This window comes from Somniosus microcephalus, unplaced genomic scaffold, assembly GCF_052327205.1.
Source record: "Somniosus microcephalus isolate GS21.2 unplaced genomic scaffold, FLI_Smic_1.0 unresolved_chr8, whole genome shotgun sequence".
In the NCBI taxonomy this organism is placed as follows: Eukaryota; Metazoa; Chordata; class Chondrichthyes; order Squaliformes; family Somniosidae; genus Somniosus; species Somniosus microcephalus.
In genome coordinates this window covers 9,564,340-9,636,428 of record NW_028225186.1, presented here as the reverse complement: position 1 = coordinate 9,636,428, position 72,089 = coordinate 9,564,340, and positions in this window count along the sequence as shown.

Below are 72,089 nucleotides of genomic sequence, written 5' to 3'. Positions count from 1 at the left end.
CCGAGCGTACTCGGTCATCCAGGACACGACCTCGTACACGGCTGCTCTCAAGCACCAGTACACGTGCCCAGTGAACGAGGTATATGCCAGGCACCTCCTGGGGAGTCGTAAACAACAACCTGGGGAATCGACCGAGGAATACCTTCAGGCACTTTCTGTGCTTGGCCCGGCCTGTGGTTGTAAGGTTGTAAAGGCCGCCGTGTACACAGAGGAACTTATCCGGGAAGCTTTTGTAGCGGGCCACAGGTCCAATTACACCCGACAGCGACTGTTGGAGCAGCGTGATCTCGACCTCAACAAGGCCTCTGAACTCGCACTATCATTGGATGCAGTCTACCGGGGCATGGATGCCTACTCCTCTGCACCGTGGACGCCACGGGGAACGGCAGCCTGGGACACAGTAGGACCGCCTCATAGCGCTGTACCACCTCAGCCACATCCCAACTACCGCAGCAGTGTCCCAAGGCCAGAAATGCTACTTCTGTGGCCAGGCCAAACACCCCAGAGCGCGCTGCCCGGCGAAAAATGCGATCTGCTCGGGCTGCGGGAAGAAGGGACACTACGCCAGCGTCTGCAGGGCCAAAGCCACCCCGACTCCCAGCAGCGCCGTGTGTGGGCCGTGCGGGCTGCCATCTTGGGCCTCCCCAGCCATGTGCGAACCACCAGAACAGCAGCCATTATGGACGCCTCCAGCCACATGGGGATCATGGATGCCACCATCTTGGACGCCAGCCGGGATGCAGCAGGCCCCCAACACTGCCTCATCTGATACACGCAGCGACACACCGACCCCTACGCTGGCCTCCGTTATGCTGGACCAAGCGAGACCGCACCAACTGGCCCGGTCCACAATGGACATTAAGGTAAATTGTCACGAAACAACCTGCCTTTTTGACTCTGGGAGCACGGAGAGCTTCATCCACCCCGACACGGTGCGGCATTGCTCCCTCCCAGACCTGCCTGCACACCAGCGGATTTCTATGGCCTCCGAGTCCCAGTCGGCGGACATTGGCGGCTACTGCGTGGTGACACTCTTAGTACACGGGACTGTGTACGATAATTTTAAACTTCTGGTCCTGCCCCACCTCTGCACTGCCGTTCTACTGGGGTTAGATTTTCAGTGCCACCTTAAAAGTGTTATGATGGCGTACGGTGGACCCGTCCCCCCACTCACAGTCCACAGCCAGCAGCTTCCAAATTGCCCACCACGCACCAGGTGCAACCTCTCCACACTCAGAGTCACCCCCCCGCACTGTTTGCTAACCTCACCCCCGATTGTAAGCCCATCGCCACAAAGAGCAGGCGATACAGTGCCGGGGACAGGGTTTTCATTAAAACCGAAGTGGAGCGGCTCCTGAAGGAGGAGATTATTGAGGGCAGCAGCAGCCCCTGGCGAGCCCAGGTTGTGGTCGTTAAGACCGGCGAGAAGCAGTGCCTGGTCATCGACTACAGCCAGACAATAAATCAGTACAGCCTGCTGGACGCTTCCCCACTCCCCCGCAAAACTGATATGGTCAACCAGATCGCACAGTAACGCGTCTTCTCGACCATTGACCTGAAATCAGCGTACCAGCAGCTCCCTATCCGCCCTGAGGACTGCCAGTATACTGCCTTTGAGGCAAACGGCCGCCTCTATCACTTCCTTAGGGTTCCCTTTGGCTTCACCAACGGACTCTCCGTCTTCCAAAGGGAGATGGACCGGATGGTCGATCAAAATGCGTTGCAGGCCACTTTCCCATATCTGGACAATGTGACCATCTGCGGCCATGACTTGCAGGACCATGACGCAAACCTCGAAAAATTCCTCTGCAACGCCCAACTCCTGAATCTGAAGTATAACAAGGAGAAGTGCATATTCCGCACAACCCGCCTTGCCATCCTTGGCTGTGTTGTGGAACACGGAGTCATCGGTCCCGACCCCGTCCGGATGCACCCCCTTATGGAACTCCCACTGCCTCAAGGCCCTGAAGAAATGCCTAGGGTTTTTCTCCTATTACGCCCAGTGGGTCCACTACTATGCGGACAAGGCCCGTCCGCTGATCAAATCCACTTCTTTTCCCTTGATGGCAGAGGCCCGCTTAGCTTTCCACCATGTCAAGGAAGACATTGCCAAAGCCACCATGCAGGCAGTGGACGAATCCATCCCCTTCCAAGTGGAAAGCGACGCATCCGACATTGCCCTGGCCGCTACCCTTAATCAGGCGGGGAGACCCGTGGCCTTCATTTCACGAACCCGCCAGGGCCCGGAGACCAGAAACTCCACTGTTGAGAAGGATGCCCAGGCTATTGTGGAGGCTGTGCGTCATTGGAGGCACTACCTGGCTGGAAAACGATTTACCCTGCTCACTGACCAGCATTCAGTTGCTTTTATGTTTAACAACAAGCAGAGGGGCAAAATCAAAAATGACAAGATCTTGAGGTGGACAATCGAACTTTCCACCTACAATTACGAGAACTTGTACGGGCCTGGGAAGCTCACTGAACCCCCGGATGCGCTATCGCGTGGCACCTGCGCCAGCACACAGATCGATAGACTGCGGGCCCTCCACAATGACCTCTGCCACCCGGGGGTCACCAGGTTCTTCCACTTCATCAAGGCCCGCATCCTTGCCTTACTCCATTGAGGATGTCAGGACCATGACCAGGAACTGCCAAGTCTGCGCTGAGTGCAAACCGCACTTTTATAGACCAGACAGGGCTCACCTGATAAAAGCCACTCGCCCCTTCGAGCACCTGAGCATTGATTTTAAAGGGCCTCTCCCCTCCTTCGACCGCAATGTGTACTTCCTCAGCATTATTGATGAGAACTCCCGTTTCCCGTTCGCCATCCCCTGCCCGGACATGACCAGTGCCATGGTCATTAAATGTCTGAATGACCTCTTCACCCTGTTCGGTTTCCCCAGCTATATCCATAGCGACCGGGGTTCATCGTTTATGAGCGACAAACTCCACCAGTACCTGCTCGCTAGGGGTATTGCCACAAGCAGGACCACCAGTTACAACCCCCGGGGGAACGGACAGGTGGAAAGAGAGAATGCGACAGTTTGGAAGGCCGCCCTGCTAGCCTTAAAGTCTAGGGGCCTTCCGACCTCCCGCTGGCAGGATGTGTTCCCTGATGCGCTCCACTCTATTCGGTCACTGCTCTGCACTGCCACTAACGCCACCCCTCATGAGAAAATGTTTGTCTTCCCAAGGAAGTTCACATTGGGGACAGCGCTACCGTCATTGCTGACGTTCCCAGGGCCGGTCCTACTGAGAAGACACGTGAGGACCCATAAAACGGAACCCCTGTTCGAGAGGGTCGACCTCCTCCACGCCAACCCCCAGTATGCTTACATTGCCTACCCGGACGGGCGGGAGGACACTGTCTCCATACGAGACCTCGCACCCTCGGGGGCCCCAATAACCCACTACCCACTACCACCCCCCCGCCACGATCCAATATCCAACCCCAGCAGACGGCACCCCTGGGCCCCGCGACCCGCTCGACACACACGAGTACTACACACCAGTGACCCAGCCTACGTGGGACTCGACGCCGGAAGCTTCACTACCCCTGCCGTCGCCACGTCGATCACAGCGGCAGACAAGACCTCCGGAGAAACTCCAATACACAAACTTTTAATACACTTCACCTCGCCGTCTCATTTTTAAACAAGGGGTGAATGTGGTAAACCACTGTTATACCTGCCTGTGTGGGTGTTTGTATTCCACTGGGTACATGTCTGTACATGCCTCGGCTGACTCCTCCCACGAGTCCAGGTATAAAGGTGACTGCTCCACAGTCCCTCTGTATTCTGGACTGGTCGACCACTCGAGGCACACCTTCATTCTCTTGTTAATAAAAGCCTGTTAGTTACTCGCTTAACCTCAGTCTTTTGAGTAATTAATAGTGCATCAGCAGTGAGGCGAACACAAAGTGTCTGCAAAGGGGTATTGAGAGACTAAGTGAAGGGGAAGTAAGGTGACAGATGGAGTATACTGTAGGGAAATGTGAGGTTATTTTTTTTTTAAGAAGAATGGAAAAAAAGAACTTTTTTAAATGGGGAGAAACTTTTGAATTCTGATGTTCAGCAAGATTTGCGCCATCCTCGGGCAAGTATTACTGAAGGCTATCATGCCAGTAGAGCAATCAATAAGGAGGGCAAATGGCATGTTGACCTTTATTGCAAGACGTTTGGTGTATAAAAGTAAGGGAGTCTAGCTTCAATTGCACAGGACCTTGGTGAGGACACAACTCGATTACTGTGAACAGTTTTGAGTGTATAGGGGATATTTTTAAAGTTTAAATATGATACGAAATTCGGATATGTAGTAAATAACGAGGAGGATCATAACAGACCAGGAGGACATAGAAAGTCTGGTGAAATGGGCAGACACATGGCAGATGAAATATAACTCAGAGGAGTGAGAAATGACACATTTTGTTAGGAAGAATGGGGAGAGGCAATATAAACTAAATTCTACAATGTTCAAGGATGTGCAGGAAGTGAGGGGTCTGGGTGAGTAGGTACACAAATCTTTGAAGGTGGCAGGATTAGTTGGTAAGGCTGTTAAAAGCATGTGGAATCCTCGGCATTATTAATAAAGCATGGATTACAAAAGTAACGAAGTTATGCTAAACATTTACATTAAAAAAACTGGTTTACCTCAGCCTGAGTAGTCCGTTTAATTCTGGGTACTTTACAAAGGATGTCAAGTATTAGGAGATGACGCAGAGGAGATTTTCGAGAATGGTACCAGGGATGAGAGACTTCAGCTTTGTTGCGAGACTGGGATATTCTCCTTAGAGCAGACAAGGTTAAGGGGTTTCGATAAATGTGATCAAAATCGGGATTGATTTTGATAGAAAAAATAGGGAGAAACTCTCTCTAGTGGCTGAATAGAAACATAGAAACATAGAAAAATATGAGCAGGGGGAGAGCATAAGCCCGTCGAGCCTGCTCCACAATTCAATATGTTCATATCTCATCCTTTATCTCAATACCATAATCCCGCTCTCTCCACATACCCCTTGATCCATTTTGTGTCTAGAAAGCTTTCCATCTCCTTCTTAAATAATTTCAGTGAATTTGCCTCCACAACATTCTGTGGTAGAGAATTCCGCACGTTCACCACCCTCTGAGTGAAGAAATCTCTCCTCATCTCAGTCCTAAATGTCCTTCCATGTATCGTGAGATTGTGACCCCTCGTTCTAGACTTCCCAGCCAGGGGAAATATCCTCCCTGCATCCAGTCTTTCTAGCCCTGTCAGAATTTTATACGCTTCAATGAGTTCCCCTCTAATTCTTCAGAACTCTATTGAAGATAGGCCTAGTCGAACCAATCTTCCTCTATGGCAACCATATTCTTTCTTGGGAAAGTCAACAAAGCTGCACACAGCACTCCAGGTGTGGTCTCACCAAGGCCCTGTGTAACTGTAGTAAGACATCGTTGCTCCTGTACACAAATCCTCTTGCAATGAAGGCAACGTTGCCATTTTCCTTTCTAACTGCTTGCTGCACCTGCATGTTTGCTTTCAGCGACTGATGTACAAGGATACCCAGGTCCTCTTTTACGTTAACATTTCCCAATCTATCACCATTTAAATAATACTCTGCTTTCTGTTTTTCCGACGGAAGTGATGACTTCACAATTCTCGCACGTTAGGCTGCACTTGCCATGTATTTGCCCAGTCACTCAACTTGTCTAATTCGCCTTGAAGCCTCTTTGCATGCACCTCATAACTCACTATCCAACCTAGTTTCTTGTCATCAGCAAACTTGGAAATATTACATTTGGCTCCCGCATCCAAATCATTGATATTTATATACTGTGAATTGCTGGAGTCAAGCATTGATCCCTGCGGTACCACACTAGTCACAGCCTGCCAACCCGAAAAAGACCCATTTATTCCAACTCCCTGTTTGCTATTTGTGAACCTATTTTCAGTCCATGCCAGTATATTACCCACAATCCCATGTGCTTTAGATTTGCACACAAACCTGTTGTGTGGTACTTTATCACAGGATTTCTGAAATTCCAAATACACCTCATCTACTAGTTCTCCCTTATCTATTCTATCAGTTGCATCCTTAAAAAGCTCCAGTAGGTTTGTCAAACACGATTTCCCTTTCATAAATCCACGTTGACTTTTTCTAATCCCGTTGGTATTTTCTAAGTGTCCTGTTATCACATCCTTTATAATAGACTCCAGCAATTTCCATACTATGGATGTTGCGCTAACCGGTCTGTAGTCCTTTGTTTTCTCTCTCCCTCCTTTTTGAAATAATGGGGTTACATTTGCCACCCTCCAATCTGCAGGAACTGTTCCATAATCTATAGAACTTTGGAAGATGACAACCAAAGCATCCACTATTGCCATTGCTACCTCGTTTATTGCTCTGGGATGCAGATTATCAGGCCCTGTGGATTTATCAGCTGTCAGTCACGTTATTTTCTCCAGCACTATTTTTTTACAATTACTAATTTCCTTTAATTCCTCCTTCGCACGAGACCCTTGGTTCCCTTACATTTCTGGGGAGTTATTTGTGTCATCTTCCACGAAGATGGAACCAAAGTAATTTGTTTAATAGCTTGGCCATTTCCTTGTTCCCCATTATACATTCTTCCGTTTCTGATTTTAAGGGTCCTAAATTTGTACTCACTAATCTTTTGCTTTTTACATATTTGTCGAAGCTCTTGCAGTCGGTATGATCGGCAACGAGAGAACACAGATTTAAGGTGATTGGCAAAAGTACCAGAGGCGAAATGACAAACATATTTTTACACAGTGTGTCTTTGTGATCTGGAAAGCGCTGCCTGAATGGGCGGTGGAAGCAGATTCAAAAGTGACTTTCAAAAGGGAATTGGATAACTACTTGAATGGGAAACAATACAGGGCTATGGGGAAAGAGCAGGGGTGTGGTATTAATTGAAGAACGCTAACAAAGAGCTGTCAGAGGCACAATGGGCCAAATGGCCACCTTCTTTGCAGTAGCATACCGTGATAGGATGATATCTAGAAGGGCTTGGGCACAAATCTCATTGATGATATTTTGCCTGCCGCAGGAACTGGTCTAGCCATTGCTGGAGTATAACGCACAATTCTCGGCCTTCTCTGTTTTGCCGCCCACTGATATCATTGACAATGTTTGAGCGTGACTTTGGAGAAGGTTCCCGGATGCGCAATCCACCATCTGAATAAAAAAAAATTCTCCCTTCGCCAAAAGCAGGAAAGTCACTACAAGGAACAGAATGATCCGAAATCAGTAACGTCACTGTCAGCTCACGCGAATACTGCTACTTGGACAAAGCAACATTAGCATTAGGTCAGACTGGCCTTTATAAAGAGCGTCTCACAACCTCAGCACTTCCCAAAGCTACTTTGCAGCCAATCAATTAGGCGCTCTTGTATTTCAAGGGCAAACCGCAGCCAATTGTCACGCAGCAAAGCCCCACAAATAGCACTGGGACAAATGTACAGACAATTTTCTCAGTGAGGCTGGTTGAGCGATAAATGAGCAGCACTGCGTCAGTACAGACCCTCCGACAGTGTGGTGCTCTCTCAGTCCTGCCCATCCGACAGAGCAGCAATGTCTCAGTACTGATGCTCTGACACTGCAGCGCTCCTTCAGTACGACCCCTCTCACAGTGAAGCCATCCCTCAGTACTGTACGGGAGTGTCAGCCTAGACTTTGTGCTCAGGTCACTGAAGTGGCTCTCTTGAACAGACATTCCGCTGACTCAGAGGGGGGACAGCTATGCATTGAGACATGGCGGACCCATGTCAGAAATGTGAGACAGGCAACAATACACAAACGTGACTCAGACTCCAGATAACCGATTGCTGTGCACAGTGAACAGCGACACTGCAGCTTCAATGATTCATCAGCTGAGATAATATGCAGCAAATGTATTATTCTTTGCTGGGACTTTATCCAACAATACTGCACACATTATTGGATATAATGTTATTGCTTGTTGGGCCTCCTAATACATCTGAACACGGATTGGTTGTTATGTTGTGCTCCCGCCTCTGTAACATCGGCCGATTCCACCACTGCCTCAGCTCATCGGCTGCTCAATTCCGCACTCAAGCCTTTGTTACCTCTAGACGTGGATGTTCCAGTGCACTCCTGGCTGGCCTCCCACGGTCAACCATACGTAAATTTGAGGTCACCCAAAACTCAGTGACAATGTGCTAAATCGCAGCAAGTCCGGTTCAAGCAACACCCTATGTGCTGGCTGACCGACATTGGGTGACGGTCTGGCAAGTCCTCAATTTTGTAATTCTCATATTTATTTTCAAATCGTTCCATGGCCTCGCCCCTTCCTAACATTGTAACCTCCTCCAGCACAAAAAGCTCCCCAGATATGCACAGTCCTCCAATTAATCGCCGATTTTAGTCGCTCCACTATTGGCAACCGTGCCTTCAGCGGCCTAAGCACTAAGTGTAAGCCGTGGCTCAGTTGGTAGGGCTATTGCCTTTGGGTCCGATGGTTATGGGTTCAAATCGCCCTGCAGAGACTTGATGGAGTGCTGTACTGTCGGTTGTCTCATTTTTTCAGAGGAGACGTTAAACCGAGGTCCTGTCTGCCATCTAAGTTGGACGTCGAAGGACCTATTGCACTATTTCCAAGAAGAGAAGGGGGGAGTTCACCCCGGTGTCCTGTGGCCAATATTTATCCCTCAAACAACATCACGAAAACAGATTATCTTGTCATTATCACACTGCTGTTTGTGGGAGCATGCTGTGCGCAAACTAGCTAACACATTTCCTACATTCCAACAGTGACTTCACTTCAAATAAGTACTGAACTGGTTGTAAGGCGCTTTGAAAAGCCCTGAGGTGGTGAAAGGCGCTATATAAAGTCAAGTCTTTCATTTCTTTCTTTTAAGCACTGGAATTCCCTCCCCAAACCTCTCCGCCTCTCTGCCTCTATTTCCTCCTTTAAAAATCTCCCTTAAATCGACTTCTTTGAAAAATATGTTTTGTCACTGTCGCAATATTTCCTTATGGGGCTCAGAGTTAATTTGTTTTGTGTAACGCTCATGTTAAACGTTTTACTACATTATAGGCACTGCATACATGAACCGGCGATATCAGAGCAGCCACCAGTTCCACAATATGCTGACTCCAATAGAAAGAACCCTCGGGAGAGATGTCTGATGGGCGGCGAGTCCGATGCTGCCCATTTTATACCATCGCCAAAGTCAAAGGACCCAATTCACAGATTTGCTTCAGTCCCCCCAATACAGTCTAATTTCACATCTTTATTAACACTTTCAAATGTTATCACTAAATAACTGGCTGGAGCGGCGCATCTGCATCTTCTTTGCAAAATGTTTGAGGGCAGCTCACACTCCTGCAATACTCAGCAGGTCAGCAGCACTGCCTACCCACTTAAAACAACCTTTCTGCATCTGTGGACCAAATCAGTTAGCCAAACATCAGTAATGGGGAAACTCTTACAGACAATAATCAGGGAAACATTAATTGTCACTCGGATAAACGTGTGTTAATAAATGACAGCCAACACACACTTGTTACAGGCAATTCTTATTTGTTTGAGTTCTTTGGTGAAGTGATGCAGACGGTTGATGAGTGTAGTGCGGTATGTGATTTTGTATATGGACTTTCAAAAGGCGTTTGATAAAGTGCCACATAGAAGATTTGTTAGAAAAATTGCAGCCCTGCGTTTAAGAGGCAATGGCAGTGTTGAATCAATACAAAAAGCAGTGAGTTGAGGTGAACGATTGTTTTTTTCAGTCTGGTGGGAGGTGTGCAGTAGTGTCCTCCAGGGGTCGCTATTGGGATCAATGCTCTTTTCAAAAATATACTAACGACCTGGGCTTGGGGACACAGGGCATCATTGCAAACTTTAAACAAATTAGGAAATATAATAAAATGTGAGGAGGATAGTAACAGAATTCAGAAGGAGACAGGCAGACTGGTGAAAAGGGCCGACACAGGTGGATGCAATTTTAATGCTGAGAATTGTGAAGTGATGCATTTTAGAAGGAAGGACGAGGAGAGGCAATAACAATTAAATGGTAACATTTCAAAAGGACTGCTAAGAGAGTGTGTAAACAGGGGTTTAGGTAAACAAATCTTTGAAGGTGCGGGAAAAGTTGCTGACACTGTTACTAAAGCATGCAGGATACCTGGCTTTATCAATAGAGAAACAGAGAACCGAAGCAAGGAATTTATGCTAAACATTTATAAATCACTGGTTAAGGCGGAGCTGCAGTATTATGATCAATTCTCTTCATCGCGCATTAAGAGGGATGTAAAGACCTTGGAGAATGTGTAGAGGTGATTTATTAATATAGCTCCAGGAATGAGCGACATCAATTACGTGAAGAGATTAGAGAAGCTGGGATTGTTCTCCATCGTGCCGAGAAGTTTAAAGGGACATTTAATAGAGCTATTGATAATTATGAGAGTTTATTTTTAATAGAGTTAAAAAGGAAACATTTTTCCACTGGTAGGAGGGTCGGTAACCAGAGGAAACAGATTTAAGATAATTGGCAAAAGAAGCAGAGGGGAGATTTGGAGAATGGTTCTTTACAAAGTGATATATGGTGATCTGGAATGCGCTGCCTGACATGGCGGTGGGAGCAGATTCAAGAGTAATGTTCAAAAGGGAATTGGATAAATACTTGAAGTGGAAACGATTGTGGGGCATTTGGGGAAAAAAGCCGGTAGATTTTAGATTCGTTCCTTGGATGCGGGCGTCGCTGGCAAGGTCAGCAGTTATTATCTTCCCTCATTGAGAAGGTGATGGGAATAATTGGATAGTTCTTTTAAGGAGCTGGCAAATGCACAATAGCCCGAATGGCCTCCTTCTGTGCTGTAAGATTCTATGATTCTATCGAATTCTTTATTTCTGTAGTCTAATAACACGGACAGCTCTATAATCAAAGTAAAATATCTAAAACAGCAGGAGATGTTTAAAGAACTCGAAGAATTCTCTGCTGCAAAATTAAGATTCTAACAGGAAATAGCATGGTGTGGTTGTGTACAATCCAAGTTTATGGAAATTGTCCTGGTAATTTAACCCTCTAAGGCCCAGTATTCAATTCAAATAGAAGGCTCATCACCAACTGCTGGGGGGAAACTAGGAATGTGCAATAAACATCGGCCTTACCAGCGACGCCCCAATACAGTGAAATATTAAAAAGACATTTTTGAACAAGGTATTCTAAAGGATTGAAATGATATTTTAAACGGATGGAGTTTGGACATATAGCATACAATCAACTATATGCAGCTATATGAGTCAATAAGGGACGAGCCCACGTTTAATGCAGGAAACCCACTGTAAGAATTAAACAGGTTAGTTCAGCTGCCTGAACTCAGAGCGCCCCCTGAGCAGAGTACATATCTTGGGATTTCATAATGAGATGGCAAATATGTTTTCTTAATTGGCGTGTCACCATGTATGGAATGCATTCAGGAATATTCGGATCCATAAATAAATAGGAGGGATTATGCAAACTGCCAGTCTCAGCGGGGGCTCCCTCTCTGTATAAAGAAGCTCCTTGGAGAAGAGCAGGTTAGAGCGCCATCCAGAGCATCCACCAGAATCATCGCTTCTCACAAATAATGTCTCAACAATTCATAATTCTTCATATCGAATTCGTTTACTATGCCTTTATTGCAGTAGCCGGTGTTCTCGGTAAGCCATGCCACATGGTTGTTCAGTGTAAAGGAAATTTAGACAGTCCTGTCGCCTATTTACTGAAACCCCTTCAGCCAATCGCACATTCGATGCCTCGTTATTTCACCTGAGTCTTTTCTCCAATGGTGAACTTTTGTTGAATTTCCGCCAGGGGCCTATATCTCCCGGTGATGATTTCGTTTTTTCTTGATCGGCTAACAAACTTTGCTCCAGATTGAGCAGGCCTGTTGGAGTTCAGGTATCTAATGAAGGAACATGTCTAACTTTATATTGCACTGTGTGTGGGGAACTATGCCGAGTGACACAGGCTGGTTGCGACAGGATCTGATCAATATTTTATATGTTCTGATAATTCAATGGCAAGCAGTTGTCTCTGGATTGTAGGCAGTGAGCACTCTCCATGCTATGGGAATTTCATTGTCTCAGGATGCTTGTAAATACTTCAGTGTTTAAAACTATGTTACTTTATCTCCTCGTGCTGTCATGTACTGATGTCATGAGGTGTTGCAGGAACAGCTCTCCACTACAGCACTTGTCGGGGTGATTGTTTCTCATCTCTGAAGAGCCTCCACTGAAATAAGGCTAGCTTCTGGGTATTGAAAGGAGATCTGGCCCAGGTGGATTTGGAACAAAGATTGAGCACTGGGAGGCATTCAGGGAGGAGATAGTGCGGGTACAGTGTGGACACATTCCTATGAGGTGGAAGGATGGGCTCCCAAAGTAAAAGTTTGCTGGATGACTATGAGATTAAAATTAAACAGTTAAAGGTGGCTTATGTTAAATGTCAGGTTCATAATACTATAAAGAAACAAGGGGAATACAAACATGCATAAGAGAACTGGAAAAGGGAAACAAGAGGGGCAAATAGAATATATGACAAAAGATTAGCAAGCAACAATAAGGGGAAAAGTAAAGTATTTTACGATCGTATAAAAGGCAAATTGGGAGACAAAGGAAGGGTGAGCCGATTAGGGACCAGAATGTATGTTAAGTTGTGGAGGTAGAGGGAATGGCTGATATATCATTTGAACATTTTGGAAACGTAAGGATGTTAAGCTCAACGTTTATGGAACATTGGTTCGGCCCCAGCTGGCATCTTCCGTCCAATTCCAGGCAACAAACTTCAGGAATGACGTCAAGATATTAGAGTGGGTGCAGAAGAGATTTGTTAGAATCGTGCCAGGTTGGCGGGACTTCAGTTAGGTTGCGAGTTCAGTGAAGCTCGGATTGTTTTCTTTACAACAGAGGAGGTTATTGGGAGATTTAACGGAGGTGTTCAAATTTATGAAGGGTAATGATAAAGGTAATAAGGAGAAACTGTTTCCAGTGAGAGGAGGGTCGGTAACCAAAGGACACAGGTTTAAATTAATTGGCAGAAGAGGCAGTAGCAGATAAGGAGAACCGTTATATGCAGCGAGTTGTTATAATCTGCAAAGCACTGCCTGAAAGGAAGCTGGAAGCAGGTTCAATAGTAACATTCAAAAGCTAATTGGATAAATAATTGAAGAGTAAAAAATTGCAGGGCTGTGGAGTAAGAGCAGGAGAGTGGGAGTAATTGGATTGCTAAAAGAGACGGCACAGGCAAAATGGGCCGAATGGCCTCCTTCTGTGCTGTGGCATTCTACGATTTTCGTTCTTATCATTCATTCATGGCATGTGGGAGTCGCTGGCATGGCCAGAATTTATTGCCGTTCCCTAATTGCCATTGAGAACTTGCTGGCGAGCCACCTTCCTGTACTGCTGCAGTCCATGAGGTGAATCTACCCCCACAGTGCTGTTAGGGAGGCAGGTCCAGGTTTTTGACCCAGTGACGATGAAATAACTGCGATTTATTTCCAACTCACAAAGGAGGGGAACTTACAGTTGGTGGTGTTCCCATACGCCTGCTGTCCTTGTCCTTCGAGATGTTAGAGGTCGCGGGTTTGGGAGGTGCTGCCAAAGATGCCTTGGCATGTTGCTGCAATGCAGCTTGTAGATGGAAAAACTGCAACCACGATGCGCCATTGGTGGAATGAGTGAATGTTTAATGTGTTGACTGGAGTAGCGATTAAGCGGGCTGCTTTTCCTTGTTTGTTGTAGAGCTTTTCAGTGCTGTTGCAGTGGCACTTATCGATGCAAGAGGAGAGTATTCCATCACACTCCTGTTTGTGACATGTAGAAGGTGGAAATGCTTTGGCGACTCAGGAGAGGAGTCAGTCGCTGCAGATTATCCAACCTCTGCCCTGCGCTTGTAGCCACCGTATATATGTGGCTGGTCTCGTGAAGTTTATGGTCAGTAGTGAACGTCAGGATGTAAATGGAGGAGCATTCGGCGATGGTAATGCCGTTGAATGTAAAATGGAGGTGGTTAGATTCTCTCTTTTTGGAGGTGGTTATTTCCTGGCACATATTAGGCACGATTGTTACTTGGCACTTATCAGCCCAGGCATGAATGTTGTCCAGTGCTTGCTGCATGCGGGTATGGACTACTTCATTATCTGAGGAGTTGCCAATGGAAGTGAACCCTTTGCAATCATCAGTGAACATCCCCACTTCTGAGAGTCAGATGGAGGGATGGTCATTGATGAAGCAGCTGAAGATTTTTGAGACTAGGACACTGCCTTGAGGAACTCCTGCAGGGGAGTTCTGGAGCTGAGCAGACTGGACTCTAACTTGCACAACCATCTTCCTTTGCGCTAGTTATGACTCCAGCCAGTGGAGAGTTTCACCTGATTCCCGTTGATGGTAGAAAGGATTTGAGGAGGCAGGAGGTGAGTAACTCTCCGCAGAGCACCCAGCCTCTGAACTGTGCTTGTAGCCACCGTATGTATTTGGCTGGTCCAGTAATGTTTCTTGTCAATGGTGACTTGCAGGATATTGAAGGTGGGGGATTCGGCGATGGTATTGCCATTGACTGTCAAGGGCGTTGGTTAGGCTATCTCTTGTTGGAGATAGTCATTGCCTGGCAGTTGGGGATCGCGAATGTTCCTTGCAACTTATCAACCTAAGCCTGAATGTGGGCATGGAATGCTTCATTATCATTGAAGTTGCGAAAGCCACTCAGCAATAGCAATCATCATCGATCATCCCCATTTCTGTACTTATAATGGAGGGAAGGTCATTGATGAAGCACCTGAAGATGGCTGTGCCTAGGACACTGCCCTGTGGAACTCCTGCAGCGATGTCCTGGGTCTGGGATGCTTGGCATCCAACATCCACAATCATCTTCATTTGTGGTAGGTATGACCCAATCCAGTGGAAACTGTTCCTCCTGATTCCCATTAACATCAATTATATTAGGGCACCTTGATGCGACACTCGGTCAAATGCTGCCTTGATGTTGAATGCAGTCACTCTCACCTCACCTCTAGAATTGGAGGAGTAGTGATTCACCAGCTGAGGGAAGGTAGCACGCGTTAATCAGCAAGATGTTTCCGTGCCCATGTTTGGCCTGAAATCGAGAGACTTCATGGGGCCTGGAGTCAATGTTAACAACAACAACTTCTTCTATTCATATAGCGCCTTTAACGTAGTAAAACGTCCCAAGGCTCTGCACAAGTGTATTTTAAGTCAAAAAAATTGACACTGACCAAAAGTTTCTTCAAAGAGGTAGGTTTTAAGGAGCGTCTTAAAGGAGGAAAGAGCGGGAGCGAGGCGGAGAGATTTGGTAGGGAATTCCAGAGCTTAGGACAAAACAGCAGAAGGCACGGTCACCAATGGTTGAGCGATTATAATCAGGGGTGTTCAAGAGGGTAGAATTAGAGGGGCGCAGATACCTTGGAGGGTTGTGGGGCTGCAGGATATTACAGAGATATGAAGGGGCGAGGCCAGGGAGGGATTTCAAACAAGGATGAGAATTTTGAAATCGAGGCGCTGCTTAACCGGGAGCCAATGTAGGTCAGCGAGCACAGGAATGATGGGAGAACAGGACTTGGTACGAGTTAGGACAAGGGCAGCCGTGTTTTGGATGACCTCAGTTTACATAGGGTGTAATGTGGAAGGCCAGCCAGGAATGTTCTTTAATATTCAATTTGAGAGGTAACAACGGAATGGATAAGGGAGTCAGCAGCTGATGAGCTGAGGCAAGGGCGCAGACAGGCAACACTGTGGAGGTGGAAGTAGGCGGCCCTTGTTATGCTGCGGATATGTGGTCGGAAGCTCATTTCAGGGTTAAATATGACACCAAGGTTGTGAACAGTGTGGCTCAGCCTCAGGCAGATTTTAGCGCGAGGGATGGCGCCAATGCCTAGGGAAAGGAGTTTTTTTGGCAGGGACTGAAACCAATGGCTTCGGTTTTCCCAATATTTAATTGGAGAACATTTTTAATGACTCCCAGGTAAGTCCCTCTCGACTGTATAAACTGTGCCGCCCACTCTGTTTGGTCTGAAATTCAAGTGCGACAGGATACACCCTGATGGAGGAGTCTTGGATGTAGGCTGACAGGTGTGATTCTGTCGGCATGACTGTGTCAGTCTGTTGCATGACTAGACTCTGGGGCTGCGCTACTAATTGTGGCATAAGTCCCCAGGTTTTAGTGAGGAGGACTGGTTCACTGGGCCTTCGCCACTTCCGAATCTGGTGCCGAGGTCGATGCCACGTGCTCCGTCTGGTTATTTTCCTATTGTTTTTACTAGCTGTTTTGGTATGACTGAGAGGCTTGCTAGGCCATTTCAGACAGCAGTTAAGAGTCAAACACGTATCTGTTTGTCTGGAGTCACATATAGGCCAGCCCGGGTAAGGACAACAAATTTCTTTTCCTGAAGGACATTAGTCAACCAGATGGAGTTTTGTTCCAATCCTGTAGTTCCATGGTCACCATTACTGATATTAGCTTTTTATTCCAGATTTATTTAATTAACTGAATTTAAATTCCACAGCTGCAGTGATGGGATTTTAACTCGTGTCTCCGGATCATTATTCCAGACCTCTGGATACAGGGACAGGTTTCTATTGCTGGATAAAACATCAACACATCAACTCTCAGGGAAATCTGCTCTCATTGACGCTTTTGTGTTTGTTCGGGTATTTTCCTTGTTTTTTTCCCTTGCAGTTAACCTGGTGGCGATTGTGATCCTGTGTCGAGGAAAGTGCGATCTCTCCAAATGCATCACTCGCTACCTGGTGGCCATGGCAGCGGCCGATTTCCTGGTCGTTCTCTCCGATGTGATATTGTTTAGGGTCTGTTATTATTATGCCGGATCTTTACTGGACTCCACTCCCATATGTTGCCTCAATGAATTCCTGCGTTATGGAGCCACGACGGTTTCGGTCTGGTTCACGGTCGCGTTCACCTTTGATCGATTTGTAACTATATGCTGGCAAAGCCTGAAAACAAGATATTGCACCGAGAGAACGGCGGCCGTGGTGATCGGCACGGTGACTGGGCTGGCCTGTCTAGAGTGTGTCCCCTGGTACTTTCGGTTTGAACCTCGCTTTGTCATTAATAACGTCCCCTGGCGATGCAGCACGGCACTGAACTTGTACATTACCCCCTCGTGGACCGTGTTCGAACTCTTTCACCGCATTCTGGTGCCTTGTGTCCCCTTCGTTCTGATATTGCTGCTCAATTCTCTGACCGTCAGATACATTTTTGTGGCCAGTCGAGTCCGCAGGGGCCTCCGGGGCCGCAGCAATGGAGAGGATCACAAAGACCCAGAGATGGAGAACCGAAGAAAATCAATGATTTTACTCTTCACCATATCGGGCAGCTTTATAGTGCTGTGGATGACAGACGTTGTGTTTTATCTCTATCAGCGAATTAGCAACCTGAACTATTACACTGCGAATGACCCAGCCTATATCACGGCCTCTGCAGGAGCAATGCTGCAGCTCCTCAGCTCCTGCACCAACACCTGTATCTATGTCGTGACCCAGAGTAAATTCAGAGAGGAGCTGAAAAACGCCGCAAAATACCCACTCAGTCTCATTGTGAAATTCATTAAATAAGCAACTGAAGCTCTTTCAGTATCAGAAATCTATTTCGGGTCCCTCCCCCCACACACACTTCATCACTTCTGAATGGGAATCACTACCCTTTCCCCATCGTCACTGAGCATTCACTATCAGTAAAGGTCACAATGTCGGGTAAAGCAGGTGTGAACAATACAAGCACAAGACTGAGATTAGGCGGACTGTTTATTTCATTGTCAAGATATTTCAATAAAAGAAAAAAGAAAAAGCAAACGGCCAAAATCGTCGATACCATAATCAAGCGTATAATAGTGACGGATGTTGGCACAAGTGCAACACTTATCCCAACTCTACTCCTCCCAGTCAGGCAGTGGGCTGCAGTTAGGCCCTGCTGACTTTTGGGTTAACCTTCAGAGGGAAGTTAGCCGATTCAGTGCCGCCGTGTTGCCCAGTGTGCCTCGGAAAGGATCGGCCTGGAGTTCGTTCCTCTGCTCTAAACACTCGCGTTGCACCCTCTCTCTCTAGTTATAGGCCTCTCGCTGAACCAGTACACGCCATTCATATCTGTAAATTAATAGAATGCACCTACAACTCTCTGCTGCCTGGATGTCTGGGGAGCCTGAAACTTGTGACCAAGGCCTTGCAAAGATACTATTTTCCAGCAAAACCGTTCGAAACCATGCAGGGTTTTGTTAGAGTAAATGAGGCGAAACTGTGTCCACTGGCAGAAGGATTGGTAAACTGAGGGCACATATTTCAGGTAAGCGGCAATAGAGCCAGAGGTAAGATGAGGAGAAATTCCTTTATTCAGCGAGTTGTTGTGATCTGCAATTCACTGCCTGAAATTGCGGTGGAAGCAGGCCCAATAGTAACTTTCAAAAGGATATTGGACATAGAGTTCAAAAGGAAACATCTGCAGGCGAGTAGGACTAATTGTGGAGCTCATTCGGAGAGGCAGCGGAGGCGCGATGGGCCGACTGGCCTTCTTCTCTTCTGTGAGATTCTATGATTCTACGAGTGACATCTTTCTGGTCCTGCATTTCATCAGAGGTCAATGGGATAACCAACTGATATTCTCTACATAGGAAAACATGCTTTCTGTGAAACTCATGGATTCGTGATTACTTCACGTGTTTATCATTCTACTTAGTTGCAGGAGCCCAGCATTTTAAAGTGGGGATAAAGTTTTGTTGTCGAAATGTAAGTGACAAAGCATTTCTGAGGCCTCATCTGTGGAAATAATTCATCAATTGATAAGAGCACAAAACTCCTTCAGTTAACTCGAAGGCAGACCAGTAATTGATGCAGTGAGAAAGAAGGAAAGACTTGCATTTATATAGTGCCAGGCGTCTCAAAGCGCAACACAGCAAATGTTGGTGTGTAGTCATTGATTTAATGTACGAAACGTACCAGCCAATTTGCGAACAAGCACTCACAAACAGCAAAGTGAAAATGGCCAGATGATCTGATTTTGATATAGAGCCATAGAGTCATAACGGCACAGAGGGCGGCCATTCGGCCCATCGAGTCCGTGACGGTTCTCTGTAGAACAATCCAGACAGTCCCATTCCCGCGCTCTATCCCCGTAGCCCTGCAAGTTTATTTCCCTCAAGTGATTATCCAGTCTCTCCTTGAAAACATTGAGTGCCTCCGCTTCCATCACTTCCATCAACAGTGAGGGCAAGGTCCTCACCACTTGCTGCGTAAAAACGTTTTTCCTCACGTCCCCCCTGAATCTCTTGCGCAAAAGCTTATATCTGTGTCCCCTAGCACATTCAAATAGTGGGAACCGCCTCTCCCCATCCAGCCTATCCAAACCCTTCACAATCCTTTACATCTCTCTCAAAACACCCCACAATCTGCTTTTACCTAATTAAAACCTATCCAGCTTCTCCAAACTGTCCTTGTAGCTAAGATCACCCACAACCGGAATTATTCTGGCAAACCTCCTCTGCACACTCTAAAGGGCCATTACATCCTTCCTGAAGTGTGGTGACCAGAACTGGATGCAATACTTCAATTTTGCTATTACCAGCGTTTTATAAAGGTTCAGCATAACTTCTCTACGTTTGTACTCAATGGCCCAGAAATTAGTGTCCCAACGCGTGAGTAAGCACTGTGTACTCACACGTGGGACCGATGGAATTGTGTGTTTCCTGCAGGCATAGTGCATGTGCGGGGAAATGGCATTTCCGATCCACTGAACCTAGGGGTTCAGAGGTCGAACACGTGCACGCCGGAGTCTGCGTGTGCGTGTTGAACTTCCTTTTTTTTTCCAGGTTTGCCCGTGCGTGAAGTCCTCCACTTTTTACACTTTAAAAAAGCAGACGTAAGGACTTAATTTTAAAAGGTAAGTGGTCTATTAATTAAAATTGTAATTTTTTTTGCACATGTTTATTATTTTTAAAGACTTTACAGTAAGGTAATTATACTTTTAGCCCCGATTTTTTATAAAAATTTTTTTTTCAAAAATTTAAATTATTGTTTAAAATAGCTATGTTAAGTTAATTATAGTTCATTTAAATAGTGTGATGTTTTTTAAAATTTTATTTCAAGTTTAGGTACTGTTTTGGGCACCCGGAGTTTCATGAGTTTGACAGTTCTTACTGTCAAACTCATGAATGAAATTTTGCATCCTCCGATTGGTTGCCCAGTGCTCACATGATCCCAGCCAACGCATCACACTAAGTACGCCGGTGGATCACGCAAGCACAGCATGCTGGGAGCTGATCCGGGCCACAGACAGGAAATCCACGCAGGCCCAGGCTTCATCTGCCGGCGCACGAGGTATGTGTAGGCCGGGGTCTTGCACCCGCGGGAAGCCCCTGACACGCATTTCTGGGCCATTACCTCTGCTTATGAAGCCAAAGATGCCATATGCCTTCCAATCACTCTCAATACGTCCGGCCCCCTTCAGGAACAAATGCACATTAACTACCAGGTCCCTCTTTCCCTGCACACTCTTTAAAACTGTGCCATTAAGGGTTTATTTCCTTTCCCTGTTCCTCGTGCAAAAATGCATCACCTCACACATTTCTGTATTAAATTACATATGCCACTTCACTCTCCATTCTGCTAACTGTTCTATGCCCTGTTGCATCGATTGTTGTCGCACTCACTGTTTGCCACACACCCAAGTTTGGTGCAAACGGCAAATTTAGAAATTCTACACGGAGCTCCAATATCCAGGTCAGTTAGATACATCAATAAAGCAGTGAACCCAGCACTGATCCCTGGGGAACAGCACTGTCTACCATCATACAGCCTGAAAAGCAGCCATTTACCACAACTCGCTGCTTTCTGTCCTTAATCAAATTTCTTGTCCAAGCTGCCACTGACCCACCTATTCCATGAGCCACAATTTTGCTAACCAGCCTTCCATGTGGTACATTCTCAATTGCCTTCCGAAAAACTATGGAGACAACATCAATTGCATTACCTTCACCAATCCTCCCAGTTACTTTATGAAAACTTTCAATTAGATTAGTCAAACATGATCTGCCTTTTACAAATCCGTGATAACACTCCTTAATTAGCTTAAACCTTTCCAGGTGCCCGTTATTTTTACCCTTGATTATTGCTTATAAAACTGTATCCAGCACTGCTTTAAATTGAACGGCCTGTTGTTACTAAGATTGTCCTTATACCCTTTCTTGAACAATGGCGTCACATTTGACACTTTCCAATCATCAGGCACCCCCGCATCTAGGGAAGATTGGAAAATTATGGCAAGATTTTCTACTATCCCCTCCCACAATTCCCTTTGCAATCTGTGATGCAAGCCATCTGAACCAGGCAGCTTATCCACTCTAAACATACCCAGTCATTCTAGTACATTCTGTGTATCAATTTTCACCCCTTCCATTGCTTCCAACTTTTCACTTCTACCGATATTTTGTAAGCATCCACCTCCTTAGTGAACACCGATGCAACGTGCTCATTGAGTATTCTAGCCTTACTCTGTTCCCCTAAGCATATATCATGTTCTGTCCCTAATAGGCCCCACCTCGCCTCTTACTACCTGTTTACATTTACTGTTTACATGCCAATAGATGGATTTTGGGATCCCTTTTACGTTAACCGCCTCATCTTCTCTATTTGCCAATCTTTTTTTTTGTCTTGCCATCCTCTCTCAACTTATTTTATTCTGTCTGGTTCTCCCTTGAAGAATATAGATGCAGGGAGGCATTGTGGCTAGGACACCGGGGATAACTCCCCAACTCTTTTTCGAATTAGTGCCATGGGATATTTTACTTCCAGCTGAGAGAGCAGAAGGGGCCTTGGTTCATGTCTCATCTGAAAGACGGCACCTCCGACAGTGCAGCAATCACTCAGCACTGCACTGGAGTGTCAGCCTAGATTTATATCCGGAAGTCCCTGGAACGGGACCATAAACACACAACCTTCTAACACAGAGGTGAGTGTGCTACCAGCTGAGCCAAAGTTGTCAGTATTTGTTCTGTACTGTTCCTTTAGTAGAACGATCTAACTGGAAGATGTGGGAAGCGTCACCGAGGATGTAGCTACAGGCCTTACATCGAGCAACAGTCAGCATCCGAGTGGATTGTGTGTCTCCGGAATAAGAGAGCTGGCAGCGACAGTCAAGGTGGAAACACTTCTGGTGCTTTCCAAATTTCTAACTGTCAATCTGAAAAGTGTGAGGATCCAGCTTGTTCGGTGAAAAACTTTACTGCAGAAAGTCTCATCATATCAATTTCATACTGAGAGAACCACATGTTTTGTAGAATCGCTTATATAGACGGTGTGTTGTTCTTGTTTTAGCACCTTATAAATGATATAACTGCGGAATATATATATTAAAAATGAAGCCTGACCTCAGTGGCACTAATGTGTAAGGACTGTTTCATTGATGGTCTGGAACATAAGACAGTAATATATGTTGACCTTGTTCCCCAGTATTCGGAATTTGGACCAATGATCTTTCTGATATAAAATAATAACATGGACTTGTGTACACCGGGCATAATTTCAAAATGTGCATATGACACGAAACTGGGAAATGTCGTTTACAAGGAGGAGGATAATAACAGACTTCAGGAGAGCACAACATGTCTGGTGATGCGGGCAGACACATGGAAGATGAAAATGAACGCAGAGATATGTGAAGTGATACATTTCGGTATGAGGAATGAGGAGAGGACATAATAATTAAAGTGTAAAATTTTAGTAGGGGTGCATGAACAGAGAGACCAGAGGGTGAAGGTTCACAAACCTTTGACGGTGGCCGGGCAAGGTGAGAGTGTGGTTAAAATTTTTTTCGTGATACATGACTTAATTAATAGAGGAATAGAGTACCGAGCAAAGGAAGTAATACTAAACCTTTATAAAAGACTGGAGGAAACTCAGCTGGAGCATTCTGTTCATTTCTGCACACCATACTTCAGGAAGGATGTGAAGGTGTTAGAGACGGTGCAGGAGAAAATGACTAGAATGGTTCCAGGGATGAGAGATTTCAGGCAGACTCTGGAGATGCTGCGGTTGTTCTCCTTCGAGCAGAGGTCGTTACGAGGATATTTGATAGAGTTTTTGACAATCATGAACGGCTTTGAAAGAGTAAATAAGGAGAAAATATATTCATTGGCAGAAGGCTCGGTAACAAGATGAAACAGATTTAAGATGATGAGCAGAAGAACCGGCAGTGACATGAGGAAACTTTCCTTTTTACACAGTGAGTTATGATCTGGAATGCGCTGCCTGAAAGATTGGTGGCAGCAGATGCAGATTCCAAAACATAATTGCGTGTCTGTGGCCGTAGACCTGACTCCAGGATGGTATATTGTCTCCCTTGTGACAGGGTCAAGGATGTCACTGAGCGGCTGCAGGAAACTCTGAGGGGGGAGAGTGAACAGCCAGATGTCATTGTCCATTTCGATTCCAACGACATAGACAGGAAGAGGGATGAGGTCCTGCAGGCGGAGTTTAGGGTGCTACAAGAGATATTAAAAAGCAGGACCTCAAAGTTAGTAATTTCCGGATTACTCCCGTTACCACGTTATATTGAGTACAGGAATATAAGGATAGAAAAGATGAATGCGTGGCTGGATTGATGGTGCAGGAGGGAGGGCTTTAGATTCCTGGGGCATTGGGATCGGTTCTGTGGTTGTTGGGATCTGTATAAGCTGGACGGGTTACAGCTCAACAGAGCTGGGACAGATATTCTCAACGGGGAGGTTTGTTAAGTGCTGTTGGAGAGGGTTAAACTAGCTTCGCAGGGGGATGGGCACCAGCATAAAGGAATTGAAAACAGGAATAAGGTGCATAAAAGAGTGAGTGTGTTGGATAGGACCAGATAAGAAAGGAGTACGAGAATCGCAAGTAGTACCATATTAGATAGCAGCAGACAAAGAAATATTGCGAAAAATGTAAAAATGGGTTTAGAATGCATATACATATATCACAAAGTGGGGCAAGTAAGTTTGGTGAACTACAAGCACAATTAGCCGCGGGGCAATATGATGTCATGGCAATAACGGAAACATGGCTTAAAAACGGTGAGGACTGTGCATTTAATATTCAAGGGTACATAGTGCTCATAAAAGTTAGGAAGGAAAAAAGGGAGTTGGTGGAATTTCTGATTAAAGAAGAAATTGTGATGTTGGAAAGGGAGGATGTTCTTGGTGTTCCCAGGACAAAATCCATTTGGTTAGAGGTGAGTAGTCAAAATTTATGATCATGATATTGGGGGAATTCTATAAGCTTCCAAATAGCGAGAGGGAGGTAGAGGAGCAAATCTGCAGGTCAATCGTGGAGATATGCAAGAGCAAAAGAGTGGTGAAATTGGGGGCCTTTAATTAACCAAATATCTATTGGGATAATGCTCGGGTAAAGGGAAAGTGGGGGGAGGAATTTCTTAAATGTATTCAGGACAATTACCTTGACCTGTATGTTCTTGGCCCAACCAGGGAGAACACTTGGGTACGAGTGATTAACGTGTCATAATATTTAGATTAATAATGAAGAGGAGCAAGGAACAATCTAGAGTGGATATTCTAAACTGGAATAGTGCTAACTTCAATGGGATGAGAAACGATCTAGCCATGGGTAAAGTGTATGTAAAGACTGACAGGGAAAACTGCAACGGAACAATGGGTGGTCTTTAAGGAGGAGATGTTCCAACTTCAGGTTAGGAACATTACAACAAGAGGGAAGGGGAAGGGAATCAAAGCAATGGCTCATTGGAAGACGAGGGAGATAGAGAAAGATGATGAAACAAAAAAGAGGGTTTATGATGCATGGCAGGTGAATCCTTCAAGGGAGAATCAGGCCAAATACAATAAGTAGAGAGGGAAAGTGAAGGTTAAAATAACATTGTCAAAGAGAGAATATGAGAGTTGAATGGCGGATATTAAAGGGACCCCAAAATCTTCTGCTGGCATGTAAACTGTATGCAGGTAGTAAGGGGCAGGGTGGGGCCTATTACCGACAAAGAAGGTGATGTATGCTTAGAGGTGCAGGGCAAGTCTAGAATAATCAAGGATTATTTGTATCGATGTTTACGAAGGAGATGGATGCTGACAAAATATCGCTAGAAATGGAAAAGTAGAAGCAATGGAACGGGTGCAAATTGATAGACAGGACGTACAAGAATGTTGGCTATGCTTAGAGCGGATAAGTCGCCTTGTCCAGATAGCTTGGGTTAATATGGGAATTGGGGGAGCAGATAGCAGAAGGCCTTGCCATAAGTTTGCAATCTTCCCCAGATGCGGGGTCGGTGCCTCAGGATTGAAAAGTGGCAAATGTGACACCATTGTTCAAGAAAGCGTGCAAGGACCATACTAGCAACTACAGGCCACTCAGTTTAACATTAGTGGTGGGTAAAGCTTTAGAAACAATAATCACGGAAAAAGTTACCGGGCACTTGGTGAGGTTTAATCTAATAAAGTAGAGCCATGCGGATTTGTAAAAGGCAGACCGTGTTTAACTAAGCTAATTGAATTTTATGATGAAGTATCAGGAGGATTGAAGAAGGGAATGTAATGATTGTTGTTTACAAGTATCACATAGAAGGCTGGTGAGCAAAATTCAGGCTTATGGAATAGGCGTGTCAGTGGCAGAATTGATAAGGAATTGGCTTAAGGTCAGAAAACAGCGAGTTGTGGTAAATGGCTATTTTTCAGACTGGAGGGTGCTAGGCATTAGTGTTCCCTAAGGTTCAGTGTTGATGACACAGCTTTTTTGATATATATAAATGACCTGTGTATTGGAATACAGAGTAGAGTTTCTACATTTACCGATGAAACCAAACCTGAGAGTTTGGCAAACAGTGGGGAGGATACCAATCGACTGCTACAAGACATAGAATGTCTAACAGTATGCGCAGACAAGGGCAGATGGAATGTAGTGCAGAAAAGTGTGAGGTGATGCATTATTGCAGAAGGAACAGGGAGAGGTAATATATACTTAATGGCATAGTTTTCAATAGTGAGCAGGGACAGAGGGAACTGGGCATTTATTTCCATAGTTCCCTGAAGGTGGCAGGACATTTGAGAGAGTTTGGCGGTTCTGAACGTGAGCGGGAGCCCAGCAGAGCGCGAGAGTTCGGAGCTACTAATCGTGAGCGGGAGACCAGGAGAGCACGAGAGTTCAGCGCTAATAATGGTGAGCGGGAGCCCAGGAGAGCAGGCACAACAGACGGATGAGTGTAAAGAAGTCAAAAGTAATCGACGTGTGACGTCACCAGAAAGCAAATAACTGATTGGTTGTTGAGTATTTATATATTTCTCGCACTTTTTCCAAACTTGGGAGACTAAATTTAAGTGGCTCGGTGTAGATTAAAAGATATACGAGATCCAAACTTTATATCTAAATTAATGAATTATTTGAGATGGGAGACCAATCAATGTTTTGTTGTTGTTGCATGTGAGAGCTGGTGGACACCATTGAGGTCCAAGGCGACCACATCTGCAGTAAATGTTGGCTGCTCGAGGAACTTTGGCACAGAGTTGATGAGCTGGAGTCCGAGCTTCAGAAACTGTGGCACATTAGGCAGGGAAACCTTTAACTGGACAGTAAGTTCCAGGAGGCTGTCACACCCACTAGAATCATTACTTCCAATTTGGCCCATGGTCACGGTCAGTAGGATGTGACTACAAGCGAGGTAGGTTTTGGGATCCACGAGGAAGTGATGAAGGAGCCTTAGCACTTGGCCTGGTCTAACAGGTACGAGCTACTTGCTCCCTGTGTGGACGAGGCTGGGACTGCAGGGAGGATGAGCAATCTGACAACAGCAACGTGGTACAGGGAGTCATTCAAGTGGGGGGAGTAAAAAGAAACGTTGTAATGATAGGGGATAGTATAGTTAGGGGAATAGACACTGTCTCTGCAGCCGAGAGCGTGAGTTCCAAAGGCTGAGTTGCCTGCCAGTTGCCAGGGATCAGGATATCTCCTCTGGGCTGGAGAGAAACTTCGAGTAGGAGGGGGAGCATCCAGTTGTCATGATTCACCTAAGCACCAATGAGATAGGTAGGACAAAGAAAAAAGTTCTGCCGAGAGAGTATGAGCAGCTAGGGGCTGAATTAAAAAGCAGAACTACAACAGTAATAATCTCTGGATTATTACCTGAGCCACGAGCGAATTTGCATATGGTAAATAAGATCAGAGAAGTGAACGAATGGCTCAAAGACTGTTGTGGGAGAAATGGGTTTCGATTTGTGGGGCACTGGCTCCAGTACTTGGATAAGAGGGAGCTGTTCCATTTGGACGGGCTTCACTTCAACCATACTGCGGCTGGAGTCCTGGAGAATCGAATAGGGCAGTAGAGAGGGCTTTAAACTAAATAGTCAGGTGGGGGTAGGATCCAGGGAAACGTGAATTTAGGAAGTTAATGAGAAATGAGAAAGCAATAGAGCAGGATAGAGATGGGGAAAATAATAACCACAGTGTGACAGGAAGGCACAGATTGTTTAAAATTAAGAATGCAACAGAAAATGTGCCGAAACAAGGAGAAATGTGAAAAAAGACAAAGTTAATAGCTGTTTATCTGAATGCATGCAGCATTCCGAACAAGATACGATAGCAAAATACTGCGGATGCTGGAAATCCGAAATAAGAACGGAAAGTGCTGGAAAAAATCATCCACACAGGCAAAATTCGTGGAGAGAGAAATAGAGTCAACGTTTCTGGTCGAAACCGTTCAACAGAACAAGATAGATGAGTTGACAGCAGAAATGGATACAAATGGATATGATCTGATCGCGATTACAGAGACTTGGTTGCAAGGTGATCAGGGCTGGGAACTGAATGTTCCGAGGTATTTGACAATTCGGAAGGATAGACAGAAAGGAAAGGGCGGTGGGGTGGCTTGGTTGTTAAAGGATGGAAACAATAACGTGGTGAGAAGAGATATTGGCTCAGGAGATCAAATGTAGAATCGGTTTGAGTGGAGATAAAAAAATATTAAATTGTAAACGACTCTGGTGGGTTTGGTCTACAGGCCCCCGAACAGTAGCAATACTGCTGGACAGATTATAAATCAACAAATAATGGAAGCCTGTAAAAAAAGGTACGGTAAAAATCATGGTTGATTTTAAACTCCATATTGATTGGACAATTCAAATTGGCCAGGGTAGCCTAGAGGAGTAGTTCCGAGAGTGCATCAGGGATGTTTTTCTAGTACAGTATGTAATGGAAGAAACCAGGGACCAGGCTATATTGGATCTCGTACTATGTAATGAGACCAAATTAATAAATGGTCTCATAGTAAAGTTTCCTCTCGGAAAGAGTGCTCATAGCATGGTAGAATGTCATAATCAGTTGGAGGTTGCGAAAGTTGCATCGGAAACCAGTGTTCTGATCTTAAACACAGGCAATTATAATGGCATAAGGGCAGAACTGGATAAAGTGGACTGGAAAAAACAATTAAAGTGTTAGAAATTTGAAATGCATTGGCAGACATTTAAGGAGATATTTCATAACTCTCAACAAAAATATATTCCAGTGAGGAAGAAAGATTTTAAGAGAAGGGAGCACCGTCCGTGTCAAACTAAGGAAGTAAAGGATGGTATCAAATTGAAAACGAAGGCATACAATGTTGCCAAGATTGGTGGGAGACTTGAGGATTGGAATTATTTACAAACCAGCAAAGGGTGACTAAAAATATAATAAAGAGAGTGAAGATGAATTATGAGAGTAAGCTGGCAAGAAACATTAAAACAGATAGTACGAGCTTCCACAGGTATTTGAAAATGAAGAGGATCGCTACAGTAAATGTTGGCCACTTAGAGCATGAGACTGGGGAATTAATAACGGCGAACGGGGAAATGGCCGAGACTCTGAACAAAACTTCTTCATCTGTCTTCACTGTAGAAGACACTAACTACTTCCCAGTAATGGAAAATCAAGGGGCCACAGGGAGTGAGGAACTAAGGACAATCGCTATCATTAAGGAAATAGTACTCGGTAAAATAATGGGACTAAAAGACAACAAGTCCCATCGACCAGGAGGCCTGCATCCCAGGGTCTTAAAAGAAGTGACTGCAGAAATCGTGGTTACATTGGGTGCAATATAACAACATTCCCTGGACTCTGGAGAGGTCCCAGCGAATTGGAAAACCGCTGATGTAACGCCCCTATTTAAGAATGGTGGGAGGCAGAAAACAGGAAACTATAGACCAGTTAGCCTAAATCTTTCGTTGGGAAAATGCTGGAGTCCTTCATTAAGGAAGCATTAGCAGGGCATTTAAAAAAACATACTGCAATCAAACAGAGTCAGCATGGTTTTGGGAAAGGGAAACCATGTTTAACAAATTTGCTGGAGTTCTTTGAGGTTTTAACAAACAGGATAGACAAGGTTGAGCCAGTGGACATGGTATATTTGGATTTCCAGAAGGCATTCGATAAGGTGACGCATAAAAAAGGTGACTGCATAAGATAAGAGTACACAGAGTTGGGGATAATATATTAGCATGGATAGAGAATTGGCTAACTAACAGAAAGCAGAGAGTCGGGATAAATGGGACATTTTCTGGTAGGCAAACGGTAACTAGTGGGGTGTCACAAGGATCGGTGCTGGGGCTCCAACTATTACAATCTACATTAATGGCTTGGATGAAGGGATCGAGTGTAATGTAGTCAAGTTTACGGATTATAAATAGATGGGTGGGAAAGCAAGTTGTGCATATGACTGAAAGAATCTGCAAAAGGCTATAGACAGGCTAGTTGATAGGGCAAACATTTGGCAGATGGAGTATAATGTGGTAAAGTGCGTGGTTATCCACTTTGGCAGGAAAAATAAAAAAACAAACTATTATTTAAATGGAGATAGATTACAAAATGCTACAGTTCAGAGGGGCCTGTGGTCCATGTGCATGAAAAACTAAAACTTAGCATGCAGGTACAGCACAAAATCAGAAAGATAAATGGAATGTTGGCTATTATTTCAAGGAGGTTGGAGCATAAAAGAAGGGAAGATCTGCTGCAAATGTAAAGGGTATTGGTGAGACTACACCTTGAGTACTGCGTACAGTTTTGGTCTCCTTATTTATAGAAGGATATACTTGCATTGGAGGCAGTTCAGAGACGATTCATTCGGTTAATTCCAGTGATGAGGTGTTTGACCTATGAGGAAATGTTGAGCAGGCTGGGTCTTTACTCATTGGCATTTAAAAGAATGAGAGGTTATCTTATGGAAACATATAAGATACTGAATAGATTTAAAACGGAGATCGACAGTTTCCTAGCTGACAAGGAAATTAAGGGTTCTGGGGAGCGGGCAGGGAAGTGGACGTGAGTCTAATTTCGGGTCAGCCATGATCCTATTGAATGGCGGAGCAGGCCCGAGGGGCCGTATGGCCTACTTCTGCTCCTACTTCTTATGTTCTTATGAGGGGATCGACAGGTTAGATGAGGAGAGGATATTCCCCCTCATGGAGAAATCTAGAATTCGAAGTCACAGTCTTCGAATAAAGGGTCGTCCTTTTAGAGCTGAGATGAGGAGGAACTTCTTCTCTCAGAGGTTCTTAAATCTGTGGAATGGCCTGCCCCAGAGAGCTGTGGAGGCTTGGTCACTGAACACATTTTAAGTGGAGATAGACAATTTTTTGCAAGGTAATGGAGTGATGGTTTATGGGGAGTGGGCTGTGAATTGGCTTGGAGATCAAGATCAGTCATGATGTTACTGAATGGTGGAGCAGGCTCGATGGGACAGCTGACCTATTCCTGCTCCTATTTCTTATGTACTTATATTCTTATTTCTGTTGCCAGAAGCTGAAAGGACGTTATTGCACCGAGAGAACGGCAGCCATGATAATAACGACCGTGTGTCCGTTGTGCGTTTTAAGGAATGACCCTTCTTACTTTAAGTACCAACGCCACCAAACCAAACTTCTTTGTCTTGCCCGGTTGGGTGGCATGTTTCTGGCTCCAGCACATCCTAAACCCACTGGTCACCTATGTCGTGATCCTGTTCTACAATGCTCTGATGGTAAGGCACATCGTGTTAGCAAGTTGAGCTCGCATTGCTCTCAGAGACCGGAGTAAGAAGGACCAGCGAGGAGATCTGGAGATGGCCAATCGGTGGAGGGCGATCATTATGTTGTTAGCCGTATCGGGCAGTTTTATCCTGTTGCAGATGGACAAAATCGCAGTTTTCTTATTGATAGTGATCTCCAACAATCATTCATTCCCAAGTTACAGCCACGCCCTCACCATCGCCGACATCTCTGGGACTACATGAGCTCCTGGACCCACACGTCATGTTACGCACTGACACAGATGACAGTCAGAGAGGAGCTGAAGAGGGCAGCAAAATATCCCTTCATACAGAACGCTCAGTTGTTTAAGTGTTGTAGTGAATGAACTATCAACGGAGCTGATCTTACAACAACACAGGGGCTTGAAATTCTTCTGCTTTCGTACCCAGCACCTGAAATCGCTGCCTAACTAAAAATGTGCGCTATCAGGCAGTGATTTATATCGATTATAGTTAACAGACGCAAAATTATGTGCTGGAATGGACGGGGGTGAACGTGGGCATGGCCCGGGAATGAAAGGCAGACAGAATCGCATTTGTCGACCATTACAGGACGAGCCCGATATTCTGACGTAAGATCATCGACCTGAAATGTTGACTCTCTCCACGAATGCTGCCCTGGCCTGCTGGGTTTTTCCAGCGTTTTCTGTTGTTATTCCCGATATTCACTTCTGCTGAAGACAATGCCGCAGAATAAAGGGCGGAGTTTAAAACGGCCGACCGATGCGCTACCGTCTGTTTTTGCCGCCCTGCCAAAGTCCAATTTCATCAGCATCGAAGGCACGTACTGCAGGCGGGAAATGTTTTACACGACGCCCGATTTTACTCAATTGGTCGATATGAAAGTGTCTCAACATTCATTGAAGCTTGATCAGAAGCATAGAAACATTTATTAAACAATAACACATATCAATTTACCGTCGTCTGCTTCCTTGTGCCCTTTCAGTTGCTGGCCAAAACTGAATCAGAGATCTGAATGTAGCAAAAAATGTGGCGCAACAGTGGCTAACACGGGAAATTAGGGGTAGCATAAGTTACATGGAGAAGACATATAAATTGGCCAGATAAATCAGCAAACCTGAGGATTGGGAGAAGTTTATGATTCAGCAAAGGAGGACAAAAGGATTAATTCAGAGGGGGGAAATAGAGTATGAGAGTAATTTGCTGGTTAACATAAAAACTGACTGTAAAAGCTTCTATAGATATGTTAAGAGAAAAAGATTGGTGAAGTCAAGCGTACGTCCCTTGCAGTCAGAATCAGAGGAATTTATAATGGGGAACAAAGAAATGACTGACCAATTAAATACATACTTTGGTTCTGTCTTCAACAGGAGGAAACAAATAACCTCCCAGAGATGTCGGGGAACAAAGGGTCTAATGAGAAGGAGGAACTGATTGAAATCAGTATTTGTAGGGTAATGGTGTTCGGGAAATTGATGGGATTGAAGGCCCCAGGGCCTGATAATCTGCATCCTAGGGTACTTAAGGAAGTGGCTGTAGAAATAGTAGCTTCATTGCTTTTCATCTTCCAGAATTCTATAGACTCTGGCACAGTTCCCATGGATTGGAGGGTGGCCAATTTAACCCCAGTATTTAAAAAACGTGTTAGAGAGAAAACGGGGAATTATAGACCAGTAAGCCTGACATCGGTAGAGGGGAAAATGCTAGCGTCCATTATAAAAGATGTAGTAGCAGAACACTTGGAAAACAGTGACAGGATCGGACAAAATCAACATGGATTACAAAAGGTAAATCATGCTTTACTAATGTTCTGTAATTTTCTGAAGATGTAACTGATAGACTAGATAAGGGAAAACCAGTGGATGTGGTGTATTTCGACTTTCAGAAGGCTTTCGATAAGGTCCCGCATAAGAGATTAGCGTGTAAAATTAAAGCATAAGGGATGGGGGTAAGGTACTGACTTGGATAGAGAACTGGTTGGCTGACAGAAAGCAAAGAGTTGAAACAAATGCGTCTTTTCCGAAGGGCAGGCATTGACAAGTGAGTTACCGCAGGGATCAGTGCTAGAACGCCAGATTTTCGCAATATGTATTAATGATCTAGACGAGGGAACTTGATTTAGTGTCTCCAAGTTTGCAGACGACACAAAGCTGGGTGGGCGTGTGTGCTCTGAGGAGGATGCAGAAAAACTCCAGTATGATTTGGACAGGTTGGGTGATTGGGCAGATGTATGGCTAAAGCAGTATTATGTCGCTAAATGCGAGGTTATCCACCTTTGTGGCAAAAACAGGAAGGCAGATTATTGTCTGAACGGGAATAGATTGGGAGAAGAGGAAGTGCTACGAGACCGGGGCGTCCTTGTGCACCAATCGCTGAAGGTAAGCATGCAGATGCAGCAGGCGCTTAAGAAGACAAATGGTATGTTGGCCTTCATAGCGAGAGGATTCGAGTAAAAGCACAAGAATGTCTTCCTGCAGTTATACAGGGCCTTGGTGAGAACACACTTTGAGTATTGTGTGCAGTGTTTGTCGCCTTATCTGAGTAAGGATGTTCTTGCCATGGAGGGAGTGCAGCGAAGATTCACCAGACTGACACCTGTAATGGCAGGAAAAATGTATGAAGAGAGGTTTTGTCGACGATTAGGCTTATAATTGCTGGAGTTTAGAAGAATGAGAGGGGATTTCATTGAGACTTATACAATTCTTTCAGGAATAGACAGACTAGATGCAGGAAGGACGTTACCGATGGTGGGGTAGTCCAGAACAACTTGTCAAATTCTAAGGATAAGGGGTAAGCCATTTAGGACAGAGATGAAGAGGAATATCTTCACCCAGATAGGAGTGAAGATGTGGAATTCTCTGCCACAGAAGGCAGTTGAGACCAATTCATTAAATATATTCAAGAAGGAGCTGGATACATTTCTTAAGGCTAAAGGGATCATGGGATATGGGGAGAAAGCAGGGACAGGACACTGAATTTGGATAATCGACCATGATCTCATTAAATGGCAGAGCAGGCTCGAGGCGCCGAATGGCCTACTCCTGCTCCTATCTTCTATGTCTATATCTATGTCTATGAAGCCAACCTATTTCCCACAGTTTTTCCAAAAGTCCCATCGCCCCATGCTTGTCTACGAGGCTCGGAACCCCGTAGCCAATCGATCTCCAGATTGTTGTAAACAAAATCCTTGAAAGTCCGATCTCACCATATGGTGCGGGTGGAGGCGGAGCTGAGCGGCAGAGCGACTACAAGAGGACCCAGAGGCTCAGTTAGGCCTCAGTGCGGCATCGGCAGCGGGTGGAGTCGGAGCTGAGCGGCAGAGCGACTACAAGAGGCCCCAAAGGCTCAGGTAGGCCTCAGTGCGGCATCGGCAGCGGGTGGAGGCGGAGCTGAGCGGCAGAGCGACTAAAAGAGGCCCCAGAGGCACAGGTAGGCCTCAGTGCGGCATCGGCAGCGGGTGGAGGCGGAGCTGAGCGGCAGAGCGACTACAAGAGGCCCCAGAGGCTCAGGTAGGCCACAGTGTGGCATCGGCAGCGGGTGGAGTCGGAGCTGAGCGGCAGAGCGACTACAAGAAGCCCCAAAGGCTCAGGTAGGCCTCAGTGCGGCATCGGCAGCGGGTGGAGGCGGAGCTGAGCGGCAGAGCGACTACAAGAGGCCCCAGAGGCTCAGGTAGGCCTCAGTGCGGCATCGGCAGCGGGTGGAGGCGGAGCTGAGCGGCAGAGCGACTACAAGAGGCCCCAGAGGCTCAGGTAGGCCACAGTGTGGCATCGGCAGCGGGTGGAGGCGGAGCTGAGCGGCAGAGCGACTACAAGAGGCCCCACAGGCTCAGGTAGGCATACCAATCTCCAATCTCAGGGAAGGAGAGAGGTAAAAAGTATTCAAGGTGTGACGTCACCACAAAGCGTGAAAGTGATTGGTTGGTAAGTATTTCTCCCTTTCTAAGCTTAAATCTCCTTGGTTTATAGTTTCTAAGGTGTGATATTCACCATCTAGAATCGAGGCAGAGGGTATTTAAGAATAATATTAATAAATTTGATTAATTACATAGAATGGGAGATCAGGCGAATGTGTTGCTGCTGCAATATGTGGGAGCTGGTGGACACCATTGATGCTCACGGTGATCACATTTGCAGTAAGTGTTGGCTGCTCGAGGAATTCTGGCTCCGTGTTGAAGAGCTGGAGTCCGAGCTTCAAACACTGAGACACATCAGGGAGGGGTAGAGTTACCTGGACTCTGTGTATCAGGAGGTAGTCACAACAATTTGATTAATTAATTCAGATGCAGTCCGTGGCCAGGGTCAGGATGGTGTGACTAGAAGTGAGGCAGGTACGGGGATCCAGGAGGTAGTGTTGGAGGAGCCGCAGCCCTTGCACTTGTCCAACAGGTTCCAGGCTCTTACTCCCTGGGAGGATGGGAACAGGGACAGCGGGGAGGATGAGCAACCTGGCCACAGCACTGTGGAGCGGGGGGCCATTCAAGTGGGGGATGTTAAAAGAAATGCGGTAGTGGTAGGGGATAGTATCATTAGGGGGATAGATAGAGTTCTCTGCAGCCGAGAGCGAGAGTCCCGAAGGCTGTGTTGCCTGCCCGGTGCCAGGGTTAATGACATCTCCTCTGGACTGGAGAGAAACTTGGAGTGTGAGGGGGAGGATCCAGTTGTCGTGGTCCATGTTGGTACCAACGACATAGATAGGACAAGGAAGGAGGTTCTGCTGAGGGAGTTTGAGCAGCTAGGGGCCAAATTAAAAAGCAGAACCACTGATTATTACCTGAGCCACGAGCGAATTTGGCTAGGACAAATAAAATTATAGAGTTAAATGCGTGGCTCAAAGACTGGTGTGGGAGAAATGGGTTTTGCTTCTTGGGACACTGGCACCAGTACTGGGGCAGGAGGGAGCAGTTCCATTGGGGCGGGCTTCACTTGGCCAGTGCTGGGACTAGAGTCCTGGCGGATCATAAGGGCTGTAGAGAGGGCTTTAAACTAACTAGTGAGGGGGAGGATCCTGGAGAGCAAATAATACAAATGACAACAGAGAAGGTCATTGACTTAGGTAGCTGTGGGCAAATTTAAAACCAGAGCATGTCAGGAAGGGGCAGAAGGTATGGAGTAAAAGGTAAAGTAATAAAATGGGCAAAAGCAGGAACTAAGTGTCACAAAACATCTTTGAAAGTTCTCTATCTGAATGCAGGTCGCATTCGTAACAAAATAGATGAGTTAATGGCACAAATAACTACATATGGGTATGATCTTGTGGCCATTACAGAAACATGGCTGCAGGGTGACAATGCCTGGGAATTAAGCATACCAGGTTACTTAACGATCAGGAAGGACAGGCAGGAAGGAAGGGAAGGTGGGGTGGCTATGTTAATAAAAGAAGAAATCACTGTAATACATAGAAATGATATTGGGTCAAAAGATCAGGACAATGAAACAGTTTGGGTGGAGGTAAGGAATAATAAGGGGAAAAAAGAACTAGTGGGCGTAGTCTATAGTCCTCCGAACTGTGGCAACTCTGTTGGACGGAGTATCAATCAGGAAATAGTTGAGGATTGTAATAAGGGAACATCTATAATTATGGGGGATTTTAACTATCATATTAATTGGACAAATCAAATTGGGCAGGGCTGTCTTGAGGATGAGTTCATTGAGTGTATTAGGGATGGGTTTCTTGAGAAGTCTGTAACTGAACCGACCACGGGGCAGGCAACCTTAGATCTGGTCCTGTGTAACGAGACAGGATTAATAAAAAATGTCCTAGTAATGGATCCCCTTGGAATGAGTGACCATAACATGGTTGAATTCCATATTCAATTAGAGGGTGAGAAGGTTGGATCTCAAACAAGCGTGCTAAGCTTGAATAAAGGAGACTATGAAGGTATGAGAGCGGAATTGAGTAGAGTGGATTGGGAAAATAGATTAAAGGGTAAGACGATACATGATCAGTGGTGTACATTTAAGGAGTTAATTTACAACTTCCAAAAAATATATATTCCACTGAGAAGAAAAGGGTGTAAAAGAAAAGACAGCCATCTGTGGCTAAGTAACGAAATTAAGGATAGTATTCGATTAATAACAAGGGCATATAAGGCAGCCAAATCTAGTGGGAGGATAGAGGATGGGAAAACTTTAAAAGACAGCAAAAAATAACAAAAAGATTGATTAAGAAAGGGAAGATAGATTATGAAAGTAAATCAGCAAAAAATATAAAAACAGATAGAAGAGCTTTTACAGTTATATAAAAAGAAAAAGGCTGCCTAAAGTAAATGTTGGTCCCTTAGAGGATGAGACCGGGAAATTAATGGTGGGAAATATGGAGATGGCAAAAACACTGAATGAATATTTTACATCAGTCTTTACAGTAGAAGGCACTAAGAATATCCCAACACTGGACAAACAGCGGGCTAAAAGGGGAAGGAGCGAAACACGATCTAAATAACTAAGGAAGTGGTACTCGGTAAAATAATGGGACTCAAGGTGGATAAATCACCTGGACCTGATGGCTTACATCCTAGGGTCTTGAGGGAAGTGGCGGTAGGGACTGTGGATGCATTGGTAATAATTTTCCAAAACTCCCTGGACTCAGCAATGGCCCCGGCAGACTGGAAAACTGCTAATGTAACACCCTTATTTATAAAGGGCAGTAGACAGAAGGCTGGAAACTATAGACCGGTTAGCCTAACATCTGTGGTAGGTAAAATTTTGGAGTCCATTATTAAGGAGACAGTAACAGGACATTTGGATAATCATAATTTAATAGGACAAAGTCAGCATGGTTTTATGAAGGGGAAGTCATGTTTGACAAATTTGCTGGAGTTCTTTGAGGAAGTAACATATAGGGTGGTTAAAGGGGAACGAGTGGACGTAGTGTATTTTGACTTCCAAAAGGCATTTGACAAGGTGCCACACAAAAGATTATCGCTTAAGATAAAAAATCACGGGATTGGGGGTATTATTCTGGCATGGATAGAGGATTGGCTATCTAACAGAAGGCAGAGAGTTGGGATAAATGGTTCATTCTCAGACTGGCAATCAGTAACTAGTGGTGTTCCGCAGGGGTCAGTGCTGGGTCCCCAACTCTTTACAATCTATATTAACGATTTGGAGGAGGGGACCGAGTGTAACATATCAAAGTTTGCAGATGATGCTAAGATGGGGGGAAAGTAGTGAGTGAGGAGGACGTAAAAAACCTTCAAGGGGACATAGACAGACTAAGAAAGTAGGCAGAGGTATGGCAGATGGAATACAATACTGGAAAGTGTGAGGTTATGCACTTTGGCAGGAAAAATCGCAGAGCAAGTTATTGGGCCAGAAATTCGCGGCCAGAAGCGTGAGTACGGTTGGGGTACTCACGCATTTGGCCATTGGAAATGCCGGCATTCAGCAGGAACAGCGCATGCGGGGATCGCCGGCATTTCCAGACCCGAGGTCTATTCACAGCGCGTACGACTGCACAGGCAGCGCTTGCGCAGTGAACTTTGTTGATTTCAATGATGGATTCAGTGAGGGTAAGTCCTTAGAAGTTACACTTGAAAAAAGCAAGTGTAAAGTTGTTCATTGGCTGCGGAGGAAGATATATTTTATCGTGGAGCTTCTGAAATGCAATATTTTTGTTTGGGAAAGGGAGGGAAGTTATTTTAAGAAATTTTATGTAAGTTTTAAAGTTAAAATTTTTTTTTTTTTTAAAAGGTTTTTCCGAACAGTAGGTAGAAGGAGCAATTGTGGCTGTGTGAATGGAATGTGAGAATGAGTTATGTATGTATGTCCACATATATTCCTTTACGTATATGTATGTATGTTTTATATTCCTTTACTAATGTGTATGAATGTATGTTTTTAATTATGATTTTCCAATAAGTTAATTTCTCTGAAAGTCATAATTAAATAATACATTCATACACATAAGCAAAGGAATATATATATAACACGCAAAGGAATATATACAGGCATACATACTTTCAGAAGCTCCACGATAATAAATATCTTCCTCCGCAGCCTCTGGAGCAACTGTACCCATGCTTTTTTCATGTGTAAGTTGTAATGACTTGACCTCACTGAAAGCATTAATGAAAGCGGCGAATTACACTGCGCACGCGCTGCCTGTGCAGTCGCACGCATTCTGACTCTGAACCCCTTCGTTCAGAGGACAGGAAATGCCGGTTTTCCCCACATGCACTGTGCATGCTGAAAACCGGCATTTCATCCGGCCAGATGCATAAGTACCCCGACCGTATTCGCGCATTTCGAAGGGAATTACTGGGCCAACATTTTACGTGTCAATAAAATGAAAAATTTCACAATTGCACGACTTGCCCCCTCGCATCTGCGACTGAGGGTCCAAGGAGGTGCATTGCACAAGAGGTCATCATTGTACTTATCCTCACACTGTTCCCTTTGGGGAACTGTATGAAGTGGTGGAAGGATTTATGGCCGTGATTAACGCTTATTCCGTGACCGTAACCATCTTTGAACCAGACATTAGGGTGGTTAGTCCTATGGCAGGAGGGTTTAACGGGCTCCCACAACCCATCTGAGGGTGGGGGGGGCCACCAACACCCACGGACGCAAGTATCCCGCTGGATGTCCACCCTGAATTTAAAGTTGGAGCTCCGACTCCACTTGCCGGGACTGTCTGGAGTGGGGTTCAAAACCCTACTCCTTCTGGCCCAGCGGCGGGGATGCTTACTGATACGCAAAAGGCCCACTCCGCACAAAAGGTGACACCCATACGTTTCCTGCGCCTTTTCCCTCCCCGTGACTGGAGCCCTGTGCTGCCATTTCACGTTGCTAATCGGATTGGGCCTTTGCCATAGTGGTAGGATCCCCGCCGCTGGGCCAAATCAGGGTAGGATTTCGAACCCCACTCCAGATAGTCCCGGCAAGTGGAGTCAGAGCTCCGGCTCCAAATTCTGGGTTGACATCCAGTGGGATATTTGCATCTGTAGGTGTGGGTGGCCCCCCTCCTTGTATAGCTTGTGGGAGCCCGTAAAACCCTCCCGCCATAGGACTAACCGCCCTAATGGCTGGTTCAAAGATGGTAACGGTCACGGAATGAACGTTAATCATGGTCATAAATCCTTCCACCACTTCATACAGTTCCCCAAAGGGAACAGTGTGAAGACAAGTATGACGACCACATTGCTAAATAAATAAATGGAATTTAAAAAATTCTTTTAGGGCTTTTAAAAGTTTTTAAATTGCTTTAATTCTCTTTAAAACTACTTCAGAATACTCAAAATAATGTAAACATTTTAAAAAGTTTATAAAAGTTACCAAAATATTCAAAAAACTTCCAAAAACCTATTTAAACTGCTGCTTTGCATGTGAAAATGCTTAGCAGCTTGACAGAAACATTGGGGGCGTGTCCAGTGAAACTGAGACCTCAAGGGGCGTGTCTCACTTGCACTGCACGCTCCTGGCTTCGCGCTGGCTGCACTCTTGGGCGGCGTGACGTCATACGCTGCCCGGGATTCTTCTTTTTCAAACACCAAGTCCAGGCGTCCCTGGAGCTGATCGGCAGTAGCGCGGGGTAAGTGCATATACGGGGCTTGCACGCGCGGCAAGCCCCGTTCACCAATTTCTGGCCCATTATCTTAATGGCAAGAAACTGGAAAGCACTGAAGTACAAAGGGATCTGGGGGTCCTGGTGCACGAAACTCAAAAGGTTAGTATGCAGGTGCAGCAAGTGATTAAGAAGGCCAATGGAATGTTGGCTTTCATTGCTAGGGGGATAGGATATAAAAATAGGGAGGTATTGCTTCAGTTGTACAAGGTAATGGTGAGACCGCACCTGGAATACTGCGTAAAGTTTTGGTGTCCATACTTAAGAAAGGACATACTTGCTCTCGAGTCAGTACCAAGAAGGTTCACTCGGTCAACCCCGGGTATGAGGGGATGGACATATGAGGAGAGGTTGAGTAGATTGGGACTCTACTCATTGGAGTTCAGAAGAATGAGAGGCGATCTTATTGAAACATATAAGCTTGTGAAGGGGTTGGATCGGGTGGATGCAGGGAAGATGTTCCCGATGATGGGTAAAACTAGAACTAAGGGGCATAGTCTTAGAATAAGCGGCTGCTCTTTCAAAGCTGAGATGAGGAGGAACTACTTCACTCAGAGGGTGGTAGGCCCATGGAATATGCTGCCCCAAAAAACTGTAGAAGCTACATCATTCCATAAATTTAAAACAGAAATAGACAGTTTCCTAGAAGTAAAGGGACTTAAGGGTTACGGGGAGCGGGCAGGAATTTGGACATGAGTCTAGGTTCGGATCGGTCATGGCCCTGTGGGTAGCGGAGCGGGCCCAGGGGCCGTGTAGCATGATCCTGCTCCTATTTCGTGTGTCTAATTCTGTTAGATGCTGGAGATGGTTCTGTGATAGTGGATTGGCAGTTAGGATCAGATAAGCCATGATCTTATTGAATGGCGGAGCAGGCTCGAGGGGCCGATTGGTCTACTCCTGCTCCTATTTCTTATGTTCTTATGTTCTTATTACACCCCAACAGCAGCACTGAGGATGCTGTCGCCTCCCAAATGCATGTCCATCCTTGCCACAACTTCATGATCTTACCTCTCAATAAGGTGTACACCTCTACCACAGTGCTGAAATTGCCCTTAGCAATGTCACACATGACATCATAGGTGGCTGTGACAGAAGAAAACTATACCTCCTCGTCCTTCTCGAACTGTCTGCAAACTTTCTTATGGTTGCCCACTCCATCCTTCTTCAACGCCTGTCCTCTGTCGTCCAGCTGGGGAGTACTGCACTCGACTGGCTCCATTCTTATCTATTTAATCGTAGCAAAATAATCACCTGCAATGACTTCTCTTCTGGCTCCTGCATCTATTCCTCTGGTGTCCTCCGAAGTCCTATCCTTGGCTCCCTCTTACTGTACAGATACATGTTGCCCCTTGGCGACCTCATCCAAAATCATGTCATTTTGCACATGTACGCTGATGACTCACAGCTCTACCTCACCAACACACCGCTCGACACCTCCACTGTCTCTAAAGTGTCAGACTGCTTGTTCGGCATCCAGTACTGGATGAGGAGAAATTTCCTCCAGTTAAATATTGGTAAGACCAAAGTCATTGTCTTCGGTCCCCACCACCAAATCCATCCCTCTTCCTGGCAACGGTCTGAGGCTGAACCAGAATTTTCGCGCCCGACCTTGGTGTCATATTTGATGTTGAGATGAGATTCTGGCACAGCAGACATGCCAACACTAAGACTGCTTGGCCTAGAAATTCAGTAGGCTTTGCGCCCAGTTTTCGCCCAAAGAGGGCTTTTGCGCCACTTGCTGAGCTTTCGCCGATATTCAGCGCTGCGATAATGGCGGCATTAGCCAGTAGCGCTGCGCCGCAACCAATGACGTCCTCGGTGTGCGCAGTGCCCCGCTACCGCCCCGCTACCGGCCCGACCGCCATATTTAGTTGCGGCCGCCTCTTCCGCAGTGGCCGCAAACAGCGATCAGAAAACGGGGCCGTACTGTAGCCTTAGTGGGGCGCTTTAAGGTGGCGGTGCGGCCGGCCGCTTTTTCGGTGGCCGCCTGCCCGCACCTCCTTCCACGGCCTCCTCCACCGCCCCCCCCCGCGGCATTGCTGGCTGCTTTCCATGAACCCGGCACTTCTCCGTGGTGTCGGGCTCATTTGCCAGCACTATCCAGCGGCGATCTCCCCGTTGCAGGCACCTCCCCCTTAAGAGATGGAGGAGGCCTGCAGTACCGCAGCCTGCCACTCCACAGCGGGTGGCGCAGCGGCGCCTAGAGCGCTGAAATTCAGTTTCAGCGCCCCAAGCGGGGGCAGGCACACCCTGGAATAGTGCCCGGTTCCGAATTGGGGCGCAAAAAGCGAATATCTGACGGGCGCAACTGGCTCCGCGCTCAGCGCTAACTTTTGGGCGCACGCCAGCTGGCGGGCCCAAAGTGATTTTCTAGGCTCTTATTTCCACCTCTGTTGCATCGCCTCTGCCTCAGGTCATCTGCTGCTGAAATCCTCTTCCATGTTCTGTTTTAACGTCTAGACCTGACCTCTATTCCAGTACACTCCTGGCGTGCCTCGCATCTTCACCGGCCATCAATTTTAACTCATCCTAATCGCTGACACCCGTGACCTAACACGCACCAAGTCCCATTCACCCATCAACCCTGTGCTCGCTGCCCTACATTGGCTCCCAGTTAAGCAACACCTCCATTTAAAACTATTCATCCTTGTTTTAAAATCCCTCCATGGCCTCGCCCCTCCCTATTCCTGTAATCACCCACAGCCCTACAACACTCCGAGATATCTGCACTCCGCCAATTCTGGAAATTTGCTCAACCCTGATTTTTTATTGATAAAGCTCCTGCGAAAATCCTTTGGAATTATTTCTCCATTAGTGACTTTGTATGAATGCAAGATGTTGTTGTTGCTGTGAAAGCCTTGTGTCCATTTTGAAATACCACACCTTAAAAAGAATGTCAAGTCCTCAGACAGGGTGCAGAGGAGATTTACTTTAGTGGTACAAGGGATGCATGACTTCAGTTATGTGGACAGACTATGCAAGCTGGGATTGTTCTCTTTAGAGCCGAGAAGTCTAAGTGGAGATTTGATTGAGTTGTTCAAAATCAGTAAGGTGTTTGGCAAAACAACCAGGGCGAGATGAGGAGAATAGTTTTACACAGCAAAATGTTGTAATCTGGAATACTCTGACAGAAAGGCGGCGGAAGCAGATCTAGTAATAACTTCCAAAGGGAATTAGATCAATACTTGAAGGGGGACACATTGCTAAGCTATGAGGCAGTGGGACTGATTGGCCAGCTCTTTCAAGGAAGTGGCACAGGCACAATAGACCGAGTGGCCTGCTGCTCTGCTGTGTTATTCTGTGATTCTATGAATTGATGCGAATTCTCGATCTCACATTCTTGCCTCTCCACTTTTCCAGTTGTTGATGGTGCTGCGGCCTATCTAGTCCACAGCAGATCATCTCTCTTCCAGTCATCGTTCACTCCACAAATCAACATTTAATCGAATCTGTAGGCGAGGGGCAGGGGACACGGTTGGGGTGGTAATGTAATCCTTGTGCAGTGATTCTGGCCTCTTGCGTATCCACTCTTCTGCCAGTGGTAAAAGATGTTCTTCTCATTTACTGCTCGTTACTTTCAACACCTCTGTTAATTCTCCTCTTTAACTTCTCTGCATTAAGGATAATAATTCCAGATTCTCTAATCTCCACAGATAACTCAAACCTCTCATCACTGGTAGTTTCCGGTATATCTACCCTTAACCTTTTCTGCTCCAATGAGAGCAATCTATAGTCTCTGCACAGACCTGAAGGCTGTCATCCCTGATACCATTCTATGACATCTCTGCAGATTCGCCGAGACCTTGACGTCCCTCCTAATTATGTGGGGCCCAAAAAGTGGACGAAATGCTCTAACTGATGCTGAAAATTGTTTTATTATAGACCACATCTCTCCTCATCTGAACACATTTCATTTTGCCATTTACCTTCAATCGTCATCTGATTACCAACCCTTATGCTACTGGAATGTGTTCATCCATATTTACTGTAAAAAATGCTTCATGAGTTTGATCTGCTCTATCGAATCTCCTCTTTGCCTTCTCTGCCCTTATGAGAACAATCCCAGTTTCTCCACTCTTATTGTGTAAAGTACCTCATCCATGGTACCCTTTTAGTAAGTCTCCACTTTATTTGACGGGGATAGATAGGAACTGCACTCCCTATATTGATAGAAGAAAATCAGACAATTGTAAAATGCATGCTCTGCAGATTAACCCATCCCAAGGCGCTCCGGAAGACCTGCGATGGATTTTCTGTTCTTTATTATATTTCATCATGTAATATCGGATAGCTTTAATGATGCAGTCTCGGGATGGCCGAGAGTATTCCTTCTACATCAAACTAGCTCCACAGAATGATGAAGCCTTTGCTGGAAAGGTATTGGTGCAAGGAGGAGAAACAGTAGTTTTAAGAATTTAAAATCAGATCGGCTGTCATCCGAATAATATTCCCAAATGTCACAAAATGTTACAGTTTGGAGTTAGAGTTTGCCTCCAAAAGGCTCAGCTTGAACCCATATGTTGTTCTTTCACAGCTTCCAAGACCGAGTGCTGGAGGACGGATTGACATTGGAGGTATTTCCGTAAGTAATTGTGAGCATTCCTGCCTCTGCTGTAAGAAGAAATGTCTGGGCATTATTTGCTTAAGAAACAGTATCTATTGGTGCGAGTCACTGTCAAAATACTAGAGAAGGGAAAATGTTTATCTGAACAGATTGACGCTGGCATCTGACGGTGACAAATATTAATCCTTCATGAAAGCATAAACAGTAAATTTTATTCTTCCTTTCTTTCTGAATAATCCAGAGGGAAGTGTGTGTGGATATTGGGTGAATTGGGTGTCACTGGGCTGTGATTCCCACTGTGCTGAATGAAATTCTCCGTGTAACCGGGACCCACAAAGGAGTTGATGTTTGAGGCGAGGAAAGGAAACTAATTAGCATATCAATAGATTAGGAAACAAGTCATAACACAGGGCAAATCTACAGCATTCGCTCAAATCTGAAACATCTCATTAACTTCCTTTCCTTCATTATTCTTTCTTTCTTTTATCCTCCGTTCTTTGTTCCTTTCTTTCTTCCTTCATTCCTTCCTTCCTGCCTTATTTCTTTCCATCTTTCTTTCATTATTTCAATTTTTCTTTCTTTCTTATTTTCTTTGTTTCTTTCTTGCGTTTTTACTTTCTTACTTATTCTCTTTCTTTCTGTCTTTCTTTTTTATTACTTTCTAAACTTTCATTCTTTCAATCTTTCCTTCTTTCATTCGTTCTTTCTTTCTTATTTTTTCTTTCTTATACACAAACCGCTTTGAGAAAAATAGGAAAGTAGATTTCTGATTAGGTCATGTGAAATAGGAACAGGGGGGCACATGGGAATAGTTCTACTGATAGAGAGGAGAATAAAGAGCTACACGGACTGTGGGTTCAATTATCTTTCTCGTTTGAGTAATTTCCCTGGAACTCTGTGTAAAATACGACGGGGTGGGTGGGGGTCATAACAAAAATGACGAGGGTGACTAATAAGAAGCAGGAAGGAAGTTTTCTAACCACAGACAGGAGAATGGAGTAATAACAAGAAACCAGGATAAAGGAGTGATAACAAGAACCCAGGAGTCAGAGGTCTAAGCAGAATCAGGAGGAAGGTATTGTGATGAAACACAGAAGGAGGAATAATCCCAGGAGCCAGTACAGCGAGGAAATAGCAAATATAAGGGTAGTCATGTCAGCAAACCAAAAGGCAGGAATAATAACAAAACGGGGGGATTGTCATGAATATCGGAGGTTAACAGCTACAAGCAGGGCGGAGGTGGTGGGGGTGGTCACGGTACGAACCGATGCTCTGGGCAGCACTAACACGTTTCCACACTGGACAGAGTCAAAGTTTTTGGTTATGATAAGAGGAGCCATCTCAGACACCGGAGTATGGGAGAGGAGTTAGACGGACAATAACCGAGAGGGAGGAGTAACCTGACGAATCAGGAAGTAGAATAACCAGAACCAGGAGGTACAACAACCAGAACCAGGAGCATAATTCAAGGGCAGGTTCCGACGGGAAACAATTGAGCGGAATGTGATAATGATTAACACCTTAAGGGCAGCCTAACATTATTAAAGCTGAACTAGTGCAGGTACAGAAACCATGCAGAGATTTCGTCGAACAGGATACAGGATGAACACAACTTTACATGCGCTCGCTCTGATCTCCCTTCAATGCAATGAGTACAACCGACGGGTGTGGTTCATAATCCCAGATTGGAGAAAGTGTAGAGGGGCACAGGCGGATTCCAGCCGAGGCCAATGTACAATTTCAAACTGGAGAACGTGTAGATGGGCACATGAGGAGCTCAGCCTGCGGCAACAATATGATTCCAGACTGGAGGTATTATAGAGGGGCTCACGAGGACCCAAGCTGCGAGCACAGTGTAATCCCAAACTGGAGAATGTATAGAAGGGAAAAGGAGGATCTGAAGCTGCGGGCAACAATATAATCCCAGAGTTGGGAAAGTTTAATTGGCACAGGAGTATCCTAGCCTTGGATCCCAGAGTGGCAAAAATATCGAAGGGCACAGGGAGATCCCAGGGATTTTGCCACATTTTGATCCTAGACTGGAGAGAGCAGAGAGGGGCTGTAGGGGATCCGAGCCTTTGGGCCCAGTATAATATCCGATTGGAGTAAGTAGTGAGGGGCTAAAGGGTTTCCCGGCCATTGGGCCCAGTATAATCTCAGACTGGAGAAAGTATCGAGGGGCTATAGGGGATCCCAACCTGCGGGCACAGCATAATCTCAGACTAGAGAAAGTGTAGATGTGCTAAAAAGGACCCCAGACTGGGAGGGCAGTATAATTTCAGACTGGAGAAAGTATAATGGGAAAGCAATAGCGCGAACATGTATGATTCCACAACGGGCAGTGTCACAGGGTGAGTGTTAGGGTCAGGGGGGCCTTCTCAGTTAGTATAGTGTCAAAGGCCTTGTTTTATTTAATTAAATTTAATTAAGTTAGTATTTTGGTAACTTAGTTCACAGTGTAGTTTCTTGACTACTTACTGGATCTAGATTAAGTTAAGCGTACATATATTACCTATCTACCTGTAGCACAAAGCACTACAAGTAGCTTTGGCAAAACGAAACAACCCCTTCCCCCTCTTCTCCAAAATCCCACACTTTTCAAATTCCTAAATAAAACACACTGTTCAATTTCACGCCATTTAACCCACTGTGTGCAGACTGCGCTGTGCTCTGCAGAAATGTTTCCTCTTCGACACTCGGAGCCTCCCGCAATCTACAAGTGTGGACTCAGCTGCCCTGCTCCTGGCGATTGGTGCCTATTCTAGAGAAACACTGGAACAGCCTCTGGCCGGCAGTTTCTGTTAATTACAGCTTTTAAAGTACTAGATTAAAATCAAAATCTTCAACTACATTTTATTTTATACAGCTTTTGCTTACTCAATACTTAACAGAAATTCCCACTCTTTCCAAATTCCCAAATAAAACACTAGGTTCAAGACCATTCCGTTTAATTCTGCTCTGTGCACTCCACACCCTCTGTCCGTGTAGGAGCTTTCTGGGTCTGTGTAGCAGCTTTCAGTGCCTGTGTAAGTGCTGTCTCGTCTGTGTAGGTGCTTTCTTGGTCGGTTTAAGTGCTGTCCAGTCTGTGTAGGAGCAGTTTGGTCTCAGACAGCAGCTGTTTGGTTCTTTGTAGGAGTTGACTCGTTCCCCGAATGTAGCTATTTGTGTCTGAGTAAGCAGCTGTCTGGGTGTGTGTAGGAGTTCCCTGTAGGACATGTCTGGCCTTGTGTCGGATGTACTGGATCTTTGCTGGTGGTGCTGGGCATAAGTGGGAACTGCCTGGGTCTGTGAAATGTGCATTATGAGTCTGATTGCTGTTTACTGGGTCTGCATAGGAGCTGACTGCACCTTTCTATGAATTGTCTGAGCCCGATGCCACGGTCTGTTTCTGTGCAGGAGATCCTGGATGAATATACGTGCTCCCTGGTCCTGTGTAGCTGTATCTGTGTCTGTGTTGCAGCTCCGTGTGTCAAGGTTGGATCTGTTGGAGTGCATGTAGGATCTGTCTGAGTCTATGCAGGAGCTGCCTAGATCGATGTAGGACCTGCTGCATCTGTGTGGGAGCTTTCTGTGTTTCTACATAAGAACATAAGACAGAGGAGCAGGAGTAGGCCAATCGGCCCCTCGAGTCTGCTCCGCCATTCAATAAGATCATGGCTGATCTGATCCTAACCTCAAATCTACTTTCACTCTCCATCCCACCGGAACACATGTGATCTCCCGGGAGAGGCGAAAAACCAGCTAAAAAAAAACAATGGCCAATTTGGGAGACCAAATCTGGGAAATTCCTCTCCGACCCAGCTAAGCGATCGAAACTTGTCCAGGAAAGCACTCTGTCCCTGTATTTCCTGCAGTACTTAACTTCTGTAAAAGGTAATCTCCATCCCAGCCAGGAACAGGCCCAATTTATTCTTGAAGGACTCCTAGCTCATAGCCTCTTCCCGAAGTCTCCACTAATCCCTGTGAGTATGATTTCTGTAGCTGCTCTCTGGCTCTTTAACATGTGTTGTCTGTATATTTGTAGATGATGCCTGTATCTTTGTTTATGCTGGCTGGATCATGCAGGAAATTGTAGCTCTATGTATGCGCACCCTCTGTCTATGAATGAGCTGTTTTGGTATGTGCAGAACTTGTCTGTATTCCTGTTGGAACTGTCTGGATCTTTGTATGAGATGTCTGTGCTTGTGTAGAACCTGTCTGGGTCTCCATAATGAGCTGACTATGACCTTTTAGAGCCAGCCAGATCTGTGTAGGAGCTTGTTGTTTCTTTGCAGAGGCTGTTTGTTTCTTTGGAGATGCAGTCAGCGTTTGTAATACGTTGTCTGGCTCTCTGTAGGAGCTCCCTTTGACTTTGTAGAATCGATTTATCTTTGTGCAGGGGCTACTTGAGTCCATGTAGGAGTTATCTGGATTTGTGTAGGAGATTTCTGGGACTGTTAAGAGGCAGTCTGGGCTTGTGACAGACAAGTCTGGGTCCTTGTAAGAGGTTCTAGATCTATGCTGGAGCTGTCTGGGCCAACGTGGTAGCTGCCGGCGTCTGTGACAGTAGCTCTTGTGCCCTTTTTGGTCCTGTCTGGGTCTGTTTATAATCCTTCTAGATCTCCGTAGCAGCGGCCGTGGCTGTGTAGGAACGCCCTGTGGCAGTGTTGGAGCTGTCTGGCTTTGTGCAGCAGCTGTCTGTCTTTGTGTAGAAGCTGCCTGGATCTGTGTAGGAACTGTCTGTGTCAGTGTAGGCGCTGTCTGGGTCTCTAAAATTAGCTCTCTGGATCTTTGCAGATGTATTATGGCCCTGTGTAGGAGTTTTCTGGGTCTGTGAAGGGGCTACCTATATCTTGTTAGGAACTGTCTGTGTTCACAGAATCACAGAAACCCCACAGTGCAGATAGAGGCCATTTTGACCCATCGAGCCTGCACCGAAACATAACCCACCCGATCCCCGTAACCCCTACACCAACACATATCACACCCTACCCCCGTAACCCCACGTATTTAATCCCCCTAACATTAAGGCTCAATTTATCATAGCCAATCAACCTAACCCGCACATCTTTGGACTGTGGAAGGAAACCGGAGCACCCGGAGGAAACCACACAAACACGGGGAGAATGTGCAAACTCCACACAGACAGTCATCCGAGGCCGGATTCGAACCCGGGTCCCTGGTGCTGTGAGGCAGGATTTGTCTGTGTTTATTCAGAAGTTGTCTGGGTCTCTTTAGGATCTCCCTGTGTCTGGGTATGAATTATATGTGTCTGTGTTGCAGCTCCATGTGCCATGGTTGGAGCTGCCTCAGTCCCTAAAATGGGCCATATTTTCTTTGTAGATGCAGTCTGGCTCTGTTGAGGAGTTGTCTGTGTCTGCAGTAGCTAACTCTCTCTCTGTACGTACTGTTTGGGTCAGTGTATTAGTTGTCTAGGTGTATTTAGATGCTGTCTGGTTCTCAGACAGTAGTTTTCTCTTTCAGTGTAAGAGCTGTCTGGGGCCTTGCCGGACTGGTGTGGATCTATTTATGAGCCACCGAGGAACTGTTTTGGACCGTGTACAAAAGCAATTTTCTGTGAAGCTGTTCCTCGGTCAGTACAGGTTCTTCCTGGATCTGTGTTTCAACTCCCTTTGTCAAGGTTACAACTGTCTGCGTCTATTTAGGAGCTGTCTGGGTCTATGTAGGAACTGCTGGATCTCTGTAGGAGATTCCTGTGTTTCTGTAGGAGCTGTCTGTGTCTCTACAATGAGCTGTCTGTGTCTACATAAATTCTGTGTCTGTTTGTGTTGTTGTCTGAGTCCGTATAGGAGCTGCCTGAATCTGTTTGGATCTGTGAAATTAGCTTTTTGGGTCTGTGTAGGAGCTGTCTGGGTCTTTGAAAGTAACGATCCGGGTTTGTGAAGTGGCTGCCTGAATCTGTGAAAGTAGCTGCCTGGGTCTGCTTCGGAGCCAACTACCTCCAGCTAGCAGTTGCGCTGTCTTTGTAAAAGCAACCTGTGTCTTTATATGAGGTGCCTGGGTTTGGGGCGGATCAGTCATGATCTGTGCCGGAGCAGATGTGTCTGTGAAATGAGCTGTTTGGCTCTATGAAGGAGTAGTCATGGTTTGTGTAAGAGTTGTCACGTTCTGCGTCGGCGCTGCCTGGATTTGTATAGGAGCTGCCTTGTCCCTTGTAGGACCAGTCAGTGTCTATTTAGGAGCTGTCTAGGCCAACTTAGCAGCGGCTTTTTCTGTGTCGGAGCATTTTGGGTTTATGTCGAACATGTCTGGTCTGTATATGAGGTTCTGGATCTATGCAGGTGCCGCTGGGCCTCTGTGGCATCTGCCTGGCTCTGTGCAATGAGATTTCTGAGTATGTGAATGGAGCTGTCTGTTTCGTTCTAGGAGCAGTCTGAGCCTTTCTAGAGACTGTCTGGGCCCATGTACAACAATCATTTTCAATGAAGGAGTTCCTTGGCCAGAGTAGGTGCTCCCTGGATCTGCATAGGAGAGCTCCTTGTATCAAGGGTGGAGCTGTCTGAGTCCATGTGGCACCTGTCCAGGTCTGTGTTAGATCTGCTGGATCTGTTTAGGAGCTTCCTGTGTTTGTGTAGGAGCTGCCTGGGTCTCTAAAATGGGCTCTCTGAATCTTTCTGGATGCAGTATGGATCTGTGTAGGAGTTGTCTCGGTGTGTGCAGGAACCTTCTGAGTTTCTGTAGGAGTTGTCTATCTATGTGTCAAGGAGCAGTCTGGGTCTGCAACAGTAGCTGTCTGTGTCCCTGAACGTAGCTGCCTGGGTGTGTTTAGGACCGTTCTTGCTCAGTGTAGCAGGGGCTGAGTCTGTGTAGATGCTCCCTGCGTCTGTGAAGGAGCCATCTGGGTTCGTGTAGGATCTGTCTGTTTCTGTGCAGGGATTGTCTGGTTACGCCTGGGAGATGTCTGGCTCGATGTAGCAAATGCTTACCTCTTTATATGAGCTTCTCGTTCTGTATAGATGCATCTTGTGTCTGTGAATGTAGCGGTCTATGTGTGAGTTTGTAGGAGCTGCGTAGGGCTGTATAGGAGCATTCTGGCTCTTACTAGCAGGTGTCTAGCTCTGTGTAGGACTGCCTAGGAGCTGTCTGTCCCTTTCCAGCAGGTGTCTGACTCTGTGTAGGATCTCTCTGTGATTGATTAGGAGCTCTCTGAGGCTGTGACAGTAGCTTTCTGTGTCTGTCGAGAAGCAGTATGATTCAGTAAAATGAATCGTCTGTGGCATTCTAGATGCTGTCTCGGCCTGTGGTTGTGTTTTCTGTGTCTTTTTACGAGCTTATTGGGGTTGTGCAGGAAATGTCTGTTTCTGCTTAGGAGCTCACTGCGTCTGTGACATTTGCTGTACGGTATCTGTTGAAACGGACTTTATCTGTTAAAGCAGCTGTTTTGGACAGTGTTGGAGCTGTCTGGACCTTTGTAGGACCTGTCTGGGTCTGTTGTAGGGCAGTCTAGGACGATGTATAATCTGTTGCATCTGTCGTGGAGCTCCCAGTGTCTGTGTAGGAGATCCCTGTGTCTTTGTAGGAGCTCGCTGTGTCAATGTAGGATCTCGCGGTTTCGTTGTAGGAGCTAACTGTGCCATTGTAGGAGCTCCCACTGTCACTGTAGGAACACATTCTGTCAGCTTATGAGCTCTCTGTGTCAGTGTATGAGCACCCTGTGTATGTGTTGGAGCTCTCTCTCTGTGTAGGAGATTCCTGTGACTGTGTAGGAGCTATATCTGACAGTGAAAGAGCTAAATGTGTCTGAGTGGGATCTCACTCTGTCAGTGCAGCAGCCCCCTGTGTCTATTCACGAGCTGGTGTCTGTGTATGAGCTCCCTTTGTAAATGTTGGAGGTCACATTGTCTGTGTAGTTGCTCACTGTATCAGTGTAGGAGCTCTCTGTGTAAGTGTTGGAGCTACCTGTGTCAGTATAGGAGAACACTCTGTGTGTGTAATAGCGCACTGTGTTAGTGTAGGAGCTTGCTTTGTCTCTGTAGGAGCTAATTCTGACTGTGTAGGAGCTCACTGTGTCTGTGTAGGACCTCCCATTAGCAGTGCAAGTGATCCCTGTGTCTATGAAGGAGCTCACTGTGTCTGTGTAAGAGCTCATTTTATCAGTGTAGGAGCTCTCAGAGTCTGTGTAGGAGAATATTGTGTCTGTGTAGGCGATCCCTCTGTCAGAGTAGGAGCTCCCTGAGTCTATGTAGAATCTCCCTTTATCAGTGTAGGGTCGTCCTGTGTCAGCTTTGGAGCATACTGTGTCTGTGTAGGAGCTCCCTGTGTCAGTGTAGGAGCTCACTGTTTGAATGTAGGAGATCATGTGTGTGTAGGAGCTCCCTCTGTCAGTGCAGGAGCTTACTTTGTCAGTGTAGGGGCTCACTGTGCCAGGGTAGGAGATACCTGTGTCAGTGTGGGAACTCAATGCGTCACTGTAGGATCCCGATGTGTCGAGTAGAAGCTTCATTTGTCAGTGTAGGAGTTCCCTGTATCAGTGTAGCATATCCCTTTGCCTGTGAAGGAACTCCTACGCCATTGCAGGGGCTCCTGTGTCAGTGCAGTAGCTCCCTGTGTTAGTGTAGCAGCTCCTGTTTCTGTGTCGGAGCTCCCTGTGACTATGTTGGTAATCCATGTGTCAGTTTATGAGCTCTCTGTGTCTGTGCAGGAGCTCACTGAGTCAGAGTAGGAACTCATTGCTTCAGAATAGGGGCTCGCTCTCTCTGTGTATGAGCTGCCTGTGTCAGTACATGAGCTCCTGGTGTCACGTTAGGAGCTCCCTGTGGCTGTGTATGAGCTCACTGTGTCTGTGTAGATGCTCCCTGTGTCAATGTCTGAGCTCCCTGTGTAAGTGTAGGAGCTAATTGTGCCTGTATAGGAGCTCCCTGCTTGTGTGTAGGAGCTGCCTGTGTCTATGTAGGAGCTCCTTGTGTCAATGTGGGAGCTGCCTGTTTCAGAGAAGGAGCTGCCTGTGTCAGTGCGGCAGCATGCTGCGTCAGTGTAGGAGTTCACTATATCAGTGTAGGAGCTCCCTGTGTCAGTGTAAGAGCTCCCTGTGTCAGTGTGGGAGCTCCCAATAGCAGTGTAGTAGCGCCCTTTGTCTGTGTAGCAAAGCCCTGTTTCAATGTAGGCACTGCATTGTCAGTGTTGGTGCTCCCTATGTCAGTGCAGGAGCATCCTGTGCCAGTGAATGTGCTCGCGGTGTCTGTGCAGGAGCTCACTCTGTCAGTGCTGGAGCTCCCGGTGTCTGTGTAGGAGCACACCATGTCAGTGCATGAGATCCCGATGTCAGTGAAGGAGCTCAGTCTATCAGTGAATGCGCTGGCTGTGTCTGTGCAGGAGCTCACTTTGTCAGTGCTGGAGCTCCTGGTGTCTGTGTAGGAGCATCCTGTGTCAGTGAATGAGCTCCCTGTGTAAGTGAAGTTGCTCATTGTGTCGGTGTAAGACCTCCCTGCGGCGGTGTAAGAGCTGCCTGTGTCAGTGTGGGAGCTCCCAGTGTCAGTGTAGGATCTCCCAGTGTCAGTGTAGTAGCTGCCTATGTCAGAGTTTGAGCTCCATGTGTCAGTGACGGTGCTCCATTTTTCAGTGTAGGATCTCCCTCTGGCAGTGAAGCAGCTTCCTCTGTCAGTGTAGGAGATCACTGCGTCTGTGTAGGAGCTCCCTGTGTCTTTGTAGGAACTCACTGTGTCAATGCAAGAGCTGCCTGTGTCTGTGTCGAAGCACCCTGTGTCAGCGCATGAGATCCCTGTGTCAGAGAAAGTGCTCACTGTGTCAGTGAAGGAGCGCCCTATCTCCGTGTAGGAACTCTCCTCTGTCTATGTAGGAGCTCACAGTGTCAGTGACGGCTCTCACAGTGTCAGCTTAGGAGCTCACTGTGTCAGTGTTGGAGCTCCCTGTGTCAGTGTAGTAGCTCCTTGTGTCAGTGTAGGAGTTCACTATGTCAGTGTTGGAGCTCACTGTGTCTAAGAAGAAGCTCCCTGTGTCTGTGCAAGTGCTCCCTTTGTCAATGTAGAAGCTCAATTTGTCAGTGTAAGAGCTCCCTGTATCAAAGCAGGATCTCCCTGTGTCAGTGTAGGAGCTTCCTGTGTCAGTGTACGAGCTCCCTTTGTCAGGAAAGGAGATCCCTGTGTCAGTGTAGGGGCTACCTGTATCTGTGAATGTTCTCCCTGTGTCAGTCAATGAGCTCCCTGTGCCAGCGTAGGAATCGTTGTGCCAGTGTATGAAATGGCTGTGTCAGTGTCGGTGCTCCCTGTGTCTGTGTCAGTTTCACTGTACGAGTTTAGGAACTCCCTGTTTCAGGGTAGGAACACCCAGTGTCAGTGATGGTGCTCCCAGTGTCAGTGAATGAGCACACTGTGCCAGTGTAGGAACTCCCTGTGTCAGTGTAGGAGCTCACTGTGTCAGTGTAGGAGCACTTGTGTTGGTGTACGGGCTCCTGTGTTAATATAGTGGCACCCTCAGTCAGTGAAGGAGCTCACTGTGTCAGTGTAGGGGCTCCCTGTTTCAGTGTAGGAGCTCCTGTGTCGGTGTAGGGGCTCCCTCTGTCAGTGTGTGAGCTCACTGTCTCAGTATAAGGGCTCCCTGTGTCAGTGCAAGAGATGCTGTGTCAGTGTAGGAGCTCCTGTGCCAGTGTAGGAGCTCCTGTGTAGGTGTAGGTGCTCCCTGAGTCAGTGAAGGATCGCACTGTGTCGGTGTAGGGGCTCCCTGTTTCAGTGTAGGAGCTCCTGTGTCGGTGTAGGTGCTCCCTTTGTCAGTGTGTGAGCTGACTGTCTCAGTGTAAGGGCTCCCTGTGTCAGTGCAAGAGATGCTGTGTCAGTGTAGGAGCTCCTGTGTCAGTGTAGGAGCTCCTGTGTCGGTGTAGGGGTTCCCTGAGTCAGTGAAGGATCACAATGTGTCGGTGTAGGGTCTCCAGTGTCAGTGTAGGAGATCACTGTCTCGGTGAAAAGGCTCCCTGTGTCAGTGTAGGAGCTCGTTTGTCGGTGTAGGTGCTGCCTGTGTCAGTGTAGGCTCTCCTGTGTCTGTGCAAGAACTCCCTGTTTCAGAGTAGGAACTCCATGTGTCAGTGATGCTGCTCCCTGTGTCAGTGAATGAGCACACTGTGCCAGTTTAGGAAACCCCTGTGTCAATTCCTTGCCTTCTGTAAAATGCCTGTTGTTTCAAATTCAGCAGGAAATGACATTGGGAACAAGACACTTTAAATGTTTATATGCCCACATTTAACTGTACCTCACAGTGTCAGAACAGTCACGGTTATTCCATGTATTTTCTTGCCGACTGCAACTCCCTAATAAACTTAGCTGATCACAGCACGGCTAGCAATCAACTAATTGCCAGTATGAACAATGCCACATTAACTAGGTATGCAAGCCTGGAATGAGAGAGTAAGTGGACCGTGATAACTTATCCCGAGCATTAAGATATTCATTAGGCCTTACCCCTTGCTGTGTAAGACAATTCTCCCCATGCTGGTTCTTTTGCCGGTTATCTTCAATCGGTGTCCTCTGGTTACCATCCCTCCTGCCACTGGAAAGCGTTTCTCCTTATTCCCTCTATCAAATCCCCTTGTAATTTTGCAAGCCTCTATTAAATTTCCTCTTAGCCTTCTGAGGAAAGCACTCCCAGCTTCTCCACACGATCAACATAACTGAAGTCACTTATCCCTCGGGCCATTCTGTAAGACATCAAACGGAGGCTTTCACTCTGTATGTCTGGCAGAGATAGACATATATTTGAGCTACAGGGGAGTCAAGGGTTATGGGGAGCGGGCGGCAAAGTGGCGTTGTGTCCAAAATCTCATCAGCCAGGAACTTATTGAATGGCGGGGCAGGCTCGAGGGGCCGAATGGCCCAATCCTGCTCCTATTTATTCTTCTTGGGGAAGGTTATTTTCATAATCATGTAATTTTTGAGCAGCTGAATAACTTTGGAAGGAAACTCACACGGGACCTACAAAGCTGCAAAATCTTAGCTCTGCCGAGAGGTCATGGACCTGAAAGGTTAACCCTGTGTTTCTCTGTCCACAGATGTTCATGGAACTATAGACTGTTTCCAGCATTTAATCAACAATTCCAGATCCAACATCTGCTGCATTTTGCTTTTTATGTTAATGCAGAGTCCCCGCTTGTATTAACAAAAGTCAAAAACAAATTGTAGCTACCAGAAAATGAACTCTGTTGTACTTGCGTGCGTTGGTGGTTTAGCAGTAGAATTGTTGCTTGCACCGTGGGATTCTTTGGTTCGATTTCCGGTCAATGCAGGTTAATTTTTTTTACAATTTATTTCATAGCAAACACATCACATGAAGCATTAATAATATATGAGCTGTACCTCTGCAACTGGATCAAGGGAATGAAGGTCCTCCTCCTATTCCTGTGCAACAGGTTTGAGGGGCTGACTGGCATCCTGTTCCAGTGTAACAGGCTCGATTCTTACTCTGACAGAGCTTGCATTGTTTACTTCCTCGTTAGTATCGTGGAGAGTATCCCTGCTTGTCACGTGGGTAGACCGGGGTTCAATCTCCCGACGAAGAGGAATTTTAACATCCCCACTTTTAAACCTTTGGGCAGCACCTTAAAGTGATCCTTGGAAAAGTTGAGCAGAAAAAGATGAACTAAAATAATTAGAAACGGTAAAGAACTGTATAACAACTTCATGCATGAATTCCTCGTTAGCATAGTGTTCTACTTCTGTTTGCCTTTGTAAGGGGCACTGTGGAAGGAGAGAGAAAAGAGAAATGCAGATAACAGCGGGAGTAAGCCCGAATGCTCTTTCAAGAAGACAGCACTGGCACGATTGACCGAATGGCCTCACACTGTGCTGCAAGCCTCCAAGAATCAGATGGATATTTGAGACATACCCACACAAATTTAGCACACACTTGTGTTCGTGTATGTGTTTGACTCTTTGTCTCAAGCACTGCATTACTATTTCGTTTACTTTGTCCTTGATATTTTAGTGGTGATTATTCAATATCCCGACGGCTTTTCTCTGACTGTGTGTGTCTCTGAGAAAAGCACAGAGGAAACAGATTTCAGCTGTTAACGCAACGCATCATTCGGTACAGAGGTGCAACATTCAGTTCCTTGCCTCTGCAAGTTGCCTGTTGTTTCAAAGTCAGCAGGAAATGACATTGGGAACAAGATATATTAAATGTTTGCATGCCCACATTTAACTGTACCTCACAGTGTCAGAACAGTCATGGTTATTATCCCTCTTCCATGTATTTTCTTGCCGACTGCAACTCCCTCACAAATTTAGCTGATCACAGCACGGCTATCATTCAACTCATTGCCAGTGTGAAAAATGCCACATTAGCAACGTGTGCAAGACTGGAATGAGAGAGTGCCTGCTCCGTGACAACTTATCCTGAGCATTACGATATTCATTAGGCCTTACCCCTTGCTGTGTAAGACAAATCTCCCATGCTCATTCTTTTGCCCGTTATCTTCAATCGGTGTCCTCTGGTTACCATCCCTCCTGCCACTGGAAAGCGTTTCTCTTTATTCCCTCTATCAAAACCCATTGTAATTTTGCAAGCCTGTATTAAATTTCCTCTTAGCCTTCTGATGAAAGCAATCCCAGCTTCTCCACACTATCAACATAACTGAAGTCACTTATCCCTCGGGCCACTCTGTAAGACATCAAACGGAGACTCTCGCTCTGTATGTCTGGCGGTGATAGACATATATTTGAGCTACAGGGGAGTCAAGGGTTATGGGGAGCAAGCGGCAAAGTGGCATTGTGTCGAAGATCTCATCAGCCATGAACTTATTGAATGCCGAGAGCTCATGGACCTGAAAGGTTAACCCTGTGTTTCTCTGCCCACAGATGTTCCAGGACCTTCGGGGTGTTTCCAGCATTTAATCAACAATTCCAGATCCAGCATCTGCTGCATTTTGTTTTCTTATGTTAACGCAGTTTCCCTGCTTGTATTAACAAAAGTCAAAAGTAAAATGTAGCTACCAGGAAATGGAATATGTGGGTCAGATTCTGTGTGCTCAGACAGGTTGCGGTCAGTGGGTCAGTTTCTGTGTGTCTGGTCAGGATTTGGTCAGTGGGCCAGTTTCTGTGTGTTCGGTCGGGTTTTGGGCAGTGTGTACTTTTCTATGTTTTCAGTCAGGTTGTGGGCAGTGGATCAGTTTCTGTGTGCTCGGAAAGTTTTTGGTCAGTGGGGCAGTTTATGTGTGTTCGGACAGGATCTGGTCAGTGGGTCCATTTCTGTGTGTTTGGTCAGACTATAGTTAATGGGTCAGTTTCTGTGTGCTCGGACAGGTTGTGGTCAGTGGGTCAGTTTCTGTGTGTTCATTCAGGTTGTGCTCAGTGGGGCAGATGCTGTGTGTTCGGTCAGGATTTGTTCAGTTTCTGTGTGTTAGGCCATGTTGTGATCAACGGGTCAATTTCGGTGTGTTTGGTCAGGTTGTGGTCAGTGGGTCAGTTTCAGTGTGTTAAGTCAGTTTGTGGTCAAAGGATCAGTTTCTGTGTGCTCGGTCAGGCTTTGGTCATTAGTTCAGTTTATGAGTGTTTGGACCGGATCTGGTCAGTGGCTCAGTTTCTGTCGGCTCCATCAGTATGTGGTCAGTGTGTCAATTTCTGTGTGTTCGGTCAGGTTTTTATCAGTGGGTCAGTTTCTGTGTGTTGGGTCAGGATTTGTTCAGTTGGTCACGTTCTGTGTGTTTGGCCAGGTTGCAGTCAATGGGTAAGTTTCTGTGTGTTCAGTCAGGTTGTGGTCAGTGTGTCAGATTCAGTGTTTGTTCGGTGAGGTTGTGCTCAATTGATCAGCCTCTCTGTGTTCCGTCGGGATTTGGTCAGTGGGTCATTTCATGTTTATTCGGTCAGATTGTGGTCAATGGGTCTATTTCTGTACGCTCAGTCAGGTTGTGGTCTGTGGGTCAGTTTCTGTGTGTTCGGTCAGGATTTGGCCAGTTTCTGTGTGCTCTGAAATGTAGTGGTCTGTGGGTCAGTTTCTGTGTGTTTTTGTCCAGAATGTGGTAGGTAGGACAGTTTCTGTGTTGGTTCGGTCAGGTTGTGGTCATTGGTCAGTTTCTGTGTCCTCGATCAGGTTGTGGTCAGTGGGTTAGTTTCTGTGTGTTTGGTTAGGTTGTTGTCTATGGGTAACTTTCTGTGTGCTCAGTCAGGTTGTGGTCTGTGGGTCACTTTCTATGTGCTCAGACTGTGTGTGGTCAGTCGGTCAGTTTATGTGTGTTCATTCAGGATATGGTCAGAGGGCCAGTTTCAGTGTGTTCGATTAACTTGTGGTCAGTGGGTCAGTTTATGTGTGTTCAGTCAGTTTATGGGCAGTGGTCAGTTTATGGGTTTTCAGTCAGGTTCTGGTCAGTGGGTCAGTTTGTGTGGGTTCAAACAGATTATGGGCACAGTGAAGTTTTGGTGTTCTCGGTCAGGTTTTGGTCAGTGGGTCAGTTTATGTGTGTTTGGAAAGGATCTGGTCAGTGGGACAATTTCTGTGTGTTTGGTCAGACTGTTGTTAGTGGGTCAGATTCCTTGTGCTCGGACACTTTGTGGTCAGTGGGGGAGTTTCTGTGTGCACAGCCAGGTTGTGGTCAGTGTGTCAGTTTCAGTGCTTGTTCGGTCAGATTGTGTTCAATTGGTCAGTTTCTTTGTTTTAGGACAGGTCGTGGTCAATGAGTCATTTCCTGTGCTTTCGGTCAGAATATGTCAGTGGTTCATTTTTCGTGTGCTCCATCAAGTTGTGGACACTGGGTCAGTTCCTGTGTGTTCACTCAGGTTGTCGTAAGTGTGTCAGTTTATGTGTGTTCAGTCAGGTTGTGGGCTATGGTTCAGCTTCTCTCTGCTCGATCAGGTTTTGGTCATTGGGTAGTTTACGTGAGTTCGGACCAGATCTGGTCAGTGGATCAGTTTCTGTCGGTTCTGTCAGTATGTGGTTACTGGGTCAATTTCTGTGTGTTCGGTCAAATTTTTGTCATTGGGTCAGTTTCTGTGTGTTGGGTCAGAATTTGTCCAGTTGGTCAGATTCTGTGTGTTTGGCCAGGTTGCAGTCAATGGGTAAGTTTCTGTGTGTTCGCTTTCGTTGTGGCATGAAAGACAGCTTCTGTGTGTTCGGTCAGGTTGTGGTCTGTTTGTGAGATTCAGTGTTTGTTCAGTCAGGTTGTGGTCAATGGGTCAGTCTCTATGTGTTCCGTCAGGATGTTGTCAGTGGGACATTTCATGTTTATTCGGTCAGGTTGTGGTCAGTGTTTCAGTATCTGTGTGCGCTGTCAGGTTGTGGTCTGTGGGTCAGTTTCTGTGTGTTCGGTCAGGATTTGGACAGTGGGTCAGTTTCTGTGTGCTCTGAAAGGTTGTGGTCAGTGGAAAAGATTCGGTGTGTTTTGTCCAGAAAGTGGTCAGTGGGCCAGTTTCTGTGTGTTTGCTCAAGGTGTTGTCAGTGTGTCAGTTCCTTTGTGTTTGTTCTGGTTGTGGTGAGTGGCCCAGTTTCTGTGTGCTCGGTCAGGTTGTGGTCATTGTGTCAGTCTTTGTGTGCTTGGTCAGGCTTTGGACAGTGTGTCAACTTACGTGTGATCCATTATCTTTTGGTCAGTGGGTCAGGTTCTTTGTTCGGTCAGGTTGTGTTCAGTGGATCAGTTTATGTGTGTTCTCAAATTTTGTGGCCAGTGTAGCAGTTTCTTTGTGCTCGGTCAGTCTGTGCTCAGTGTGTCAGTTTCATAGAAACATAGAAACATGAACGATAGGAGCAGGAGTAGCCATTCGGCCCCTCGAGTCAGCTCTGCCATTCAATGAGTTCATGGCTGATCATCCAAATTCAGTACCCTGTCCCTGCCTTCTCCCCATATCCCTTGATCCCTTTTGCCTAAAGAAATATATCCAACTCCTTCTTGAATATATTTAATGAACTGGCCTCCACCGCCCTCTTTGGCAGACAATTACACTGGTTCAGCACTCTCTGGGTGAAGAAATTCCTCCTCATCTCAGTCCTAAATGGCTTACCCCTTATCCTTAGATAATGACCCCTAGTTCTGGACTCCCCGGCCATCGGGAACATCCTTCTTGCATTTAGTCAGTCCAGGCCTGACAGAATTTTATAGGTTTCGATGAGATCCCCTCTCAATCTTCGAATCTCCAGTGAGTATAAGCCCAATCGACACAATATCTCCTCATACGTCATTCCTGCCAGCCCAGGTATCAGCCTGGTGAATCTTCGCTGCACTTCTTCCATGGCAAAAACATCCTTCCTCAGATAAGGCGACCAAAACTGCACATAATACTCAAGGGCTGTCTCACCAAGGCCCTGTACAACTGCAGCAAGACATCCTTGTTCCTGTACTCGAAACCTCTCGCTACGAAGGCCAACGTACCATTTGCCTTCTTAACCGCCTGCTGCACCTGCATGCTTACCTTCAGCGACTGGTGCACATGAACACCCAGGTCTCTTTGCACTTCCCCTTCTCCCAATCTATTGCATTTCAAATAAAAATCTGCCTTCCTGTTTTTGCCACCACAGTGGATAACTTCACATTTATCCACGTTATAGTGCATTTGCCATGTTTCTGCCCAATCATCCAACCTGCCCAAATCGTACTAGAGTTTCACGACATCCTCCTCACAGCACACCCTCCAACCCAGCTTTGTCTCGTCTGCAAATTTGGAGATATTACATCAAATTTCCTCGTCCAGATCATTAATATATATCGTGAACAGCTCGGGTCCTAGGACCGATCCCTGCGGTACCCCACTAGTCATTGCCTGCCACTCGGAAAATGACCCGTTTATTCCAACTTTTTGCTTTCTATCTGCCAACCTGTTCTCTATCCAAGTCAATACCTTGCCCCCAATCCCATGTGCCTTAATTTTTCACGCTAATCTCTTATGCGGGATCTTATCGAAAGCCTTCTGAAAGTCCAAATACACCACATCCACTGGTTCTCCCTTATCTATTTACCAGTTACAACCTCAAAAAATTCCATTAGATTAGTCAAACACGATTTACCTTTCGTAAATCCATGTTGATTTTGTCCGATCCTGTCACTGCTTTCCAAATGCTCTGCCATTACATCTTTTATAATGGACTCTAGAATTTTCCCCACCACCGATGTCAGCGATAATTCCCTGCTTTTTCTCTACCACCTTTTTTGAATAGTGGGGTAACTTTAGCTACCACCCAATCCATGGGTACTGTTCCAGAGTCTATCAGGTTCTGGAAGATGACCAGCAATGCATCTACTATCTCCAGGGCCAGTTCCTTAAGTACCCTAGGATGCAGATTATTAGGCCCTGGGGATTTATCGGCCTTCAATCCAGTCAACTTCCCCAACACCATTTCCTTACAAATACTGATTTATTTCAATTCCTCCCTGTCATTAGTCCCTATTTTCCCCGATATCTCTGGGAGGTTATTTGTGTCTCCGTTTTTGAAGACAGAACTAAAATATGTATTTAATTGGTTTGCCATTTCTTTGTTCCCCATTATAAATTCCCCTGCTTCTGACTGTAAGGGACCTACGTGTTCAGTCAGTTTGTGTTCAGTGGATCAGTTTCTGTGGGTTCTGTCAGTGTGTGGTCAATGTGTCAGTTTCTGTTTTTTCAGTCAAGTTCTTGTCAGTGGGTCAGTTGCTGTGTGTTCGTTCAGGATTTGTTCTGTTGTTCAATTTCTGTGTGTTTGCCCAGGTTGTGGTCAATGGGTCAATTTCGGTCTGTTCGGCAAGGTTGTGGTAGTTGGACCTGTTTCTGTGTGCTCGGTCAGGCTGTGGTCAGTGTTTCAGTTTCAGTGTTTGTTCAGTTAGGTAGTGGTCAATGAGTCAGTTTCTGTGTGTTCGGTCAGGTTCTGGTCAGTGGGTCATTTCCTGTGCTTTCGGTCAGGAAATGTCAGTGGGTCAGATTCTGTGTACACAGTCAGGTTGCAGTCTGTGGGTCAGTTTCTGTGTGCTCGGACAGGTTGTGGTCAGTGGGTCAGTTTCTGTTTGCTTTGGTCAGGATTTGGTCAGTGGGCCAGTTTCTGTGTGTTCGGTCGGGTTTTGGTCAGTGTGTCAGTTTCTGTGTTTTCAGTCAGGTTGTGGGCAGTGGATCAGTTTCTGGGTGCTCGGAAACGTTTTGGTCAGTGGGTCAGTTTATGTGCGTTCGGACAGCATCTAGTCAGTGCGTCCATTTCTGTGTGTTTGCTCAGACTATTGTTAATGGGTCAGTTTCTTTGTGCTCGGACAGGTTGTGGTCAGTGGGTCAGTTTCTGTGTTTTCGGTCAGGTTGTGTTCAGTGGGGCATTTGCTGTGTGTTCGGTCAGTATGTGTTCAGTTTCTGTGTGTTAGCCCATGTTTTAGTCAACGGGTCAATATCGGTGTGTTCGATCAGGCTGTGGTCAGTGGGTCAGTTTCAGTGTGTTAAGACAGTTTGTGGTCCAAGGATCAGTTCCTGTGTATTTCGTCAGTGCGTAGTTTTCTCGGTCATGTTGTTGTCAGTGGGTCGGTTGCTTTGTGTTCGGTCAGGATTTGTACAGTTGGTCAGTTTCTGTGTGTTAGGCCATGTTGTGGTCAAAGGGTCAGTTTGGTGTGTTCGGTCAGGTAGTGGTAGGTAGACCAGTTTCTGTGTGCTCGGTCAGGTTGTGGTCAGTGGATCAGTTTCTGTGTTGGTTCGGTGAGGTTGTGGTCAATGTGTCAATTTCTGTGTTGGTTCAGTCAGGTTGTGGTCAGTGGGTCAGTTTCTGTGTGCTCAGTTAGCTTGTGGTCTATGGGTCAGTTTCTGAATGTTCGGTCAGGTTGTGTTCAGTGGGTCAGTTTCTTTCTTTTCGGTCAGTTTGTGCTCTATGGGTCAGTTTCTTTGTGCTCAGTCAGGTTGTGGTCAGTGGGTCAGATTATGTGTGTTCAGTGAGACTGTGGAAAGTGGGTCAGTTTATGGGTGTTCAGTCAGGTACTGGTCAGTGTGCCAGTTAATGGGTGATCAGTCAGGTTGTGGTCAGTGGGGCAGCTGCTGTGTGTTCGTCAGATTGTGGTCAATGGGTCAGTTTCTTTGTGTTAGGAAAGATTGAGGTCAGTGCATTCGGTCAGGATATGTCAGTGGGTCATTTCCATGTGCGCCATCAGGTTGTGGTCAGCGGGTCAATTTCTGTGTGTTCAGTCAGGTTGTGGGCAGTGTGCCAGCTTATGTGTGTTCAGTCAGGTTGTGGTTAGTGGGTCAATTTCTGTGTGTTTAGTCAGGATTTAGTCAGTTGGTCAGTTTCTATGTGTTAGGCCAGGTTGCAGTCAATGGGTAAGTTTCTGTGTGTTCGCTTATGTTGTGGCATTAAAGACAGCTTCTGTGTGTTCGGTCAGGTTGTGGTCAGTTTGTCAGATTCAGTGTTTGTTCGGTCCGGTTGTGGTCAATGGGTCAGTCACGATGTGTTCCGTCAGGATGTGGTCAGTGGGTCATTTCATATTCATTCGGTCAGGTTGTGATCAGTGTTTCAGTATCTGTGTGCGCTGTCAGGTTGTGATCTGTGGGTCAGTTTCTGTGTGTTCCGTCAGGATTTGGACAGTGGGTCAGTTTCTGTGTGCTCTGAAAGGTTGTGGTCAGTGGGAAAGATTCGGTGTGTTTTCTCCAGAAAGTTGTCAGTGGGCCAGTTTCTGTGTGTTTGGTCAGGGTGTCGTCAGTGTGTCAGTCTTTGTGTGCTCGGTCAGGCTTTGGACAGTGTGTCAACTTACGTGTGATCCATTAGGTTTTGGTCAGTGGGTCAGTTTCTTTTTTCGGTCAGGTTGTGTTCAGTGGATCAGTTTATGCGTGTTCTCTCATTTTGTGGCCAGTGTAGCAGTTTCTGTGTGCTCGGTCAGTTTGTGCTCAGTTGGTCAGTTTCATAGAAACATAGAAACATAAAAGATAGGAGCAGGAGTAGCCTTTCGGCAGCTCGAGTCTGCTCCGCCATTCAATGAGTTCATGGCTGATCATCCAAATTCAGTACCCTGTCCCTGCCTTCTCCCCATATCCCTTGATCCCTTTAGCCTAAAGAAATATATCCAACTCCTTCTTGAATATATTTAATGAACTGGCCTCCACCGCCGTCTGTGGCAGACAATTACACTGGTTCATCACTCTCTGGGTGAAGAAATTCCTCCTCATCTCAGTCCTAAATGACTCACCCCTTATCCTTAGATAATGACCCATAGCCCTGGACTCCCCGGCCATCGGGAACATCCTTCTTGCATTTAGTCAGTCCATACCTGACAGAATTTTATAGGTTTCGATGAGATCCCCTCTCAATCTTCTAAACTCCAGTGAGTATAAGCCCAATCGACACAATATCTCCTCATACGTCATTCCTGCCATCCCAGGTATCAGCCTGGTGTATCTTCGCTGCACTCCTTCCATGGCAAAAACATCCTTCCTCAGATAAGGCGATCAAAACTGCACATAATACTCAAGGTGCTGTCTCACCAAGGCCCTGTACAACTGCAGCGAGACATCCTTGTTCCTGTACTCGAAACCTCTTGCTACGAAGGCCAACGTACCATTTGCCTTCTTAACCGCCTGCTGCACCTGCATGCTTACCTTCAGCGACTGGTGCACATGAATACCCAGGTCTCTTTGCACTTCCCCTTCTCCCAATCTATTGACTTTCAAATAATAATCTGCCTTCCTGTTTTTGCCACCACAGTGGATAACTTCACATATATCCACGTTATAGTGCATTTGCCATGTTTCTGCCCAATCATCCAATCTGCCCAAATCGCACTGGAGTTTCACGACATCCTCCTCACAGCACACCCTCCAACCCAGCTTTGTGTCGTCTGCAAATTTGGAGATCTTACATCAAATTCCCTCGTCCAGATCATTAATATATATCGTGAACAGCTCGGGTCCTAGGAGCGATCCCTGCGGTACCCCACTAGACATTGCCTGCCACTCGGAAAACGACCCGTTTATTCCAACTTTTTGCTTTCTATCTGCCAACCTGTTCTCTATCCAAGTCAATACCTTGTCCCCAATCCCATGTGCCTTAATTTTGCACGCTAATCTCTTATGAGGGACCTTATCGAAAGCCTTCTGAAAGTCCAAATACACCACATCCACTGGTTCTCCCTTATCTATTTTACCAGTTACAACCTCAAAAAATTCCATTAGATTAGTCAAGCACGATTTACCTTTAGTAAATCCATGTTGATTTTGTCCGATACTGTCACTGCTTTCCAAATGCTCTGCCATTACATCTTTTATAATGGACTCTTGAATTTTCCCCACCACCGATGTCAGGGATAATTCCCTGCTTTTTCTCTACCACCTTTTTTGAATAGTGGGGTAAAATTAGCTACCATCCAATCCAAGGGTACTGTTCCAGAGTCTATCAGGTTCTGGAAGATGACCAGCAATGCATCTACTATCTCCAGGGCCAGTTCTTAAGTAGCCTAGGATGCAGATTATTAGGCCCTGGGGATTTATCGGCCATCAATCCAGTCAACTTCCCCAACACCATTTCCTTACAAATACTGATTTCTTTCAGTTCCTCCCTGTCATTAGTTCCTATTTTCCCCGACATCTCTGGGAGGTTATTGGTGTCCTCCTTTGTGAAGGCAGAACCAAAATATGTATTTAATTGGTTTGCCATTTCTTTGCTCCCCATTATAAATTCCCCTGATTCTGACTGTAAGGGACCTACGTGTTCAGTCAGTTTGTGTTCAGTGGTTCAGTTTCTGTGGGTTCTGTCAGTGTGTGGCCAATGGGTCAGCTTCTGTTTTTTCATTCAAGTTGCTGTCAGTGGGTCAGTTGCTGTGTGTTCGTTCAGGATTTGTTCTGTTGTTCAATTTCTGTGTGTTTGCCCATGTTGTGGTCAATGGGTCAATTTCGGTCTGTTCGGCCAGGTTGTGGTAGTTGGACCTGCTTCTGTGTGCTCGGTCAGGCTGTGGTCAGTGGTTCAGTTTCAGTGTTTGTTCGGTTAGGTAGTGGTCAATGAGTTAGTTTCTGTGAGTTCGGTCAGGTTCTGGTCAGTGGGTCATTTCCTGTGCTTTCGGTCAGGAAATGTCAGTGGGTAAGATTCTGTGTACACAGTCAGGTTGCAGTCTGTGGGTCAGTTTCTGTGTGCTCGGAAAGGTTGTGGTCAGTGGGTCAGTTTCTGTGTGTTTGGTCAGGATTTGGTCAGTGGGCCAGTTTCTGTGTGTTCGGTTGGGTTTTGGTCAGTGTGTCAGTTTATGTGTTTTCAGTCAGGTTATGGGCAGTGGATAAGTATCTGTGTGCTCGGAAACGTTTTTGTCACTGGGTCACTTTATGTGCGTTCGGACTGCATCTGATCAGTGCGTCCATTTCTGTGTGTTTGCTCAGACTATTGTTAATGGGTCAGTTTCTTTGTGCTCGGAAAGGTTGTGGTCAGTGTGTCAGTTTCTTTGTGTTCGGTCAGGTTGTGTTCAGTGGGGCATTTGCTGTGTGTTCGGTCAGGATTTGTTCAGTTTCTTTGTGTTAGCCCATGTTTTAGTCAACGGGTCAATATCGGTGTATTCGATCAGGTTGTGGTCAGTGGGTCAGTTTCAGTGTGTTAAGTCAGTTTGTGGTCCAAGGATCAGTTTCTGTGTGTTTCGTCAGTGCGTAGTTTTCTCGGTCATGTTGTTGTCAGTGGGTCAGTTGCTTTGTGTTCGGTCAGGATTTGTTCAGTTGGTCAGTTTCTGTGTGTTGGCCATGTTGTGGTCAAAGGGTCATTTTGATGTGTTCAGTTAGGTAGTGGTAGGTAGACCAGCTTCTGTGTGCTCGGTCAGGTAGTGGTCAGTGGGTCAGTTTATGTGTTGGTTCGGTCAGGCTTTGTTAATGGGTCAATTTCTGTGTTGTTTCGGTCAGGTTATGGTCAATGGGTCAGTTTCTGTGTGTTCAGTCAGCTTGTGGTCTATGGGTCAGTTTCTGAATGTTCAGCCAGGTTGTGTTCAGTGGGTCAGTTTCTGTCTTTTCGATCATTTTGTGCTCTATGGGTCAGTTTTTTTGTGCTCAGTCAGTTTGTGGTCAGTGGGTCAGTTTATGTGTGTTCAGTCAGACTGTTGAATGTGGGTCAGTTTAGGGGCGTTCAGTCAGGTTGTGGTCAGTGTGCCAGTTAATGGGTGTTCAGTCAGGTTGTGGTCAGTGGGGCAGCTTCTGTGTGTTCGTCAGATTGTGGTCAATGGGTCAGTTTCTGTGTGTTCAGACAGGTTGTGGTCAGTTGGTCAGTTTCTCTGAATGCATTTCTTTTGTGGTCATTGCATCAGTTTCTGATTGTTCGGTCAGTTTATGTTCAGTGGGTCAGTTTGTGTGAGTTCATTCAGGATATGTTCAGTGAGTCAGTTTTTGTGTGTTTGGTCATGTTATGTTCATTGTGTCAGTCATTGCGTGCTCGGTCAGGTTGTGGTCAGGGTTTCTCTTTCTGTGTGTTCAGTCAGGATTTGTTCAGTGTGTCAGTTTCTGTGTGATCAGTAAGGATTTGGTCAGTGGATCAGTTTCTCTCGGTTCCATCAGTGTGTGGTCAGTGGAACAGTTTCTGTGTGTTCGGCAAAATTGTTGTCAGTGGTTCAGTTTCTGTTTGTTCGGTCAGGATTTGTTCAGTATGTCACTTTCTGTGTGTTTTTACCAACTTGTGGTCAATGGGTCAGTTTCGGTGGGCTCGGTCAGATTGTGGTCAGTATTTTTTCGGTCAGGTTTTTGTCAATGGTCCAGTTTCATTGTACTCGGGCAGGTTGTGTTCTGTGGGTCAGTTTCTGTGTGTTTCGTCAGGATTTGTTCCCTGGGTCAGTTTCTCTGTGCTCACTAAGGAAGTGGACAGCGGGTCAGTCTCTGTGTGCTCAGACAGGTGGTGGTCTGTGGGTCAGTTTCTGTGTGTTCAGACAGGTGGTGGTCAAACGGTAAGTTTCTGTGTGTTCAGTCAGGTTGTGGTCAGTGGACCAGATTCTGTGTGTTCCGTCAGTTTGTGGTCAGTTTGTCAGTTTGTGTGTGTTGCATCAAGTTGTTGTCATTGGGTCAGTTTCTGTGTGTTCAGTCCGGATTTGTTCAGTTGATCACTTTCTGTGTATTTGGCCAGGTTTTGGTCAATGGGTCAGTTTCAGTTTTTGTTCAGTGATGTTTAGGTCAGTGGGCCTGTTTCTGTGTGTTCGGTCAGTTTGTGTTCAATGGGTCAGTTTCTGTGTGTTTGGTCAGGTTTGGTCAGCATGTCAGTTTCCGTTTTTGTTCGGTGAGGTTGTGGTCAGTGGGTCAATTTTTGTGTGTTCGGTCAGTATTTGGTCAGTGTGTCAGTTTATGTGTGCTCGGTCAGGTTGCAATCAGTGTGTCAATTTCTGTCTCTTCGGACAGGATCTGGTCAGTGGGTCAGTTTCCGTTTGTTTCATCAGACTGTTGTCAGTGGGTCAGTTTCTGTCTGTTCAGTCATGATTTGTTCAGTGGGTCAAATTATGTCTGTTCAGTCAGGTTGTGGTCGCTGGGTCATTTTCTGTGTGCTCGGTCAGGTTGTGGTAAGCGGGCCAGTTTCTGTGTTTTCGGTCAGTTTGTGGTCAGTTGTTCAGTTTCTATTTGTTTGGACAGGTGCTGGTCTGTAGGTCCGTTTCTGCATGTTCGATCAGTTTGTGGTCAATGGATCTGTTTCTGTGGTTTCTCTCAGTTTGTGGTCAGTGGATCAGTTTGTCTGTGTTCGGTCAAGTTTTTGTCAGTGTGTCAGATTCTGTGTGGTCAGATTGTGTTCAGTGTATCTCTTTCTGAGTGTTCGGTCAAGTTATGGTCAGAAGGTCAGTATCTGCGAGTTTGTTAATATTTTTGTCAATGGGTCAGTTTCTGTGTGTTCTGTCAGGTTGTGGTCAGTGGATTAGTTTCTGTGTGTTTGGTCAGGTTGTGTACATTTGGTCACTTTCTGCGTGTTCGGTCAGGTTGTGGTCAGTGGGACAGTTTCTGTGTGCACTTTCAGGTTGTGATCCGTGGTTTAGTTTTGGTGTGTTCCATCAGTTGGTGGTAGTTTGGTCACTTTCAGTTTGTTCAGTCAGATTGTGGTCAATGGGTCAGTTTCTGTGTGTTCGGTCAGGATTTGTTCAGCGTGTTTGATTCTTTGTGATCGGTCAGGTTATGGTCACTGGTTCAGTTTCTCTGTGTTCGGACAGTTTGTGGTCAGCGGATCAGTTTACGTGTGTTTGTTCCATCTGTGGTCCTTGTGTCAGTTCCTGTGTGCTCGCTCAGTTTGTTGTGTTTGGGTCAGTTTCTGTGTGGTCAGTCAGGATTTGGTCAGTTTTTCAGTTTCTGTGTGATCGGTCAGGTTGTGGTCAGTGGTTCATTTTCTCTGAGTTCAGTCAGGATGTGTTCAGCGGGTAAGTTTCTGTGTTTGTGGTCAGCCTGTTGTCAGTGGGTCAGTGAATGTGTGCTAGGACAGGTGGTGGTCAGTGGGTCAGATTCTGTGTGTTCAATCAGTTTGTGGTCAGTCGATAAGTTTCTGTGGTTTCTGTCAGTGTGTGGTCAGTGGATCAGTTTCTCTGTGTTCAGTCAAGTTGTTGTCAGTGGGTCAGATTCTGTGTGTTCGGTCAGATTGTGGTCAGTGGGTCATTTCCTGTGTTTTCGGGCAGGGGGTCAGTCTCTCTGTGCTCAATCAGGTTGTGGTCAGTGGGTTACTTCCTGTACTTCCTGTCTGGTTATGTCAGTTGGTGACATTTTCTGTTTTCGATCAGTTTGTGAGCAGTGGGTCAGTTTTATTGTGCTCCGTCTGGTTTTGGCCAGTGGGTCATTCCTGTGTGTTCAGTCAGGTTGCGGTCAGAAGGGCAATTTCTGTGTTCTTGGTCAGGTTATGGTCAGTCGGTCTGTTTCTGTGTTTGGTCAGATTTTGGTCAATTTCTTTGTGTTCGGTCAGGTTGTGGTCAGTCTGTCAGTTTGGTGAGGTTGTGGTCAGTTGATCAGTTTCTGTGTGTTCGGTAAGGTTGTGGTCAGTGTGTCAGTTTCTGTGTGCTTGGTCAAGTTGTGGTAAGTGAGCCAGTTTCTTTGTGTTCTGTCAGGTTCTGTCAGTGGGTCAGTTTCTGTGTGTTCGGTGAGTTTGTGGTCAGTAGGTCAGTTTGTGTGTGTTCAGTGCGTCAGTTTCTGTGTGT